Genomic DNA, 72,089 nt, shown 5'->3' on the forward strand with positions numbered 1-72,089 from the left:
AAGTCGGAGCGCGCCCGCCGGCTGCTCGCTATGCCCAGCCTCAGGGACTCCAAGCCATCCGAGCTCATGAGCCAGATGCTCACGCTCCTCGGGTCCGAGCCGGAATGCTTCCTCTTCAGGGAGCTATTCCTCAGCCTACTTCCGGAGCAAGTTCAGGCTGCCCTAGCCAGGTCCGAAGTCACAGACTGCGCGGAGCTTGCTGCCGAAGCGGACAAGATTTTCGCAGTGCCACAACAGCACTGCGCGGCCACGAGGCACCTATCTCCCACAGACGCTGCTCCAGCTCCTCAATCAGCGAGGTTGTGCTTCTACCATGCCCATTTTGGCGCGAGAGCAAGATGCTGCCACCCTCCCTGCAGTTTTTCGCTCAAAAATAAACATCTACGGCCACCCCGGCGAAAGAGGACCAGTTCTAACGAGTGCCCCGCGGCTGCGATGGCCATCGGAGATTCACGGGAAGCTTCTCTTCATCACCGACTCCCTATCTGGTCGATGTGTCCTTTGCGACACCGGGGTGCAGTGTCGCATCCTACCTGCGTCAAATCTCGATATACTAGCTGGGAGCCATGGCCCCGCCCTTGCGGGGGTTAATGGCGCGGCTGTTCGGACATTCGGAAGGCGGCGGGTCCAGGTGTGTTTCGGTGGCCAGCGTTTCCACTGGAAATTCAGCCAAAGTCACGCAGGCCATTCTTGGGGCAGATTTTTTGTGCACCAACGGCCTTCTGCTCGATGTCAGGCACCGCCGGTTGATCAATGCGGCCACGTTCCACTCCATCCTGTGCCACCATGGTAACGCCGTGCCGCGCACTGTCTTCTGTGCGTTCCCACCTCCAGATGACTTCACTCGGCTCCTCGGAGAGTTCCCAGATCTGACCAGGCCCACTTTCTCCTCCTCGGCCACTAAAAATGGTGTAGAACATCACATCACCACCACCGGCGCCCCCCGGTTTACACACGGGCCCGATGACTCGAACCCAGCAAGCTCGTGGCTGCAAAAGCGGAGTTCAACACGATGGAGCGGCTGAGGATTATTCACCGGTCGAATAGTCCCTGGTCTTCGCCTCTCCACATTGTTCTGAAACCCGGTGGCGGATGGCGGCCATGCGGCGACTACCGACGCCTGAATGACGCCACTACTCCTGATCGGTACCTGATCCCGCATATCCAAGATTTCTCAGCACATTTGGCGGGAAATACCTTTTTTTCAAAAGTCGACCTCGTCCGCGGTTACCACCAGGTCCCCGTGCACCTGCAAGACGTCCTGAAAACCGCAGTCATCACCCCATTCGGCCTGTTCGAATTTCTGCAGATGCCGTTTGGCTTGAAGAACGCTGCACAGGCTTTCCAGCGCTTGATGGACTACGTGCTTCGGGACCTAAAATTCCTCTTAGTCTACCTCGACGACATCCTCATCGCCAGCCCTAGCAAAGAGGAGCACTTCTGCCATTTGCGCACCCTCTTCACACGCCTCAGTCAACACGGTTTGATTATCAACCCGGCCAAGTGCCAGTTCGGCCTGCAGCGGATTGATTTCTTGGGCCACCGCATCACATCAGACGGCGCAATTCCCTTACAGACGAAGGTCGAGGCGGTTACATCTTTCCCGCGCCCGCAGAGCATCAAGGCCCTACAGGAGTTCCTCGGGATGGTCAATTTTTATCACCGGTTCGTCCCTAAGGCGGCTCTGCTTATGCAGCCCTTGTACGAGGCCCTCAAGGCCAAGTCTGGTAAGGATCCCATCAGCTGGATGGCCGAGATGGGCCGGGTGTTCGTTGACACCAAAGGTGCCTTGGCCAACGCAACCATGCTGGCGCACCCGCTTCTAGGTGCCACCATTGCCCTTATCACCGACACGTCGGACTACGCAATCGGCGCAGTGCAGGAACAGTGGGTGAATGGGACATGGCAACCGCTGGCATTTTTCAGCCGTCAACTACGGTGAAACGAAAGAAAATACAGCACTTTGGACCGGGAGTTGCTGGCCCTTTTTCTAGCCATCCGCCATTTCCGGTTCTTACTAGAGGGACGTCCGTTCATGGCTTATGTGGACCACAAGCCACTAACGTAGACTATGGCCAAGACCGCCGAATTGTGGTCAGCTCGGCAACAACGTCACCTGACGTTCATTTCAGAATTCACCACGGACATTCAGCAGTTGTCCGGCAAAGACAACCTGGTGGCGGATTGCCTCTCCCGCGCGACTGTGCACGCAGTCCAACTCGGAATCGACTATGCCCTCGTGGCTGCGGATCAAGCCTCGGACCCAGAGGTCCAAGCATACAGGACCAGCCCCTCTAGCTTCCAAGCGGCCGACATCAAATTCCATGCCGCAGGCACCATGCTACTTTGCGACGTCTCCATGGGAGCTCCCCGCCCTATTGTTCCAGCCGCCTGGCGCCGAAAAGTGTTCGACGCCATACACGGGTTGTCACACCCTGGCATGAAGGCCTCGCAAAGGCTGATGTCGTCAAAATTCGTCTGGAGGGGTATGCACCTGGATGTCCGCGACTGGGCCAACACTTGCCAAAAGGCCAAGGTACAGCATCATGTAAAAGCTCCATTGGCCACTTTCGCTGTGCCGGAGCATCGATTCGACCACGTGAATGTGGACCTCATGGGGTCGCTTCCACCTTCTCAAGGTTTTACACACATCCTCACAATGGTAGACCGCACCACTAGGTGGCCAGAGGCAGTTCCTTTGGTTTCCACCACTTCGGCAGGCATGGCCAGAGCTTTCATCTCTTCTTGGGTTGCTCGTTTCGGGGTACCAGCGGACATCTCTTCCGATCGTGGACCACAGTTTTCCTCTGAGCTCTGGAACGCTGTACTCAGGGGCTCGGCACCAAACTACATCGTACCACCGCCTATCATCCACAGGCGAACGGCCTGTGCGAGCAATTCCACAGGTTGCTCAAAGCCGCTCTGCGGGCCAGTCTTCAAGGCGCAGGATAGGTGTTCAGACCTCCCTGGGTCCTTTTGGGTCTTCGTACGGCGCCCAACGAAGATTTACAATTGTCCTCGGTGGAACTCGTATATGGCCAGCCACTACGAGTACAAGGGGATTCCCTCCCATCTCCAACAGAGCCATGGTCCGCATCCCAGCAACTCGTCAGCCACCAGGAAGCGGCCAGATGTTTCGCTCCAGTGCCTACGTCGCATCACGGCTTACAGAGCTCCCACGTCCCAACTGAGCTGAAAAGCACCGAGTATGTGTTTATCCGCCACGACGCTCACCGGGACCTGCTCAAGCCTTCTTACACTGGTCCCTTCCGCGTCATAGAGCCGGGAGACAAAACCTTTTCGGTCGATATCGGAGGTAAACCGGACCACATATCGGTTGACCGGCTGAAGCCGGCACACTTAGACCTGGACCGCCAAGTCGAACTCGCTCAACCACCAAAACGGGGCCAACCGCCCACAGTCGCCATGCCAGATCCACCACAACCGCCCGCCAGCTCGACCACCGTCCATCAGCTTCCACTTCAGAGTTACAGAAGTCGCTCGGACAGGCTTGTCAGGCCTCCTCGCCGTTTCACTTTTTCTGTTAAAGACAATTCTGGGGGGGCGCATGTGGCGGAGCCACTAAAGGACTAAAGGAGCAGCGCTCCGAAAGCTTGTGATTTCAAATAAAACTGTTGGACTATAACCTGGTGTTGTGTGACTTCTTAACTAACTTCTTTAGTTAGCCACGGTTGGATCACTTTTCCCGTGGAGTTTTTGTTTCTCAATGGAATGTATTTTTGTTGAAAATTATGAAATATTTATTTAAATGCTAGCCACTGCTTATCTACCGCCATACCTTTTAATCTATTTTTCCAATCTACCTTAGCCAACTCACCCCTCATACCTATGTAATTGGCTTTATTTAAGTTGAAGACTCTAGTTTCGGACTTAGGAGAGTCATTCTCAAACGTGAAATTCTATCATATTATGATTACTCTGCCCCAGAGGGTCCTTTACTATGAGATTGCTAATTAACGCTGTCTCATTACACATTACCAGACCTAAAATAACCTGTTCCCTGGTTGGTTCTATGACATATTGTTCTAATTTAAATTTTTTACCATTATTCCCTGCTTTGACATTATTCTCTGCTGCACTGCTACCATTAAACACATAAAACAGGAAGGCACAAGCCATCCATGCAAAGTGCTAAAAAGTGATATTTATAGTTCCTGATCTTCTTGTGCTCATAGCTACACATTTTAAGGAGGAAAATACATCATGAATTTTGCATCTGTCTTCTCTAAAGAAGAGGGTGCTGCTAATGGTAAAGAAGGAGGCAGTAGAAAAATTCGGTAGGAAAAAATAGATAAAGAGTAGGCACTTAAAAGGCTGGCAGCGCCTACTGGGAATGGTAGTATAGTGGTTATGTTACTGACCTAATAATCCAGAGGCCTGGACTAATGATCTGGAAACGTGAGTTCATAATCCCACCACAGCAGCTGGGGAATTTAAATTCATTTAACTAAATAATTCTGGAATAAAAAATGCCAGTATCAGTAATGGTGATCATGAAATGACTGGATTGTTGTAAAAACCCATCTGGTTCTCTAATGTCCTTTAAGAAGGAAATCTGCTGTCTTTACCTATATGTGACTCCAGACCTACAGCAATGTGGTTGACTCTTAACTGCCCTCTGCAATGGTCTAGCAAGCCACGAGACCAGACGGACGGACTGAGGCACTGGCTTCAGACATGAACATGGCACACCCAGCCCAGTCGACCCTGCAAAGTCCTCCTCACTAACATCTGGGGATGTGTGACAAAATTGGGAGAGCTGTCCCATAGACTAGTCAAGCAACAGCCTGACAGAATCATTGGGATAGATTCAGAACAGATCTAGCAGCTTAAATCATACTCACAGAATCATAACCTTCAGCCAATGTTCCAGGTGTATCCATCACCATCCCTGGGTATGTCCTGTCCCACCAGCAGTACAGACACACCAGAGGTCCATATTGAAGTGGCACAGTGGTATACAGTCGGGAGGGAGTGACCCTGGAAATCCTGAACATTGTCTCCATGGCAAAGGCTTCAGATCAAGCATGGGCAAGAAACCTCCTGCTGATTACCATCCTACCACCCTCCCTCAGCTGATGAATCAGAACTCCACTTGAAAGAAGCACTGAGGGTAGCAAAGTGCACAGAATGTATTCTGGGTGGGGGACATCAATGTCCATCACCAAGATTGGCAGCTGGCCGAGTCCTGAAGGACATAGCTGCCAGACTGGGCCGGCGGCAGGTGGTGAGGGAAAACCTACTTGACCTCGCCCTCACCAATCTACCTGTCGCAGATGCATCTGTCCATGACAGTATTGGTAGGAGTGACCACCGCAGAGTCCTTGAGGAGACGAGGTCCGTCTTCACTCTGAGGACATCCTCCATTGTGTTGTGTGGCACTACCACTGTGCTAAATGGGATAGATTAAGAACATATCTAGCAGCTCAAAACTGGGCATCCATGAGGCGCTGTGGGCCATCCGCACCGGCAGAATTGTATTCCACCACTTCTGTAATCTCATGGCATAGCATATCCCTCACTCTACCATTACCATCAAGCCAGTCAACCAACCCTGGTTCAATAAGGAGTGCAGAAGAACAAGCCAAGAGCAGCACCAGCCATACCTAAAAATGAGGTGCCAACCTGGGGAAGCTGCAACATAGGACTACATGCATGCTAAAAAGCGCAAGCAGCATGCTATAGACAGAGCTAAGCAATCCCACAATCAACGGATCATATCAAGCACTGCAGTCTTGCCATATCCAGTCATGAAATGTCGATGTGTTGCAAAGCCACCAGCGGACTCCTGTATAAATGTATAACTGCCTTTAACAGAGTGCTACAGCACCTATGTTTGTTTACTGTATGTAAATAGCCGTTCTGGGTAAGCGCGATGATGTCATCACGTTGGTCACGTGACGCCCTGAACGGCGGGAAACGTGATGATGTTATGACGTCAGAGAGTGGGAGGTTCCCAACTCAGACCTCGTGAAACCAGCACCTGAAAAGACCTGTTGATTATTTCTCCTGCATGCAATTGTTTGTTCTCTAGTTTCTATTAAACTTCGTTTTATTATCGGACTGACTCGACCTCAGTGCTTCAGTTAGGGATCTGACGATTCCTACATTGATGACCCCGAGACTTCGCGGACGATTTTCGCGGAGGACGCGCAGAACAAAACGATGGATGTTAATGCAGTGACTTTGAAGCTCCCTCAATTTTGGGAACAACAGGCGGCCTCCTGGTTCGTCCAAGCGGAGGCTCAGTTCCAGCTTCGGAACATCGTGCTGGATCAGACCCGTTATCTTTACGTGGTCTCCGCACTGGACAGCTCGACGGCTTCACGGATCATCAGTCTGCTGGAGACCCCGCCTGTGGATAACAAGTGTGATATGCTTAAGGCGCGACTTATGCAGGTTTTCGGCCTCACAAAAGCGGAGCGCGCGCAACGTTTACTCACACTGCCTGGGTTAGGTGACGCTAAGCCGTCTGAGTTGATGAGCCAGATGCTCACGTTCCTTGGGTCTGAGCCGCAGTGTTTTCTGTTTCGGGAACTGTTCCTGAGCCAGCTCCCCGAGCAGGTGCAAGCAGCCCTCGCCAGGTCGGAGGCTACGGACGGTGTAGCGCTCGCGGCCGAAGCCAACACCATTTATGCGGTGATGCAGCAGTACTGTGCCACCTCGAAGCGTCCGGCCCCGAAGAATCCCACCTCGACGCCTCCACCGACCGGCCTCTGCTACTACCACGCCCGTTTCGGTCCAAAAGCCAGATGCTGCCGACACCCATGCAGTTTCGCGCCAACTGCACCGAGGAAGCAGCAGCACCGATTGCGTGAACGGAAGAACGACCCCGAGGTCGGTTTCGCATCTACGATGGCAGTTGGCGATTCCGGGAAATTATTTTATATCACCGACTCCATTTCGGGCCGGCAGTTTTTGTGCGACACAGGCACTCAGCGCAGCATCCTTCCCGCTTCGCTCCTCGACGTCAGGTCAGGGAGGCGCGGTTCTCCACTCCAGGCCGCCAACGGCAATGCTACTCGTACGTTCAGGAAGCGGCGGATCCAGGTGTGTTTCGGCGGGCAACTTTTCCACTGGGAATTTATAACCGCCAAAATCGCACAGGCAATCCTCAGCGCTGATTTCTTCTGTACCAATGGCCTATTGGTTGATTTACGTAATCGCCGTCTGATTCACGCCGCGATGTTTGCCTCCATCCCCTGTTTTCTGGCTCAGGCATGCCCCACGCGGGTTCCTGCACCGTGCCGGCGCCCGACGACTTCTCCCGCCTGCTTGGGGAATTTCCGGATCTCACTCGACCCACCTTCTCGGCGACGATCCCTAAACATGGTGTAGAACACCACATCGCGACAACCGGCCCCCCCGGTTTATGCCCGGGCTCGACGGCTGGAGCCCAGTAAACTCGAGGCCGCGAAGGTGGAGTTCGCCACCATGGAGCGACTGGGAATCGTTCGCCGCTCAGATAGTCCCTGGTCGTCGCCGCTTTATATCGACTCTAAGCCCGGTGGTGGTTGGCGGCCCTGCGGTGATTATCGGCGCCTCAATGAGGTCACGACTCCCGACCGGTACCCAATACCGTACATCCAAGATTTCTCCACTCATTTGGCAGGCAATTCATTTTTTTCCAAAATCGACCTTGTCCGGGGGTACCATCAAGTGCCCGTCCACCCCCAGGACGTCCAGAAGACGGCGGTCATTACCCCTTTTGGACTGTTTGAATTCCTCCGAATGCCGTTCGGACTCAAAAATGCAGCGCAGGCGTTCCAGCGCCTTATGGATTCAGTGCTGCGGGATCTTAAGTTTCTCTTTGTGTATCTCAATGACATCCTGGTCGCCAGTGCTTCGAAAGAGGAACATCGACAACACCTGCGTCTCCTTTTTCGACGCCTCCATCAGCATGGCCTTATAATCAACCCGAACAAATGTCAATTCGGACTGCGGCAGATAGACTTTTTGGGCCACCGCATCACTGCGGCAGGGGCACTGCCGCTTCGGTCGAAGGTGGCGGCCATCGCTGCTTTCCCGCGCCCGCAATCCGTTAAAGCACTCCAGGAGTTCCTTACCATAGGTTTGTCCCCCGGGCCGCGCAGCTGATGTGGCCGCTCTACGAGGCACTCAGAGGGAAGCCGGGGAAGGAACCTGTGGTTTGGGCGCCGGAGATGGATTGCGCTTTCGTGGACACGAAGGATGCTCTCGCAAACGCAATGATGTTGGCGCACCCGCTGCCTGGCGCCAGCATCGCGCTCACGACGGACGCTTCAGACTACGCTGTAGGCACCGTGCAGGAGCAATGGGTCGATGGGACGTGGCAACCGCTGGCGTTTTTTAGTCGGCAATTGCGTCGTAACGAGCGTAGCTACAGCACGTTCGACAGGGAGCTGTTGGCGTTGCTTCTGGCCATCCACCATTTTCGTTTTCTGTTGGAGGGACGCCAATTCACTGCGTTTGTGGATCACAAGCCCCTGACGTTTGCTATGGCCAAGACGGCTGAGCCGTGGTCAGCTCGACAGCAACGACAGCTCACCTTTATTTCCGAGTTCACCACCGACATCCGGCACGTGGCCGGCAAGGACAACGTGGTCGCCGATTGCCTCTCGCGTGCGACTGTCCAGGCCGTCCAGCTGGGACTCGATTATTCACTCATGGCTGCTGACCAAGCGGCTGATCCGGAAACGCAGGCTTTCCGCTCTGACTCGTCCTGCCTGCAGCCAGCGGATGTGCTTTTCCACTCAGCTGGCACCTCCTTGCTCTGCGACGTCTCCTTGGGAGACCCCCGCCCGATCGTTCCGCTGTCCTAGCATAGGAATGTTTTTGATGCTATTCATGGGCTTGCGCACCCGGGCGTGTGGGCTTCACAAAAATTGCTGCCGTCCAAGTTCGTCTGGAGGGGAATGCGAAAAGATGTCCGTGACTGGGCCAACACCTGCGTCGTGTGCCAGTGGGCTAAGGTGCAGCGCCACGTCAAAGCTCCCGTCGCCGTATTCGAGGTACCGGAGAGGCGTTTTGATCACGTCCATGTCGACCTCGTGGGCCCACAAGGTTTCACACATCTTCTAACCATAGTCGACCGTACCACCAGGTGGCCGGAGGCCATTCCTTTGATGTTCACCACCTCCGCGGATGTCGCCCGGGCTTTTCTTTCATCCTGGGTTGCACGTTTCGGCGTTCCGTCTGATATTTCGTCGGATCGTGGGCCGCAATTCTCGTCTGCTTTGTGGAACGTCGTAGCCTTGGGTTTGGGCACCAAGCTCCATCGGACCACGGCTTAACATCCGCAGGCCAATGGATTATGCGAACATTTTCATCGGTGCTTGAAGGTGTCGCTGAGGGCCACCCTCCAGGGGACCGCATGGATGGACATGCTGCCGTGGGTGATGCTCGGGTTACGCACAGCGCCTAAAGAGGACCTGCAGGTATCGGCCGCCGAATTGGTTTATGGCCAGCCGCTCCGGGTGCCCGGCGAGTTTCTTCCATCACCAACGCGTCCTTGGTCGGCGGCCGAACAACTGGAGGCTCACCGGGCCGCAGCGCAATCTTTCCGGCCCATTCCGACGTCGCATCACGGATTGCCAGCGTCCCACGTTCCGCCGGAGCTTATGCGGGCTAAATTCGTTTTCGTCCAGCATGACGCCCACCGTAGTCCTCTCACACCTCCATATACAGGCCCTTTCCAGGTACTGCAGGCGGGCACCAAGAGTTTTTTCGTGGACGTCGGGGGCAAGCCTGACCACATTTCCATGGACCGCCTCAAGGCCGCACACCTGGACCTTGAGCAACCGGTCGAGGCAGCGCAGCCACCGCGTTGTGGGCGGCCACCCGTGACCACCTCGCCTGACCCGACTGTTCCGCAGACCAGCTCATCGTCTGACCAGTCCATTCCTTTCCGGGAATATCGGAGTCGTTCAGACAGGCTTGTCCGACCTCCTCTGCGATTGACTTTTGAGGTTAAAGACACTTATGGGGGGGGCGCATGTGGCAAAGCCACCAGCGGACTCCTGTATAAATGTATAACTGCCTTTAACAGAGTGCTACAGCACCTATGTTTGTTTACTGTATGTAAATAGCCGTTCTGGATAAGCCCCAGAATCAGCGCGATGACGTCATCACATTGGTCACGTGACGCCCCAAATGGCAGGAAACGTGATGACGTCATGACATCAGAGAGTGGGAGGTTCCCAACTCAGACCTTGTGAAACCAGCACCTGAAAAGACCTGTTGATTATTTCTCCTGCATGCAATTGTTTGTTCTCTAGTTTCAATTAAACTTCGTTTTATTATCGGACTGACTCGACCTCAGTGCTTCAGTTAGGGATCTGACGATTCCTTCAGGTGGACCATTAAACAACTAACGGGAGGAGGAGGCGCCATGAATATCCCCATCCTCAATTATGTTGGAACCCAACAAGTGAGTGCAAAAGGCAAGGCTGAAGCGTTTGCAACCATCTTCAGACAGAAGTGCTGAGTGGATGATCTATCTTGGCCTCCTCCTGAGGTCCTCAACATCACAGAAGCCAGTCTTCAGCCATCAAGTCTTTGAAGGTGGCAGGACAAGTTGAGAAGGCTGTTAAAAAGGCATATAGAATCCTTGACTTTCTAAATAGAGGCATAGAGTACAAAAGCAAGGAATTATTGCTAAACCTTTATGAAACAGTGGTTAGGCCTCAGCTGGAGTATTGTGGCTCATTCTGGTCATCACACTTTAGGAAGGATATCAAGGCCTTGGACAGGGTGCAGAGGAGATTTACTAGAATGGTACCAGTGATGCAGGACTTCATTTATGTGCAGAGACTGGGATTGATCTCCTTAGAGCAGAGAAGGCTAAGGGAAGATTTTATAGAGGTGTTCAAAATCATGAGTGGTTTTGATAGAGTAGATAAGGAGAAACTGTTTCCAGTGGCAGAAGGGTCAGTAACCAGAGGATACAAATTTATAGTAATTGGCAAAGAACCAGAGGTGAGATGAGGAAATATTTTTTTACGCAGCGAGTTGTTGTGATCTGGAATGCACTGCCTGAAAGGGTGGAAGCAGATTCAATAGTAACTTTCAAAAGGGAATTGGATATATACTTGAAGGGGAGAAATTTGCCGGGCAATGGGGAAAGGGCAGGGGGGTGGCTAGCTCTTTCAAAGAGCCGGCACAGACACAATGGCCTCTTTCTGTGCTGTATCGTTCGATGATTCTATGGTACTGGTGCTATTTCTTCAAGGTTACAACCGAAGTTAAAGCAGATGATCAGGAGAAATGAAGAAAGAACTCACATTTATACAGCGCCTTTCACGACCTCAGGATTTCCAAAAGCGCTTCACAGCCAATGAAGTGCTTTTGAAATGTAGTCATTGTTATAATGTAGGAAACACGGCAGTTAATTTATGCACAGCAACATGCCACAAGCAGCAATGAGCGAATGACCAGATAATCTGTTTTAGTGATGTTGGTTCAGGGATAAATATTGGCCAGAAAAGCAGGGAGAACTCCTGCTCTTCTTCAAAATAATGCCACGGGATCTTTTACATCCACCTAAGAGGGCAGATGGGGCCTCAGTTTAACATCTCTTCCGAAAGCACCCTCTCAGTACCACATTGGGAAAGTCAACCTATATTATAGGCTCAAGTCTCTGGAGTGGGGCTTGAACCCCCAACCTACTGACTCAGAGGTGAGAGTGCTACACTGACTCACAGCTGATACGACAGAAAGTAGCGACTGGGCGATACCAAGCTTGGGTATTAAAGGCCCAATTGTTGAACTGCTCCTGCAAGGGGAATTCGAACTAATGAACATTTTAAAAAAGCATCTTATTTGCAGAAAATAATTGGGGCAAATTGAGACTGAAAGGAGTGAATGGAAAGACTGAGGAAATAATATCTGCCATCACATGGGGGAACTTGACAAGTAATGCATCTTTTGGCTCCGTTTGAAATTCATTGACTCTGCCATGGGGAATTTGAATGCAACCAGACACCGTGACCTGAATCATAAATTGCGATGGAGTCTGAGTTAGAAGTGTGAGGTCATGCATTTGACAATTATGAAGAACTTTATGTCATTCTCTTTTAACTCCATTAAACCAGTTTTGCACATTTCCTTTAATGGCTTTTAGGGTTTTCCAAGGATTCTGGCTTACTGCTAAACATTTTGAGCGGCACTAATGAAATACTAATAGCAAATCCTGCAGTGACACATCATTTGAGATTGGACCTTTAACATGTTTCCTAAATCGTTTTTGTAAAGTCTGTGGGTTATATGGTGAATTAATACACAGACTACAAGAGTAACTTTAACAGGACTTTACTATTCGAAGGTCAGGGCGAATCTGCCCAATAAATCCTTACACAGCACTTATATACCGGTGTGGTCACTCCCGGTATTACAGTATACAGCAGCCAAGATAAAGTAGTGCAACACCTAAAATAGTTCTCTTAAAGGTAGAACGGTTACATACACTACAATCCTCCCTTTTTAGCTTACAACATACTTATTCCCCATTAAACATAACATATATCCAACTTCATGTAAAAACAGTTCACAGATGTAGTCTCTGCGGAAACAGTTCACAGATTCAGTCTCTGCGGGAAACAGTTCACAGATTCAGTCTCTGCGGAAAACAGTTCACAGATTCAGCCTCGGTGTAGTCGGTTCACGTTGCTGGAGTGACTCATCCAATAGTCCTTCACTGGACTTAACAGCTTGAACTTCCGTCACTTCTGAACCAGCATTGTTGACTTCTAAAAGCTTGAGTACCTTGGGAAGTTTTTCTATTTCCAAACTGATTTGGCTCCGTACGGAGAGACCACGTGCGTGACCTGGTAGAGGTGATAATGGTTCAGATGGTCATCATCTTCTGCTTCGTCTTTTCCTTTTCTGCTTCTTGGAGACTCTCTGGGCTCCACTGTCAGCTGCCAGCTGCATGCACCGTTCCTCCTTCTCGTCCTCCTTTTTCCGTAGTAGCGCCACCATCTCCCGATGTTCCTTAGACTTTAGGTGATTCTTCATGGTTTCTGCACTTTGGGAGTTTTCATCACAAGCTGGGCAGAGCAGGTCATCGTAATATTCGGTGTCGTCCAACAGGTCATGGTAATATTCGGTGTCGTCCTGAGCTAGGCCAGCGAGAGGGTCTTCTATTTCCTCCATACCCAGCTGGACGTTAGCCAGCCTTTGTTCCAAATCCAGACATCTTTCCTGAAGAGACTTCTTCATGTGTTCAGTTTCATCCAGCTTTTTCTGGGCTTCCTGCAAGTCTTTTACTAATGACCTCATTCGTGATTTCAATACTTCAACTTCATTGGGAGATTGATTGATTGTATTATTCAATCCCTCTACTGGAGCAGCTGTTTCAGCATTCTGTTGTTCAACATTGGCGTGAATCAGCGTACTTTTGGCATCCAAGGTTTGCTCTGCTGCCATCTTCTCAGTCTGTGTTGCAACCTCAGCTATTCCAATAACTTTTGGGAGCTCCAAACCCCTCTCCTTTGAAGATTTAGACTCATGTCCAAATTGTTCCCATTTCAGAGTCTTGTCCCTCAGCATATAAAGGAGTTGGCTGACCGTTGACTCTTCTGACCTCATCCGTTTCCCAGTAGCTGCAGGGCTGTTTATAACCCTGCCCTGGGGCTCCTTTGCTGTTTCTACTTTGCCATCATCCACAGCCTCCACCATTCGAATTTCCACAAATGAATCGTCCAGTGATGCTGCACCCAACTTCAGTAGGAGCTCGGAATTCATGGCGACCAACTCAGCCTTTTCTGCCTGCAATCTGCTAACAAGTGCCTTCAGTTGCTGAACATCTTGCTCCACCAGATTAGAGCACGCACCTTCAGAAACCGAATCAGCTTTGATTCGTTTGGCCTCCTTGCGCAGACGGTTTGTGTGCTCCTGCTCCCTTTTCTCCCTCAGCTGTTTCTGTTGTCTTTCCAGATTCTCCCACTCTGTGTCAAAGAGCGTTTTCATTGCTTTTATCTCTTGCTCGAGACGGCAACTCAATTGTTCTAATTGCTGTTGTAATTTGAAATGGAGTTGAGTTCGAGCCCGGTGTTCCTCAGACTTGTGCATGTCTGTAAACTGGACAGACTCAGAATTCTCTGCCAAACTATGTTGTTGTTGTTCAGTGGAATTCTGTTCTGAAACTTTGTTCTCCTTTGAAGCATTAGTATTTATGCACTCCTTCGTTTTTCCAACCTTAGTCAGCAAGTCCATTTTAGACTTGTCTTTCGCACCTGGGCTGGTCTTGTCGTCATCCGTTTCAGAGTCTGAGCTGATTGTCTTCACCGAGTTCTCACTCGTTATTGTTTTTAGGTAGTGCCATTCCATGTTTATTTCCCTGATCCACTCCCATCCCAGAAGTGGTGGACCTCCCTCAGGTAGTACATATAAGTCCATTCCTTGGTGTTCTTTGCCCCTGTCTCTCACCTTGACTTGTATCTTTCCCATGGGGTATACTTTATGCCCCGTGTATGTCTGCAATACGATCTTGGTATCTCTCAAGGGTATATGTGAGAATAGCCGGTTGTAATCCCTTCGATTTATGACTGATAGGGCTGATCCTGTGTCCAATTCCATTTTCACTTGGACTCCGGCTACTTTTAGTGTGACCCAGATAGTTTGTAGGTCAGCTTCCTTACTCACATTGTAAATTCTCAGACTACCCAGTTCCTGGCCGTTCGGGTCTGAATCCGAATTCTGTTCATCTGAACTCTTCTCAGCCACCTTGTGTACCTTGCTGTACTTTTCCTGCGGTGACTTTTTTCTGTTGTTGGTCTTCTTCCCTGACCGGCATACTTTAGCTATGTGACCAAGCTTGCCACATTTTCTACATTCCTGGTTTTTAAACCAGCATTGGTTCTGGTCGTGTGTTGTCTTCCCACAATGATAACATTTTGTTGTACCCGAAGCCATTTGATCCACGCTGAGTACCGCTGCCTTCAGCTGCATTTCCGCAGTGCCTCTCGCGGCTGCTTCGTGTGATGCTGCAATAAGGGCAGCCTTGTCAAGTGTAAGATCGTTCTCTTCGAGCAGTCGCTTTTGTGTTCCTTCCTTCGACAACCCGCACACGAACTTGTCTCTCAATGCCTCTGTCAGATTTTCCCCAAACTGGCAGTATTTCGCTAGTCTACGCAGTTCGACCAAGTATTCCGCGTTGCTTTCCTCTTTCCGTTGCGTTCTCACATAAAATTTGAATCATTCCGCCAACATTAGCGGTGTGGGGTTCAAATGATCCTTCAGGACAGCAACAATATCAGCGAAAGTCTGATCCGCCGGTTTAGCTGGTGATAGAAGATGCTTCAATAGCCCGTATGTCTTCGCCCCCATTGCTTTATCATCATCTGCTATTTTATTGGCCTCACAATATATCTCGATGCGTTCTACGTACGTGGCCCAATCTTCCACCTCGGAATCGAAGTTGTTGATGTTACCATGCTTAGGCATCTTCACTATCTTTTTGAGAAACCACAACGAATTTGTTCGTTACTTTTTTTTTTCCAAAAATGGCGGTTTCCCGCACTTGTCTTCTTCCCCGCCCACTTTCAAAATGGCGGTTTCCCGCTTCTGTCTTCTCCCCCGCCTACTGGTGGCTTCCCGCGTTTCTTCCCCTGGCGGGAGGGGTAAGCTTTCCTTCGGGCGACGACCGCTGGCTTTCAGAGTTCGCAGCCTGCGCGCCGGCTTCAGTGCGTTCCTTGTTCCCTTTTCTCGGCCGGCAACCGGCGCTGGGGACAACCCGTTGGCGGCGAACAGTTCCAGCCGCTGGGCGGAATCTCGCTCGGTCTCCCTCGCTCGGTCCCGTTCCCCCTTCACTCGGGCTCTGTCTCTCCCTCAGCGGCTTCCAATCGCGCCTCCCAGCCCTCTCGCAGTCCGGTCCTTTCCTTCCCCGGCTGCGGCTGAGTTCTCTGCGGTTTTATTTATTTTTATATCTTCCCGCGCCTTACGATCCCGGTCGCAGCGCCTCGTGGCCTTGGTAGCTGCCCGGACTTTTTCGCCGGTCGCGGTCTAGCTGTCTCACGATGCTGTTGCGTCTCCCAGCCCGCTTGTAGCCCGGTCTCTCACACCGGCTGCGTTCCTGCTTGTAGCCCGGTCTCTCACACCGGCTGCGTTCCCGCTTGTACCGCGGCTTCCATGCCCTACGCTGCCCCAGTCTCAGCGCCTCTGGGCCCGACTTCTGTCCGGCTCCTTTCCCCCGACCGTGGTCGAGTTCACCGCCCTTATCCTCCGTTTCTTTTTATTTTCCCCCTACTCACAGTCAACGTGGCCGACTTGCTTCTCTTGGCTGATCGGCTCACTCACCGCCATGGCAGAAGGAACAATAACAGCCTGTTGCTGATGGAAGGCTTCATGTCTGAATCCTTCCTTCTTCCTTGCTCTGCAGACTCGAGTCTTCTCTCAGCAGAACGACGAGGGCGGGTGCCTCCTCTCGACGCTCGTTAACTGCTTCGGGTGTGTCGCTGCCGCAGGGTAAGATCGAACCCGTCGCCACTGTAAAGTCTGTGGGTTATATGGTGAATTAATACACAGACTACAAGAGTAACTTTAACAGGACTTTACTATTCGAAGGTCAGGGCGAATCTGCCCAATAAATCCTTACACAGCACTTATATACCGGTGTGGTCACTCCCAGTATTACAGTATACAGCAGCCAAGATAAAGTAGTGCAACACCTAAAATAGTTCTCTTAAAGGTGGACGGTTACATACAATAGTTCTCTTAAAGGTAGAACGGTTACATACACTACAGTTTTGAAAAATTCATTCTTGGGATATGGGCACCACTGGCAAGGCCGGCATTTATTGCCCATCCCTACTTGCCCTGAGAAGGTGGTGGTGGGCCTTCTCTTTGAATCGCTGCGTCCGTGTGCTGATGTTTCTCCTACGATGGTATTAGGGAGAGAATTCTAGGACTTGGATCCTGCGATGAGGAAGGAATGGCAATATGTCTCCAAGTCAGGATGGTTTGGGACATGAAAAATAAGAAGTTGTAGGAATTAACGAATTCCAACAAATAACGGAGATCGACACAAGAGAACAATCAAACAGGTCTTTACTCAACGGAGATTCCACAAGGCCTGACTGGGCAGCCCTGTGGTTTGCGACGTGACGTCATCGCGTTTGCCTGCGTTTTCCCGCGCTCTTAAATGGGCCACGCCCCGTACATGCAAACTCTATATACAAAACACAGTAATGCCTAACACAATGGTACAGGTTTAGGCTGGTGTTAGAACATCGTTAAAGAGAATTATATACAGTTAGCCAGAGTCATTCAGTGGTTTTGCCACATGCGCCCCCCCAGAATTCGCTTTAATGGACAAAGTCAAACGATGAGGGGGTCTGACGAGCCTGTCAGAACGACTCCTGTACTCTCGAGGCGGAGGCTGCTGGTCGGCTGGCGGTCTGGCGGGCGGTCGCACTCGGTCTGCCGTAACGACGATGGGTGGCCGACCCCGTCTCAGCGGTTGTGCTGTCTCGACGGGGCGGTCGAGGTCTAAATGTGCTGGCTTTAAGTGGTCGACCAAAATGTGGTCCGGTTTACCACCGACATCTACCGTGAAGGTTTTGTCCCCTGCTTCCAACACACGGAAGGGACTGGCATATGGGGCCTTGAGCAGATCCCTATGTGCGTCATGGCGAATAAAAACGTATTCAGCCTTGTGGAGCTCCGTGCCAACGTGTGACCTCTGAAGCCCGCGGTGCGAAGTGGGCACCAGTGCGAAACATCTGGCCACCTCTTGGTGACTAGCAAGCTGGGCAGACGTGGGCCATGGCTCCGTCGATGTTGGTAGGAATTCCCCTGGGACTCGCAGCGGCTGACCATACACAAGCTCCGCCGATGAAGAGTGAAGGGCTTCTTTGGGGGCCATGCGAAGGCCCAACAGGACCCACGGTAGCTTGTCTGCCCATCCAGCGTCCTGGAGGCTGGCTCTCAGGGTGGCTTTCATTGACCAGTGGAAGCGTTCGCAGAGGCCATTCGCCTGTGGGTGGTAGGCTGTGGTGCGGTGTAATTTGACACCGAGTCCTTGGGCCACTGCATTCCAGAGTTCGGAGGAAAACTGCGGTCCCCTGTCTGACGAAATATCTGCGGGCACTCCAAAACGGGCGATCCAGGAGGAAATGAACGCCCTGGCCACGTCCGCCGAAGTAGTGGATGACAGGGGGACCGCCTCCGGCCATCTGGTGGTGCGGTCAACCATGGTCAGGATGTGTGAAAAACCATGGGAGGGTGGGAGTGGTCCTACCAGGTCCACGTTGACATGGTCAAAACCTCGCTCCGGAACTGTGAAGGTGGCCAACGGAGCTTTGATGTGTCGCTGTACCTTGGCCTTTTGGCAGACCATGCAGGTGTTGGCCCAGTCGCGGACATCTTTGTGCATGCCATGCCATACAAATTTCGCTGACATCAGTTTCTGAGAGGCCTTCATCCCTGGGCGTGACAACCCATGTATGGCGTCGAACACTTTGCGGCACCAGACGACCGGCATGACAGGGCGAGGATCCTGTACGGAGACGTCACACAACAGCGTGGTACCTGCCGAATGGAACTTGACGTCGGCCAACTGGAGGCCAGTGATGGCCGTTCTGTAAGCTTGGACTTCCGGGTCTGAGGCTTGGTCCGCTGCCATGAGGGCGTAGTCGATGCCCAAATGAACCGTATTGACGATCGCGCGGGAGAGGCAGTCTGCCACCAGGTTGTCCTTACCGGCCACATGCTGTATATCCGTGGTGAATTCGGATATGTAGGTCAGTTGACGCTGCTGTCGGGCTGACCACGGTTTGGCGGTCTTGGCCATTGCAAAGGTTAGTGGCTTATGGTCCACAAAGGCGGTGAAAGGACGTCCTTCCAGTAGGAACTGAAAATGGCGGATGGACAGAAAAAGGGCGAGCAACTCCCGGTCAAACGTGTTGTAGGCTCTCTCGTTCTGCCGTAGTTGACGACTGACGAATGCCAACGGCTGCCACGTCCCGTTCACCCACTGCTGTTGCACGGCACTGACTGTGTAGTCCATAGCGTCGGTGGTGAGGGCGATGGTGGCTCCTGGCAGCGGGTGCGCCAGCATAATCGCGTTGGCTAAGGCGCTTTTGGTGTCGGCGAACGCTCGGGCCATGTCATCCGTCCAGTCTACCAGGTTCTTGCCAGTCTTGCCCTTGAGGGCCTCGTACAGGGGCTGCATGAGTAGTGCCGCCTTAGGCACGAAACGGTGGTAAAAGTTTACCATGCCTAGGAATTCCTGCAGGGCCTTTATGCTCTGCGAGCGTGGAAAGGATGTCGCCGCCTCTACTTTCGAAGGTAAAGGAACCGCTCCCTCTGAGGTGATGCAATGCCCCAGGAAGTCAATTTGGTGCAGGCCAAACTGACACTTGCCCGGGTTGATAATCAGGCCGTGTTGTCTGAGGCGTCGAAAAAGGGTGCATAGGTGCCAGGTATGTTCTTCCTTAGTAGGACTGGCAATTAGAATATCATCCAGGTAGATGAAGAGGAAATTGAGGTCCCGCAGCATGGAGTCCATCAGGCATTGGAAAGCCTGGGCGGCGTTCTTTAAACCAAACGGCATTCATAAAAACTCGAAGAGGTCGAATGGGGTGATGACTGTGGTCTTCTGGACGTCTTGTGGATGAACTGGGACCTGGTGGTAGCCCCGGACGAGTTCGACTTTTGAGAACACGGTGTTCCCTGCCAAATGGGCAGAGAAATCCTGTATGTGGGGGATCGGGTGCTGATCAGGAGTGGTGGCGTCGTTGAGGCGTCGATAGTCACCGCATGGCCGCCATCTGCCGCCAGGCTTCGGGACGATCTGGATGGGTGAAGACCAGGGACTATTCAACCAGCGAATAATCCCTAACCGTTCCATGGTGGCGAACTCCGCCTTTGCGACCGCCAGCTTGCTAGGTTCCAGGCGCCGGGCCCGCGCGTAGACCGGGGGGGCGTTGGTGTTGATGTGGTGTTCCACACCATGTTTCATGGCTGTGGAGGAGAATGTGGGCTTTGTCAGGTCGGGGAATTCGCCGAGCAGGCGAGCGAACTCATCAGGAGTCGGGAACGCACAGGAGACGGTGCGTGACGTAGTGTGACTGTGTTAACACGGAAGAGAATTTAAAGTTGCTGCGTTGATCAGCCGCCGGTTCCTAACGTCGACCAGGAGGCTGTTGGCGCACAGGAAATCCGCGCCGAGGAGGGGCTGGGAAACACTGGCCGTAACAAACTCCCAGTGAAAACGTTGCCCCCCGAGGCACACCTCCACTCGCCGTCTGCCGAAGGTCCGAATTGTTCCGCCATTGGCCGCTTCAAGGGTGGGGCCGTGATTCCCCGTTTGCACATCGAGGGCGGACGCGGGTAAAATGCTGCACTGCGCCCCGGTGTCGCACAGAAAACGACGACCGGAGAGAGTATCAGTGATGAATAGCAATTTTCCCGCGTTGCCGATCGCCATCACGGCCGTGGGGTGCCCATTAGACCTGTTCCTCGGTGGTCGCAGTGTCAGTTGTTGTGTGTTTTTTTGGGGAAAACTGCAGGGAGGGCGGCAACGCTTCGCCTTCACACCGAACTGCGCGTGGTAGAAACACAGTTCAGCAGGCTGACGAGCTGGGGCGGTGTCTGCGGGGGATGGGTGCCTCATGGCGGCGCAGTGCTGCCGAGTTACAGCGAAAATTTTGTCAGCCTCCGCAGCGAGTGTTGCGCAGTCTTCAATTTCAGATCCAGCCAGGGCAGCTTGTACCTGTTCAGGCAGTTGGCTGAGGAAAATCTCGCGGAATAGGAAACATTCCCGTTCTGAGCCCAGGAGTGTGAGCATTTGTCTCATCAACTGTGAAGGCTTGGAGTCCCCGAGCCCGGGCATAGCGAGTAATCGACGGGAGCGCTCTGATTTTGTGAGTCCGTTAACCTGCAGTAACCGCGCTTTGAGGGTTTCATACTTGCGCTCCGTTGGGGGGTTTTCGAGGAGGCTGACGATCCGAGAGGCGGTAGAGCTGTCGAGTGCGGAGACCACATAAAGGTACTTGGTCTGATCCGCATCGATGTTCCTCAGGGTGAACTGGGCCTCGGCCTGAATAAACCACGAGGGCGCTTGCTGCTCCCAGAACTGCGGTAGCTTCAACGAAACGGCGTTTGCTTCCATGCTGTGCTCTTCTTATGTGAAAACGTCCACAAAACGGGGTCACCAATGTAGGAATTAACTAATTCCAACAAATAACGGAGATCGACACAAGAGAACAACTAAACAGGTCTTTACTCAACGGAGATTCCACGAGGACATCCTGGGCAGCCCCGTGGTTTGCGACGTGACATCATCGCGTTTGCCCGCGTTTTCCCGCGCTCTTAAAGGGGCCACGCCCTGTACATGCAAACTCTATATACAAAACACAGTAATGCCTAACACAATGGTACAGGTTTAGGCTGGTGTTAGAACATTGTTAAAGAGAATTATATACAGTTAGCCAGAGTCATTCAGTGGTTCTGCCACAAAGTAAAGAAAGACTTGCTTTAACCACCTCAGGATGTCCCAACACACTTTACTGCCAGTGGAGTACTTTTGAAATTTAGCCACTGTTGTATTGTGAGAAACACAGCAGCCAATTTGTTACGGCTGCACCCATCCAGGTGAATGGTGAATATTCCATTGCCCTCTTGACTTGAGTCTTGTAAATTCATTGACTGCGAAATGCTTTGGATGTGCTGAGGTTGTGAAAGGTGCTACATAAATGTAAGTTCTTTCCTTTATTCTAATTACTCAAATGAGACCCAGTGCTGAATAACTGTCTTGATCGATGAGCCAGCCTGGGATATGGACATGGAGGAACAGTGGTAATTGTTCCATTACTGCTCGTGGTAATGCGTCCAGTTTAGGGGATGATGTACAGCAATGTAGACTGATCCAGCTACGGAGCTTTAAAGCTGAATTAAGCCCCAGTTCTCTTACATATTCCAATCATTCATATCAAAAAAATGCTGACCTTGAATTTTCTTTGGCCCTCCCTTAACATGCGCAATACAGTAAATGCCTGTCACTCAGCTCTTGAAACAAATTGCAGGCAAGCTGCGATTAATGCCCATGCGATCCCGGTGTAATTTGTAGCCAAGCACAGAGTCGCAGTGAAGCAGCGCCCTTGAGTTGCATGGGCCAGTAGTGCCAATCCAAGCATAAAATGCTTAACACAATAGTCATCCGATTATCGAGATTCAGCGCCATCATCGAAACAACTCATTCATCAATCCTGCACACATATGTGAGCAGGAGACAGCAGTAAATAATTTTAGTGGAATATATGAATTATTAGAGAGAGGAGCCTGAAAGCTTTGAAGTAGGCAGCGTGATTAAAGAAGGAGGAAAGCACTTGCATTCCTTTGGCTTCTTTACAGCCTCCGGGCGCCCCAAAGCACTTTACAGCCAATTAAGTATTTTTGAAATGTACTCGGCTAATTTACGCACAGCAAGCTCCCAAAAACAGCAATATGACAAATGACCATTCTGTTTTTGCGATGTTACTTGGGGGATAAATATTGGCCAGGACACCAGGAAGAACTCCCCTGCTCTTCACCAGAATAGTGCCGTGGGATCCCATATGTCCACCTGAGAGAGCAGACGGGGCCTCGGTTTAATGTCTCATCCAACAGTGCAGCACTCCCTCAGCACTGCACTGGGAGTGTCAGCCTGGATTGTGTGCTCAAGTCTCTGGAGTGGGACTTGAACCTTCTGACATCAGAGGGGAGAGCACTAGCACTGACCCACGGCCAACGCCCACTGAACACTCACTGATGGGAGGTAGCACATTGCAGCCAGTTCACTCCAGAGTGTCCTCTTTCAGTGAAGGCTATAACCAGAGAGAGAATGTTCCAGAGAGTCTGGACTAAAAGCAGCCAGTACATTACCACATCAACAAATGCTTATCAGACATAATGTAGATTTTGACAATCGGAGGGGGGGGTGGGGTAAACCGGCCTCTTGCTACACACCCAGCCTGATTTTCACTTCCCATGGATAGGAAAATGGGGCGGGGTGCATAACAGGCAGCCATTCCGTTGCGCCCCGCCCCCATTTCTCACCTTCACCAACTGTTAAGATCTACCCCGCTATCTTTTCATGCAAATATGTTCCAAAATTGAACCAAATCAAATTGTTGAGTCGATTAATCACAGTGATCCCCTCAGATTAATCATTCAGCCACACATATGTTATGCGCTGGTCCTCTTTATCAGAGCGTTCAGACTGTTCATTATTTATATTAATGTAGATTTAGCTAGCTATTGTAGCCGAATTTAATAATGCAGGAACCTTTGCATAATGTTCAAGGGAATTGGTGAATCATCCACAGGACAAAGATGAATGTAATTAGATTGTGTGTTCCTTTTGAGCATTTAAAATCTTTGTTTAAGTCAGACTTCTGTAGCTCAAAGGAGCTCATTTGAACACAAATTTCATCACAAATAAAGGGAGTCAAATTCACCTCAGTCAAGGGCACAAAACGGGCGATTGGGAATATGAACAGGAGGAGGCCACTCAGCCCCTCGCGCCTGTTCCACCACTCAATTAGATCAGGATTGATACGTACCTCAACTCCAATATGTGCAATAAAAACAGAAAACGCTGGATACACTCAGCAGGTCAGGCAGCATCTGTGGAGAGAGAAACAGATTTAACGTTTCAGGTCGATGACCGTTTGTCAGAACTGGAAAAGGTTAGAGATGTAACAGGTTTTAAGTAAGTGCAGAGGCAGGGAAAGGGGGAGGGGAGGAAAGGACAAAAGGGAAGATCTGTGATAGAGTGAAAGGCAGGAGAGATTAAATGACAAAAGGGATGATGGTGCAAGACAAAAGGAGATGGTAATGAGACAAGTAAAGAAACAAAAGATGGGTCTAACAAAGCTGTAAATGGGATTAACAGAATCATTACCAACATCTGCCATCCGAAAAAGTGGGGGCACTGTTATGATCTGAAATTGTTGAACTCAATGTTGAGTCCAAAGGCTGGAAAGTGCCAAATCGAAAGATGAGGTGCTGTTCCTCGAACTTCCGGTCAGCTTCATTGAAACAGTGTAGGAGGCCGAGGAAAGAGAGGTCAGAGTGGGATTGGGATGGAGAATTAAAATGGCAAGCAACTGGAAGCACAGAGTCACGCTTGCGGACTGAACGGAGGTGTTCCGCAAAGCGGTCACCCAATCTGTGTTTGGCCTCCCCAGTGTAGAGGAGACCACCTCATGAGCATCGAATACAGTATACTAATTTGCAAGAAGTACAAGTAAATCACTGTTTCACCTGGAAGGAGTATTTGGGGCCCTGGATGGTGGGAAGCAACGAGGTAAAAGGGCTGGTGTTGCATCTCCTGCGCTTGCACATGAAGGTGCCTTGGGAAGGGAGAAGGTGTTGGGGGTGATAGAAGAGTGGACCAGGGTGTCGCGGAGGGAACGGTCCCTTTGGAATGCTGAAAGGGGTGGGGAAGGGAAGATGTGTTTGGTGGTAGCATCACGCTGGAGGTGGCGGAAATGGTGGAGGATGATCCATTGAATGTGAAGGCTGGTGGAGTGAAAGGTGAGGACAAGGGGAACCATATCATGGTTCTGGGAGGGAGGGGGAGGGTTGAGAGCAGAAGTGCGGGAAATGGGACGGACTCGCTCGAGGGCCATGTCAACCACGGTAGAGGGGAATCCTCGGTTAAGGAAAAAGGAAGACATATCGGAAACACTAGTATGGAGGGTGGCTTGGTCAGAACAGATGCAGCGGAGATGTAGAAACTGGGAGAATGGAATAGAGTCCTTACAGGAAGTGGGGTGGGAGGAAGTGTAGCCCAGGTAGCTGTGGGAGTCAATGGATACTGGTCCATATCCTATTCCCAGAAATGGAGACTGAGAAGTCAAGGAAGGGAAGCGAAGTCAGAGATGGACCGTGTGAAGGTGAGGGAAGGGTGGAAATTGGAAGCAAAGTTGATGAGATTTTCCAGTTCGGGGCGAGAGCAGGAAATGGCACCGATACAGTCATCCAATTACCTGCCTTTGTTTCATAACCCTTGATGCCCTTATCCAACAATAATCTATCAATATCAATCTTGAAAATTTCAATTGACTCCCAGCATTCACAGCCTTTTGGAGGTGAGTGTTTCAGATTTCCTCTACTCTCTGAGTGGTAAATGTGCTTCCTGATCTCACTGCTAAATGGCCTGGCTCTAATTTTAAGATGATGTCCTCTTGTTCTGGATTCCCCCACCAGAGGAAAGAGTTTCTTTGTATCTACCCTATCGAATTCCTTTTATCATTTTAAACACAACGATTAGATCACCCCTCAACTTTGGGTCGTGAACTAATACAATCATAAAGATGTCAATTTGGTTTAGTGCAAACTGGCGGCAGCAGAATGGGGCCCATGGACCCGGTGACGTGGTACAAGAATTACCCTGGAAGTGTTCTGCGGAGTCGAGGGAATTCCCTTAATGCTAGCTCAGGGGCGCTATGGACATGAGTTGAAAACAGCTGACAGCTAAATGGGTCGAGGTGTGGTCCATTCTGTGGGCTTGAGCCTGTAACATGTGTAAGAGATTCACTTCCAGCAGAACGTCAGCGGTTCAGGTCCCAGTGGTGTATTGTGTATGATTGGGTGGGTGTGATTGCAAGAATATAATCCCATGAGCAGTTGAAATATCATTAAGTTCAAGAGTGAGGCTTAGGCTGCTCATTGACTCCTGAACTACAAGTTAAGGTTCTTTCCATTGCACTCATTCCGACTTTTCATTATATTTTTATAATACTTCTAGCAATGTTACTTTTAACATGTATAAAAGAACTTGGGCTAGAACTTTTTTCCCTAAAAATGGGTGCGGGGTTCGCGATGCGTTAATTAGTGCTGCCTGCTGATTAGCATGATGGCAGCATACAGCCCAGCGCTAAACGCACTGTTGCATGGTTGAACATTCAGCAGGGGCCCAAGTTCATGTAAGGCTAGCACCAATTAAAGCTAGCCTGCTCTTCTTAAAGGCAGTCTGCATTTCTTAAAGGGGAGGTGCATTCTGCCTGCAGCAGCTCATTTAATTGGCTTGGAAAATAGTCAGAGGAGGAAAAAGCAACAATAATGTTGCAACAGGTTGAGAGCATGTGCCAAGGTTCTCCGATGCAGCACTGTAAGCCTTGGTGCAGGAGATTAACTCGAGGAGTGAGGTCTTGTTTCCACAGGGGGCCAGAAAGCCCTCCAGGAAAATGTCTCAAATCTAATGGGAGCAGATTGCTGCTGTGGTAAATGCCAACAGTATAGCCCTGAGGACCTGCCCATAGTGCAGGAAGAACTTTAATGACTTTACACGAGTTATCAAGGTCAGTGAAGACATCTTCAAATGGCATATCCCACCATCTGCACCGCTAGCCTCAAACACTGCTTAATGCACCACACCCCCATCACTCACCAACCAACAATCTCTAACAAACACGACTCATACCTCACATTCATAGCTTCACTCAACCCTCACACACTTACCACTGCTGCAAGCCTCACACCCACATCTCACAGCTTGCACACAATGTCAGCTATTCAAACATGACAGGCATATCACACAAACACATTGCTCCACACTCACTGACACACTTCACCCAAACGCATTGCATCACATTCACTGACACCCATCACCCAAACACATCGCACAACACTCACTGACACACTTCACCCAAACACATTGCTCCACACTCACTGGCACGCTTCACCCAAACACATTGCATCACATTCACTGACACCCATCGCCCAAACACATTGCACCACACTCACTGACACACTTCACCCAAACACATTGCACCACACTCACTGACACACTTCACCCAAACACATTGCACCACACTCACTGACACACTTCACCCAAACACATTGCACCACACTCACTGACACACTTCACCCAAACACATTGCTCCACACTCACTGACACACATCACTCAAACACATTGCTCCACACTCACTGACACACTTCACCCAAACACATTGCTCCACACTCACTGACACACTTCACCCAAACACATTGCTCCACACTCACTGACACACTTCACCCAAACACATTGCTCCACACTCACTGACACACTTCACCCAAACACATTGCTCCACACTCACTGACACACTTCACCCAAACACATTGCACCACACTCACTGACACACTTCACCCAAACACATTGCACCACACTCACTGACAAACAATTCACCCAAACACATTGCACCACACTCACTGACACACTTCACCCAAACACATTGCACCACACTCACTGACACACTTCACCCAAACACATTGCACCACACTCACTGACACACTTCACCCAAACACATTGCACCACACTCACTGACACACATCACCCAAACACATTACACCACACTCACTGACACACTTCACCCAAACACATTGCTCCACACTCACTGACACACTTCACCCAAACATATTGCACCACACTCACTGACACACTTCACCCAAACACATTGCACCACATTCACTGACACACTTCACCCAAACACATTGCTCCACACTCACTGACACACTTCACCCAAACACATTGCACCACATTCACTGACACACATCACCCAAACACATTGCTCCACACTCACTGACACACATCACCCAAACACATTGCTCCAAACTCACTGACACGCTTTACCCAAACACATTGCATCACATTCACTGACACACTTCACCCAAACACATTGCATCACATTCACTGACACACTTCACCCAAACGCATTGCATCACATTCACTGACACACTTCACCCAAACACATTGCATCACATTCACTGACACACATCACCCAAACACATTGCATCACACTCACTGACACACTTCACCCAAACACATTGCATCACACTCACTGACACACTTCACCCAAACACATTGCACCACACTCACTGACACACTTCACCCAAACACATTGCATCACACTCACTGACACACTTCACCCAAACACATTGCACCACACTCACTGACACACTTCACCCAAACACATTGCATCACATTCACTGACACACATCACCCAAACACATTGCATCACACTCACTGACACACTTCACCCAAACACATTGCATCACATTCACTGACACACTTCACCCAAACACATTGCATCACATTCACTGACACACATCACCCAAACACATTGCATCACACTCACTGACACACTTCACCAAAGCACATTGCATCACATTCACTGACACACTTCACCCAAACACATTGCATCACATTCACTGACACACATCACCCAAACACATTGCATCACACTCACTGACACACTTCACCCAAACACATTGCATCACACTCACTGACACACTTCACCCAAACACATTGCACCACACTCACTGACACACTTCACCCAAACACATTGCATCACATTCACTGACACACATCACCCAAACACATTGCATCACACTCACTGACACACTTCACCCAAACACATTGCATCACACTCACTGGCACACTTCCCTTTCTCTGGCAGGATAGTTGTTCCATAGCTGGCGACAGCAGGGCCTAACCGCGGGGGCAGGAATGCCAGCATAACCTGACCCCCATGGAGGAGACGGTGCTGGCCATTATTGGGAGGGGGAAGCTGAGCCCATGGCCAGCAGTGGGGTTGAAAGAATACAAGGTGTCGGCATCCTCATAAATTATCCTCCTTCTCACATCCCACTTCCTCCTCATCCCACAATCTCTTCTGATTTACAAGCTGCAGATGGTGTAAGCATACACCTCTCGCTTTCCCCCCTCCCCTCACCACAATTTTACCCTTGTGCCTTTCTCCTTTCAGATAGCCAGGAACTGCCACCTGGCCAGGCACAGATAGAGGAGCACGAAGTAGAAGTAGACCAACGAAATCAGATGAGGACATGGAGTTGAGGTCAAAGATCAGCCATGTTCTTATTGAATGATGGAGCAGGCTCAAGGGGCCATATAGCCTACTCCTGCTCCTAATTCTTATGTTCTAAAGGCACTAATGATGAAGACATAGCACAGTCACTCGATTTCACACTCCTAGCCACGAGTTCAGATATTGACACTCCTCATAGCTTAGAGGATAGGTTAGAGGTGGGATCTGCACATGGTGAGACACAGGGCACAAGTGAGCTGCAGCCAGGGCAGGGGAAAAGGGTAGTGCAGGCACCAGCTCCCCAGAGGGTGAGGTCGACACAAGTTCTACTGCAGAGGACTTTGATGGGGAGGCCTACAGAATAATGCTTATGGGTTTGCACAATGAAATGCTTGGTGCATTGGCAGGCCTACCAGAAAACTTGAGCGCAATGTCAAGGAGCATGGAGGAGTCCGGAACCAATCTTGCACAGGGCTTTGTGCAGAGCTTGGAGCCCACCATTTCCAGCATGGGAGTGATGGACAACTCCATTAGACCACTTGTGGACCCAACCATGATGCAGCGTCCGATGGCCAATGTCTCAGCTTCCATTGTAGCAGAAGTAGAAACCACCCAATGTCTGAGTGCTGCAGTGAAAGCTGACTTTTGTCATGCAAGCTCAGACTGCTCTCATGCAGGCTCAACTTGCTGCACACAAGCTCAGACTGCTGCCATCATGACTGTGTTTGCCAGTGTTGAAAGGGGCTTGCAGGGTGTCACAGCAGTCCAGCAATCTGTCCTCCAACAGATTACAAGGATTGCTGAGGTACCGTCCCGGGGGAGTGGCAGTGGCTCCATGGAGCACGAACCCGCTGACCTCTCTCAGGCTGACAGCATTCCTACTCCCACCCCTACCACTCCATCAGTACCCTTGCCGTTGCCCGTCAGCCAGCCAGCCCAGACTGCTGCCGCCCATGCCGAGGTGGTGCAGTCCGCAACCTGGCCTCCTAGGCCCAAAGCTTTTTGAGGTCATCTTGCAAGGCCATCTTCAGTCTCCCCCACTGAAAGTCAGCAACCTTCCATCAGCCATGCTGCAGCCATTGGGGTAGCACATTGTAGGAGCACTAGGACAGGCAAAGGTACATTGAAGACAGGCACTAAGGAAATGCACAAGTGCGATTAGTTGACTTTGTGATGTAATATTGGAAAGATTGATGTACAAAGTTTGATTGGAATGTTTCTTTTGTGGTGGCTTTTATTGTAGCATTGTAGCTAAGAGGACACTGTGATGATCATTAACAGAGGGAAGGTAAGGTGTGGGACTATTGTTGAATGGGGAATTGGGGTGGCGTTCAGTGGTACCACAGTCAGATGATTTGATCATGGACAGCCCGGGCAGAAAGGGGCTGTCGGGGTTGCCTCCTCCTCTTCCACCTCCTCCTCTGCTTCCTCTTCCTCCTCCCCCTCCTTGTAATGTATGTACCTTTAAGGGGGGAACTACTTTCTACAGCTCATGTATACTGTAGTACCGGCAGTGACCACACCTGTATATAACGCTGAGTAGTAATCTGTTGTTTCAGTTGCAGTTTGAACCACGTTGAGTAAACTCCTGTTGTACCGTTCTCTGCAGTCCTTTTCTTATTATTACACGGACGTAACAGTGGCGACGAGCAAGTTCGAACCTACTTGCACCTCTGCATCACCTCCCAGGGATTCGCTCCTGGAGAACAGTGGAAGAAGGTCGAGTCCAGGAGCACGGGCGTCGACCACGGGAAACCGCCCAGTCGTCCAGCGGAGATTTGAGCATCGCAGGGGAGGCTGTCGAGAGCCAGGCTTGGCTTTCCAGTCACGGTGGTCCAGCGAAACGGGCTGGCAACAGGTACTGCGTAGACCCTTCCTGGACAGCGACGGGCTAGAGCCCGACCGAGCGGCACAAAAAAAGGCCAAGCAGCGTCGACGGGGGAGAGAGAGAGAGCAGAGCGCACAGGGCACAGCCGGTGTTCAGGACCGAGCGGCATCAACGGGGGAGAGAGGCGAGAGAGAGCAGAGCGCAGCCGGTGTTCAAGGGCCGAGCAGCGTCAATGGGGGAGAGAGCCGCGCAGGAAAACACAAGGTGCTGCCATTGCCACGAGGACCGCAGAGAGCGGCGTTGGCAGCAGTGCAGGAGCAGCGCACGAAACCCACAGGGCGTCGCCATTTGCCACGAGGACCGCCGAGAGCGGCGTTGGCAGCAGCGCGGGAGACGCCATTTTAAGCCGCAGCGGGGAAGAAAGGAAAGCGCGGGAGACGCCATTTTAAGCCAGTCTAACCACACCCAAAAATGCCGAAGAGTGGCAGTATCACAGCGTTCGACAATGAAGTCGAAGATTGACGACATATGTCGAACGCATAGAAGTATACTGCAAGGCAAATGAAGTGCCAGATGACAAGAAAGCGCTGGTATTGTTGAATTCAATGGGTGCAAAAACGTATGGCTTACTACGAAACCTAGTAACCCCAGAGAAGCCAGTAGAAAAGGATTTTGAAAACATAGTGTCAATCCTACAGGACCACTTAAACCCCACACCGCTGCTGATAGCAGAAAGATTCAAGTTTCACAAACGGAACCAGCATAAGGATGAAAGCAATGCTGATTAGTTAACAGAACTGCGCAAACTATCGAAACACTGCCAGTTTGGAGCGGGGCTGGCAGATACCTTAAGGGACAAGTTTGTGTGTGGGCTTCAAAGTGAAGGAACCCAGAAACGGCTTTTATCTGAAATGGACCTTACGCTGGACAAGGCTTTCAGCATTGCGGTATCATATGAAGCAGCAGCATGGGGCGCTGCAGAGATACAACAGAGACCCAGTCGGGACCAGCGGGAGCAGCGAGGAGGAGCTCGGGAGAAAACCCGGCGACCAGCGAGGCCCGAGACCAGTCGGGAGCAGCGTGGTGAGACCGGTATAAAAACCGGAGAGAGGCGAGGCCCGAGACCAGTCGGGACCAGCGGGAGCAGCGAGGAGGAGCTCGGGAGAAAACCCGGCGACCAGCGAGGCCTGAGACCAGTCGGGAGCAGCGTGGTGAGACCGGTATAAAAACCGGAGAGAGGCGAGGCCCGAGACCAGTCGGGACCAGCGGGAGCAGCGAGGAGGAGCTCGGGAGAAAACCCGGCGACCAGCGAGGCCCGAGACCAGTCGGGAGCAGCGTGGTGAGACCGGTATAAAAACCGGAGAGAGGCGAGGCCCGAGACCAGTCGGGACCAGCGGGAGCAGCGAGGAGGAGCTCGGGAGAAAGCCCGGCGACCAGCGAGGCCCGAGACCAGTCGGGAGCAGCGTGGTGAGACCGGTATAAAAACCGGAGAGAGGCGAGGCCCGAGACCAGTCGGGACCAGCGGGAGCAGCGAGGAGGAGCTCGGGAGAAAACCCGGCGACCAGCGAGGCCCGAGACCAGTCGGGAGCAGCGTGGTGAGACCGGTATAAAAACCGGAGAGAGGCGAGGCATACCAACTCAGCAGCGGGGAGAGAGGTAAAAAGAAATCAGTGTGTGACGTCACCAGGGAGCAGGTAGGTGATTGGTTGGTGAGTATTTCTCTTTTTTCAATACAAGCTTGAATTCTGTGGTGTTAAATTTCTGTGGTGTAGTGGGGATAGTTGGTAAATAAAGCGCCCTAGAGCATACCTGTAACTGGGGTATTGAATAAAAAATTTTAAGTAATTAAAGGAGTAAGTCATGGCAGGAGAGTTCAGACCCGTGTTCTGCTCCTCCTGCTCCATGTGGGAAGTCAGGGATGCTGCCAGTGTCCCTGGCGACCATGTGTGCGGGAAATGCATCCAGCTGCAGCTACTTGTAGACCGCATTGTGGCGCTCGAGCTGCGGGTGGATGAATTTTGGAGCGTGCGCGATACTGAAAGGCTCGTGGATAACACGTTTAGCGAGTTGTGCACGCCTCAGGGTAGGGCAGCACAGGGGGTGACCATCAGGCGGAGCAACAAAGGCAGGCAGGTAGTGCAGGGAACCCCTGCGGACATCCCCCTTTCAAACAAGTATACCGCTTTGGATACTGTTGAGGGGGATGACTCACCAGGGGAAGGCAGCAGCAGCCAACTTCCTGGCACTGGGGGTGCTCCTGCTGCCCAGGAAGGGGGGAAAAAGAGTGGGAGAGCAATAGTGGTAGGGGATTCTATAGTAAGGGGAACAGATAGGCGTTTCTGTGGCCGTAGACGTGAATCCAGGATGGTTTGTTGCCTCCCTGGTGCCAGGGTCAAGGATGTCACTGAGCGGCTGCAGGGCATTCTGGAGGGGGAGGGTGAACAGCCAGTGGTCGTGGTCCACATTGGTACCAACGACATAGGTAAAAAGAGGGATGAGGTCCTGCAGCAAGAATTTAGGGAGCTAGGTGAAGGATTAAGGAGCAGGACCTCAAAGGTTGTAATCTCTGGATTACTCCCGGTGCCACGTGCTAGTAAGTATAGGAATAGGAAGATAGAACAGATGAATGCGTGGCTAAAGGGATGGTGCAGGGGGGAGGGCTTTAGTTTCCTGGATCACTGGGTCTGCTTCTGGGAAAGGTGGGACTTGTACAAGTCGGACGGTTTACACCTGAACCAGAGGGGAACCAATATCCTTGCGGGGAGGTTTGCTAGCACTGCTGGGGAGGGTTTAAACTAACTTGGCAGGAGTTTTACAAATAAGGTGGATGAACTGAAGTTGTTGTTGAACACATGGGAGTACGATATTGTTGCTATCACGGAGACATGGTTGAGGGAGGGTCAGGACTGGCAGCTCAATATTCCGGGGTATAGAATCTTCAGGCGAGACAGAGGGGGGTGTAAAAGGGGAGGGGGTGTTGCAATATTAATTAAGGAGTCAATTACTGCTGTAAGGAGGGACGATATATTAGCGGGTTCCTCTAATGAGGCCATATGGGTAGAACTTAAAAACAAAAAGGGGGCAAGCACTTTGCTGGGAGTGTACTATAGGCCCCCAAACAGTCAGGGGGAGATAGAGGAACAGATATGTAGGCAAATCTCAGAGAAGTGCGAAAATAATAGGGTAATAATAGTGGGGGATTTCAACTTCCCCAATATAAATTGGGATAGTCAGAGTGTGACAGGCTTAGAGGGTGCAGAATTCTTAAAGTGCATCCAGGAGAGCTTTTTGAGCCAACATGTAGAAAGTCCTACAAGAGAGGGGGCGGTACTGGACCTAATTCTGGGGAATGTAGCCGGGCAAGTGGTGGAAGTGTCAGTAGGGGAGCATTTTGGCGACAGTGACCATAATTCGGTGAGATTTAAGGTGGTCATGGAAAAAGACAAAGACGGCCCGGAAATAAGGGTTCTAAATTGGGGGAAGGCCGATTTTAATATGATAAGGCAGGATCTGGCCAAAGTGGACTGGGAGCAGCTGCTTATAGGAAAATCCACATCAAAACAATGGGAGACTTTCAGAAGGGAAATTGAGAGAGTACAACGCCAACATGTTCCTGTAAAGGTCAAGGGTGGGACCAACAAGCAAAGGGAACCTTGGATGACAAGGGATATACAAAAATGCATTAGAAATAAAAGGGGGGCTTTTGGCAGTTACAAAAGACTAAAGACGGAGGAAGCCCTAGAGGAGTATAAAAAGTGCAGGGGCATACTTAAAAAAGAAATTAGGAGGGCGAGGAGGGGCCATGAAATAACACTGGCGAGCAAAATAAAGGAAAATCCTAAGATGTTTTATAAGTATATTAAGGGCAAGAGGATAACCAGGGAAAGGGTAGGGCCCATTAGGGACCAAAGTGGCAATCTGTGTGTAGAGCCAGAGGATGTAGGCGTGGTTTTAAATGAATTTTTTGCATCTGTGTTCACTATGGAGAAAGACGATGCAGACATAGAAATCGGGCAAAGGGACTGTAACATACTTGAACATATTAGCATCGAGAGAGAGGAGGTGCTAGCGGTTTTAGCAAGCCAAAAAGTGGATAAATCCCCAGGCCCGGACGAGATGTATCCCAGGCTGCTGTGGGAGGCAAAGGAGGAGATTGCAGGGGCTCTGACACTAATTTTCAGAACCTCTCTGGCCACAGGGGATGTACCAGAGGACTGGAGAACAGCTAACGTAGTACCATTATTCAAGAAGGGTAGCAGGGATAAACCAGGGAATTACAGGCCAGTGAGTCTAACATCTGTGGTGGGGAAATTATTGGAAAAAATTCTGAGGGACAAAATTAATCTCCACTTGGAGAGGCAAGGATTAATCGGGGATAGTCAGCATGGCTTTGTCAAGGGTAAATCATGTCTGACAAATCTGATCGAATTTTTCGAGGGGGTGACTAGTGGGGTGGATGAGGGAAATGCTGTGGATGTGGTTTACATGGACTTCAGTAAAGCTTTTGACAAAGTCCCGCATAGGAGACTGGTTAAGAAGGTAAGAGCCCATGGGATCCAGGGTGCCTTGGCGCGTTGGATCCTAAACTGGCTGAGTGGCAGGAGGCAGAGGGTGATGGTTGAAGGTTGCTTTTGTGACTGGAAGCCTGTGTCCAGTGGGGTACCTCAGGGATCGGTGCTGGATCCCTTGTTGTTCGTGATCTACATAAATGATTTGGATGAGAATGTAAAAGGTATGATCAGTAAGTTCGCAGATGACACGAAAATTGGTGGGGTGGTAAATTGCGAGGAGGAAAGCCTCCGGCTACAGGACGATATAAACGGGTTGGTCAGATGGGCGGAAAAGTGGCAAATGGAATTTAACCCTGAAAAGTGCGAGGTGATGCATTTTGGACAGACAAATAAGGCAAGGGAATACACAATGAGTGGTAGGACCCTAGGAAGTACAGAGGGTCAGAGGGACCTTGGTGTACATGTACATAGATCCCTGAAGGCAGCGGAGCAGGTAGATAAGGTGGTTAAAAAGGCATATGGAATACTTGCCTTCATTAGCCGAGGCATAGAATATAAGAGCAGGGAGGTTATGATGGAGCTATACAAAACGCTGGTGAGGCCACAGCTGGAGTACTGTGTGCAGTTCTGGTCACCTCACTATAGGAAGGATGTGATTGCTTTGGAGAGGGTGCAGAGAAGATACACCAGGATGTTACCTGGGATGGAGCGCCTCAGCTATGAAGAGAGGCTGGACAGGCTGGGGTTGTTTTCCTTGGAGCAGAGAAGGCTGAGGGGGGACCTGATTGAGGTGTACAAAATGATGAGGGGCATAGATAGGGTAGATAAAGAGGAACTTTTCCCCTTAGTGGGGGGGTCAATAACAAGGGGGCATAGATTCAGGGTAAGGGGCAGGAGATTTAGAGGGAATTTGAGGAGGAACTTTTTCACCCAGAGGGTGGTTGGAATGTGGAACTCAATGCCTGAAAGGGTGGTAGAGGCAGGAACCCTCACAACATTCAAGAAGCATTTGGATGAGCACTTGAAATGCCATTGCATACAAGGCTATGGACCAAATGCTGGAAAATGGGATTAGACTGGACAGGGATGGATGGGCGGCGCAGACACGATGGGCCGAAGGGCCTCTTTCTGTGCTGTAAAACTCTATGACTCTATGACTCTAATATGGCACAAACGAAATGTCATATGGAACAGAGAAGTGCTATCGCTGCGGCAGAACAGCACATGACCAGAATGATTGCTGGTTCAAAGACAAAGTGTGCAGACAGTGTGGAAAAGTAGGACACATAGCACGAGCCTGCAGGTCGGGAAAGAAAACCAGCAATAAGAAACCGACCAAAGGGAAGTACAAGAAGGTACATAAGATAACGGAGAATAGTTCAGACGAACAAAAGAGTGATAACGACTCCGAAAGCAGGGAACTGAGTTGTCTGAAACTACATAATGTGATCACAATGGAGGACCACCGAACCATTTGGGTCACTCTCAAGATAGCAGGAGTCCAGGTAAAGATGGAATTGGACACAGGATCAGCTCTAACAGTCATGAACCGACGGGACTACGAGTGGCTAATCTCACACATACCCTTGAGAGACACAAAAATTAATTTGAAGATGTACACGGGGCAAAAGTCTACCCCAAAGGAAAAATAAGGGTGACCGTTATATATAACGGTAAGGAAACACTAAAACTAGACCTGTATGTATTGCAAGATGGAGGACCACCATTACTGGGACGTGAATGGATCCGGAAAATACAACTGGATTGGCATTCCATACAGGCACTGACTGTGGCTGACAAAAAGGATGACGACATCACACCTGGGCGACTGTCAAAGATCCTAACTGACGCGAAATAAGTGTTTCAGCAAGAACTCGTAACACTAAAAGGCATGACAGCGATGATTAAAATTGAAGAAAACGCAAGCCCAAAATTTTTTAAGGCCAGACCTTATGCGATCCGCCCAGCCGTCGAAGCAGAGCTGGAGAGTCTGGAACGTTCAGGTGTACTGTCCAAGGTAGACTGGAGCGAGTGGGCTACACCCATCGTCCCTGTGATGAAAAAGTCGTTGAGCAGCACGCCTGGGGAACCAAGGAAGGTTCGCATCTGTGGGGACTTTAAGGTAACAGTGAACCCGATCCTTCACACCGTACAATATCCACTTCCGCGGATTGAAGATATTTTCACCTCGCTATCTGGAGGGAAACGCTTCACTAAGATTGATCTGGCCCAGGCGTATCTGCAAATGGAGGTAGAAGAAGCATCAAAAAAATACCTCACAATCAACACCCATAAAGGTCTCTACCAATACAACCAGCTGGTATTTGGGGTAGCATCAGCTCCTGCTATTTGGCAGAGGGCAATGGAACAAGTCCTGCAAGGGATCCCAGGGACCCAGTGTTATTTGGACGACATCCTGGTCACGGGTGAAAATGACAGTGATCACCTTGCCAACCTGGAGCAGGTGCTCACTAGATTGCAGGAATATGGGCTCCAAGCTAGCCGCCCCAAATGCGAGTTTTTTAGAATACAGATCTTGTATTGTGGCCACGTTATCGATAAAGAGGGGTTATATAAGTCCCCAGAGAAGATTGAGGCAGTAGTCAAGGCTCCAGCACCGAAAAATGTATCACAACTGAGGTCGTTCCTCGGGCTGGTAAGCTACTACCATAAGTTCTTGCCAAATTTGTCTACAATACTACACCCACTGAACACCCTACTGCAAACTGGGGCGCCATGGAAGTGGAATGACAAATGTAGACGAGCTTTCCAGAAGAGCAAAACACTAATCACATTGAAAGAGGTATTGGCCCATTACAACCCAGCATTACCAATTCGGTTGGCTTGTGATGCGTCACCCTACGGCATTGGAGCGGTGCTGTCGCACAAATTCTCGGATGGCTCAGAGAGGCCAATAGCCTTTGCGTCACGATCACTAACCTCAGCCGAGCGTAAATACGCCCAGATTGACAGGGAGGCACTCAGCCTAGTGTGGGGAGTGAAAAAGTTCAATCACTATCTGCACGGGCAGAAATTCACCTTGCTGACTGATCACCAGCCTCTTGCCTCCATTTTTAATCTGAAGAAGGGCGTTCCGGTGATGACTGCGCAATGACTACAAAGATGGTCACTTTTTCTAGGGGCGCACCACTATGAGATTGAATATAAGGGCACGAAACAGCATGGAAATGCTGATGGGCTATCACGCCTGCCACTGCCTACTGCGGAGGAAGCACCAGCAGTGGATCCTGTCGAAATATTCCATTCGACTATAATTGAATACCTACCGGTAACTAACGCTTGTATCGAAAAGGAAACCCAAAATGACCCGACACTGTCTCGGGTATATGATTTGACAGAGAAGGGATGGCCAGCATATGGCGACTCACTGTTGCCAGCATTCTCGACAAGGAGAGAACAGCTGTCAGTGTGCCGGGGGACCTTGATGTGTGGATCCCGAGTGGTAATTCCACCCACGTTAAGGGAGAGAGTGCTCAATGAGCTTCATGAGGGTCATCTGGGAGGGGTAAAAATGAAAAGCCTTGCCAGGGCTTATGTGTGGTGGCCGGGAATCGATAAACAAATTGAGGACCTGACCAAGAGCTGCTCAGGATGCCAGAAAGTCCAAAATGCACCACCACAGGCCCCTCTACACCCATGGGAGTGGCCCTCATCTCCATGGCAACGGGTGCATATTGATTTTGCTAGTCCATTCATGGACTCAATGTTTTTAATAGCCGTGGATGCGCACTCGAAATGGCCTGAGGTCATCAAAATGTCCTCCACCACCACGGAGAAAACAATTGCAGTCCTACGGACGATTTTTGCCAGGAATGGCTTGCCAGAACAGATTTGCTCCGACAACGGACCACAGTTTATGTCCAAAGAGTTCCAGAGGTTCTTGAAAAAGAGTGGGGTAAGGCATTACACATCCGCCCCGTATCATCCAGCCACAAATGGATTGGCTGAGATGTTCATACAAACCTTTAAGAAGGCAATAAAGGCTATGTACAATGACAACATTCTGCTGCAGCACAAGGTGGACAATTTCCTGTTCGCCTACCGGAATGCGACACATGCAATCACCAACCAGGCCCCAGCCATGATGTTCTTTAACCGAAGGTTAAGATCTCGCCTGGATTTGCTCAGACCAAATGTACGAAGAGATGTTGAGAGTAAGCAATTCCAGCACATCCATGAGAAGCCAACAAGGAGCTTCAATGTAGGGCAACCAGTCTTGGCCCGCGACTACCGAACAGAAAAATGGCAGCCAGGAACGATATGCACACGGCAGGGCCCACTAATGTACACAGTGGACGTTGGGGACAGCATCGTGAGACGCCATTCTGACCAGATCCTAGAGTCAAATGAACAAATGAACAAGTCAACCCCATGCCTCGCCCATACGTAGCATCGGAAGCTGATGAACCAACCGACGACAGGGGGCCAGAATCGCCTCCGCACCAAGAGCAAGACACTCGGGAAAGGCGCTATCCAGAAAGGTTAAGGAAACCTCCCCAAAGACTGAATTTATAAATAGACTATTTTCAGCTAATGTTGCATGTTAAAAGTGTTAATTGTAATTAGTTTGATATTTAATTGTTAAATGAGTGTTATGGTACTGTTAATCTAAAAGGGGAGGAATTGTAATGTATGTACCTTTAACGGGGGAACTACTTTCTACAGCTCATGTATACTGTAGTACCGGCAGTGACCACACCTGTATATAACGCTGAGTAGTAATCTGTTGTTTCAGTTGCAGTTTGAACCACGTTCAGTAAAAACCTGTTGTACCGTTCTCTGCAGTCCTTTTCTTATTATTACACGGACGTAACACTCCTCCTCAGCTGGTCATCGTATGCCTGGTGACAAGGGCTGTGCCCTCATGATGGCGAGGTTGTGGAGCATGCAGCAGGTCACAACGAATCTAGAGGTGCGTCTGGTGAATACTGCAGGGCTCGTCCAGAGCGGTCCAGGCAGCAGAGGCATTGTTTAAGGATGCCAATGGTCTGCGCTATCAGATTCCGTGTGGGAGCATGGCTTTTGTTATACGCATCCTGCCCATGTGTGGTTGGGTGGTGCAACGGAGTCATGAGCCAGGTGGCCAGCGGATAGCCCTTGTCCCCCTCTGGCTTGTTGTGGTGGCTCAAATACAGATGGTACAGTGGACTGCCGCAGAATGAAGGCATCATGGCTGCTGCCAGGATACCGAGCATTGACTTGATGAGCAAGGAGTATGGTCGCACACCAGCTGGACATTGAGGGAGTGGGATCCCTTTCGGTTGCGATACATCTCCGAATGCACATGCGGCGCCCGCAAAGTGACATGTGTACAGTCAATGGCACCCTGGGAAAGCCAGCTATCCTGGTGAAGCTGCGTGCTTGCTCCACCTGCTTCTCTCTGGCAAGAGAGAATTAAATGTATTCAGCTCTCTTTGCATAAAGTGCCTCACTCACCGCCATTCAGCCCCCTCAAGCTTATTCCGCCATTCAATTAGCTCATGATTAATCAGTATCTTAACTCCATCTGCCCGCCCTGGCTCTGTAACCCTTCATACCTTGCCTTGTTCTGGACTCCCCCACCAGAGGCAATAGTTTCTCTCTATCTACCCTATCAATTGCTTTAATCACCTTAAACACCTCATGGTGATCTTACACTGCTGATGGGTTTTTAGACTGAAGGAGTGGCGGGGGAGGGGGGAGTGCTGCTGGAAGGCATTGGTCAGTTATGTGTGACTCGACTGAGAGGGTTAGCTCGAGGAGTGTGTGTGGTAAACCACTGTATTGTATATTGCCACCTCTGGGTGGCGCTGTGTATGGAGGCATGCCTCAGCTGACTCCACCCACCACTGTGTGGGTTTCGTTCAGACTTGTTCAGTCACTCACGAAGAAGCATGGTCTCTTCTTAGCTAATAAAAGCCTTATTCATCTCTTCTTTCGACTCATCATCTCTTCTTCGACTCATCACCTTTTATGAAGTAATTGATAAGCGTATCAATTTTATTAGCTAAAAGTTAAATGGCGACACCTGAGGAGCAACAACAGCAACGGATACAGCAGACATTGCTGAGAGCCCTCAGACCACCACGCCTGGACCTCGACCCTCAAGATGTGGGTGCATCAGCCAAGTTTGAACACTGGCTGAGCTGCTTTGAATCCTTCCTCGCAATCTCACAGGTTACAGAGGAGGATCACAAACTGAAAATTTTGACCGCCCAGGTGAGCCATCAAGTATATATGCTAATCCGGGACTCTAATACGTACGTGGCGGCCCTCGAGCTACTAAAAGGGCAATATACGCGCCCAGTGAACACAATTTACGCCCGACACCTCTTGGGATCCCGCAGGCAGCAACCGGGAGAATCGGTAGGGGCATTTGCACGGGCGCTACTGGCACTCTGCAGAGACTGCGATTGTAAAGCGGTAACGGCTGTGGAGCACGCGCAGGGACTCGCCTGTGATGCCTTCGTCAGGGGCCTCCAGTCAGACCACACCCGGCAGAGACTGCTAGAAAGCAAGGAACCCGACCTGAAGACGGCCATTGCCCTTGCGCTCTCGTTAGAGGAGGCCCACCGAAACCTCGAGGCATACCCCCGTAACGGCGCCGAGACATGGCAATCGAAACCGTGGGACACGGGACCGCCGCCCCCGGCACCAACCGCTGCAGCGACCCAACCGAGACAGCAGCCTCCGGTAAGAACTGCTTCGATGCCCAGTAACCAGGCCCAAAAATGCTATTTCTGTGGCCAGTTAAAACATCCCAGAGCGCACTGCCCAGCTAAGACAGCTACCTGCTCGGGCTGCGGGAAGAAAGGCCATTACGCTAACGCCTGCAAGGGGAAGCCAGCCAGCAGCGCAGCGTGCGGGCCGTGGGAGCAGCCATCTTATCCGCCATTTTGTGTACCCCCGGCCGCATGGCATCCGCCGCCATCGTATCCAACGCACTCAACCGCCATTTCGTCACCGGAACCGACCACCGTCTCGGCGGATGACTATAGTGACTCACTAAGCCACATACTGGCCTCCGTGACGCTGGATCAAGGCCACCCTCACCATCTATCCAGCTCCATGATGGATATCGCGGTAAACGGCCGCGCCACCAGTTGCCTGATCGACAGCGGGAGCACAGAGAGTTTCGTCCACCCCGACACGGTACGTAGCCACTCCCTCACGATTCTGCCAACGCACCATCGCATTTCTATGGCGTCCAAGTCCCAGTCAATGGACATCAGCGGCTACTGTGTGGTGACCCTGTCAGTAGGGGGCACTGAATATCAAAAATTTAAACTGCTAGTCCTGCCCCGTCTTTGCGCTGCCGTCCTGCTAGGGTTGGATTTTCAGTGCCACCTTAAGAGTGTCACACTAGCATACGGTGGACCCCTCCCCCCACTCACAGTCTGCAACCAACAACTTTTAAATCGCCCGCTGCAAACCACCTGCAGCCTTTCCACATTAAAAGTCCCCCCCCCTCCCCTGTTCGCTAACCTCACCCGCGACTGTAAACCCATCGCTACCAAAAGCAGGCGGTACAGTGCCGGGGACAGAGCTTTTATCAGCTCTGAGGTGGAGCGGCTCTTGAAGGAGGGCATTATCGAAGGTAGCACTAGCCCCTGGCGAGCCCAGGTTGTAGTCGTTAAAACCACTGCAAAACGCCGCATGGTAATCGACTACAGCCAAACCATAAACCGGTACACCCAGCTGGACGCGTACCCCCTCCCTCGCATATCTGATATGGTCAATCAGATTGCGCAATACAAAGTATTCTCCACCATCGACCTTAAGTCAGCGTACCACCAGCTGCCCATCCGCCATGAGGACCGCCAGTATACTGCCTTCGAGGCAAACGGCCGCCTCTACCACTTCCTTAGGGTCCCCTTCAGCGTCACCAACGGGGTTTCGGTCTTCCAAAGGGAGATGGACCGAATGGTTGACCAGAACGCGCTGCGGGCAACCTTCCCCTATTTGGATAACGTCACCATCTGCGGCCACGACCAGCAGGACCACGACGTTAATCTAGCAAATTTCCTCCGTACGGCCCAACGGCTGAACCTAACGTACAATAAGGAAAAATGTATGTTTCACACCAAGCGCCTGGCCATCCTCGGCTGCGTGGTGGAGAACAGAGTCATCGGGCCCGACCCCGACAGAATGCGCCCCCTAATGGAGCTACCCCTTCCCCACTGCCAAAAAGCACTGAAGAGATGCCTGGGGTTTTTCTCCTACTACGCCCAGTGGGTGCCCCTCTATGCAGACAAAGCCAGGCCCCTCATCAAAGCCACCTCCTTCCCCCTGACACCAGAGGCGTGTGCAGCCTTCACTCTTATCAAGAACGATATCGCGAAGGCCGCAATGCACGCGGTGGATGAGTCCATCCCCTTCCAAGTGGAGAGCGATGCCTCCGACTTCGCCCTAGCCGCGACCCTTAACCAGGCGGGCAGACCCGTGGCCTTTTTCTCAAGGACCCTCCAGGGCCCCGAGACGAGACACTCCTCCGTCGAAAAGGAGGCCCAGGCTATTGTAGAAGCGGTGCGTCACTGGAGGCATTACCTGGCCGGGAAACGATTTACCCTGCTCACTGACCAGCGTTCAGTAGCTTTTATGTTTAATAATAAGCAGAGGGGTAAAATCAAGAACGACAAGATCTTGAGGTGGAGAATCGAACTCTCCACCTACAATTATGATATCTTGTATCGGCCAGGGAAACTCAATGAGCCCCCAGATGCCCTATCACGTGGTACATGCGCCAACGCGCAGAGTGATAGGCTGCAGTCCCTCCACAATGACCTCTGCCACCCGGGGGTCACCAGGTTTTTCCATTTTATCAAATCCCGTAACCTGCCCTACTCCATCGAGGAGGTCAGGACCATGACCAAGAGCTGCCAAATCTGCGCCGAGTGCAAACCGCACTTCTATAGGCCGGACAGAGCAAGCCTGATCAAGGCCACCCGCCCCTTCGAACGCCTGAGCGTCGATTTTAAAGGGCCCCTCCCCTCCGCTGACCGCAATGTGTACTTCCTCAACATAGTTGATGAGTACTCCCGTTTCCCCTTTGCCATCCCTTGCCCAGACATGACCAGTACCACGGTCATCAAGTGTCTGAATGACATCTTCGCTCTGTTCGGGTTCCCCAGCTATATACATAGCGACAGGGGCTCATCGTTCATGAGCGACGAACTTCGGCAGTACCTGCTAACAAGAGGTATCGCCACGAGCAGGACCACCAGTTACAACCCCCGGGGGAACGGCCAGGTGGAAAGGGAGAACGCGACGGTTTGGAAGGCAGTCCTCTTAGCACTAAAATCTAAGGGCCTTCCGACCTCCCGCTGGCAGGAGGTCCTCCCTGCAGCGCTTCACTCCATTCGGTCACTGCTTTGTACTGCCACTAATGCGACCCCTCATGAGAAAATGTTCGTTTTCCCCCGGAAGTCTACATCGGGAACCTCGCTACCGGCATGGTTGACTTCTCCTGGGCCCGTCCTACTGCGGAGGCACGTGAGGACGCATAAAACGGACCCCCTGGTCGAGCGGGTGCACCTCCTACACGCCAACCCCCAGTATGCCTGGGTGACATACCCAGACGGGCGGGAGGACACGGTCTCCATACGAGATCTCGCACCCTCGGGTACCCCTGAATTACCACCGTTATCCCCCTTACCACCGTTATCCCCCTTACCACTGTTATCCCCCACCACCCCTCCCAACCCAACCCCTGCAGACGGCATGCCAAAGCCCCAGGAATCTTCGCCAACCACCCAGACACCAGACCCGACGTCGGATGCTGCAACACCACCGCCGCCACCACGACGATCAGGACGTCAGACAAGGCCTCCTGATAGACTTAACTTGTAGTACCCTTCACCCCGCCGGACTTCACATTAAACAAGGGGTGAATGTGGTAAACCACTGTATTGTATATTGCCACCTCTGGGTGGCGCTGTGTATGGAGGCATGCCTCAGCTGACTCCACCCACCACTGTGTGGGTTTCGTTCAGACTTGTTCAGTCACTCACGAAGAAGCATGGTCTCTTCTTAGCTAATAAAAGCCTTATTCATCTCTTCTTTCGACTCATCATCTCTTCTTCGACTCATCACCTTTTATGAAGTAATTGATAAGCGTATCAGTGTGCAGGATAGACAATCGGCCAGCGAGAAGAATGTTGAAACCACGACCCGAGAAAGAGCCACGGCCAAGGCAGTGGAAAATTACACCAGCAGGCCTGTAGAAGCCACAGGTAGCGGGCAGTGGATTCGCAGCTGAGGCCTCAGACTGCATTATTGCAAGGTAACAATTCGCCCTTAAACTGAAATTATATAAGGTCACTTTGATGAATTATCCTGTTCTCTTAAGTCTCACCCTTGACTGTGGTGTTCCTGCTGTAAAATTGACGAAAGAGCTTTATTACAAAACATTTAAGAACATAAGAGCATAAGAAATAGGAGCAGGAGTAGGCCAATCGTCCCCTCGAGCCTGCTCCGCCATTCAATAAGATCATGGCTGATCTGATCCTAACCGCCAATCCACTATCACAGGACCATCTCCTGAATCTAACAGAATTAGACACACGAAATAGGAGCAGGATCAGGCTACACGGCCCCTGGGCCCGCTCCGCTACCCACAGGGCCATGACCGATCCGAACCTAGACTCATGTCCAAATTCCTGCCCGCTCCCCGTAACCTTTAATTCCCTTTACTTCTAGGAAACTGTCTATTTCTGTTTTAAATTTATGTAATGATGTAGCTTCTACAGCTTTTTGGGGCAGCATATTCCATGGACCTACCACCCTCTGAGTGAAGTAGTTCCTCCTCATCTCAGTTTTGAAAGAGCAGCCGCTTATTCTAAGACTATGCCCCCTAGTTCTAGTTTCACCCATCATCGGGAACATCTTCCCCGCAACCACCCGATCCGACCCCTTCACAATCTTATATGTTTCAATAAGATCGCCTCTCATTCTTCTGAACTCCAATGAGTACAGTCCCAATCTACTCAACCTCTCCTCATATGTCCATCCCCTCATCCCCGGGATTAACCGAGTGAACCTTCTTTGTACTGACTCGAGAGCAAGTATGTCCTTTTTTAAGTATGGACACCAAAACTGTACGCAGTATTCCAGGTGCGGTCTCACCAATGCCTTGTACAACTGAAGCAATACCTCCCTATTTTTATATTCCATCCCCCTAGCAATGAAAGCCAACATTCCATTGGCCTTCTTAATCACTTGCTGCACCTGCATACTAACCTGTTGAGTTTCATGCACCAGGACCCCCAGGTCCCTTTGTACTTCAGTACTTTCCAGTTTCTTGCCATTAAGATAATAACTTGCTCTACGATTTTTCCTGCCAAAGTGCATAACCTCACACTTTCCAGTATTGTATTCCCTCTGCCAAATCTCAGCCCACTCACTTAGCCTGTCTATGTCCCCTTGCAGGTTTTTTATGTCCTCCTCACTCACTACTTTCCCTCCCATCTTAGTATCATCTGCAAACTTTGATATGTTACACTTGGTCCCCTCCTCCAAATCGTTAATATAGATTGTAAAGAGTTGGGGACCCAGCACTGACCCCTGCGGAACACCACTAGTTACTGATTGCCAGTCTGAGAATGAACCATCTATCCCAACTCTCTGCCTTCTGTTAGATAACCAATCCTCTATCCATGCCAGAATATTACCCCCAATCCCGTGATTTTTTATCTTAAGCAATAATCTTTTGTGTGGCACCTTGTCAAATGCCTTTTGGAAGTCTAAATACACTACGTCCACTGGTTCCCCTTTATCCACCCTATACGTTACTTCCTCAAAGAACTCCAGCAAATTTGTCAAACATGACTTCCCCTTCATAAAACCATGCTGACTTTGTCCTATTAAATTATGATTATCCAAATGTCCTGTTACTGTCTCCTTAATAATGGACTCCAAAATTTTACCTACCACAGATGTTAGGCTAACCGGTCTATAGTTTCCAGCCTTCTGTCTACTGCCCTTTTTAAATAAGGGTGTTACATTTGCAGTTTTCCAGTCTGCCGGGACCTTTGCCGAGTCCAGGGAGTTTCGGAAAATTATTACCAATGCATCCACAATCCCTACCACCACTTCCCTCAAGACCCTAGGATGTAAGCCATCAGGTCCAGGTGATTTATCCGCCTTGAGTCCCATTATTTTACCGAGTACCACTTCCTTAGTGATTTTGATCATGTTTAGCTCCTCCCCCCCTTTAGCCCCCTGTTTGTCCAGTGTTGGGATATTCTTAGTGTCTTCTACTGTAAAGACTGATGTAAAATATTCATTCAGTGTTTTTGCCAACTCCATATTTCCCACCATTAATTTCCCGGTCTCATCCTCTAAGGGACCAACATTTACTTTAGCCATCCTTTTTCTTTTTATATAAATATAAAAACTCTTACTTTCTGTTTTTATATTTTTTGCTAATTTACTTTCATAATCTATCTTCCCTTTCTTAATCAATCTTTTTGTTATTTTTTGCTGTCTTTTAAAGTTTTCCCAATCCTCTATCCTCCCACTAGATTTGGCTACCTTATATGCCCTTGTTTTTAGTCGAATACTATCCTTAATTTCTTTACTTAGCCACGGATGGCTGTCTTTTCTTTTACACCCTTTTCTTCTCAGTGGAATATATTTTTTTTGGAAGTTGTAAAATAACTCCTTAAATGTACACCACTGATCATGTATCGTCTTACCCTTTAATCTATTTTCCCAATCCACTCTACTCAATTCCGCTCTCATACCTTCATAGTCTCCTTTATTCAAGCTTAGCATGCTTGTTTGAGATCCAACCTTCTCACCCTCTAATTGAATATGGAATTCAACCATGTTATGGTCACTCATTCCAAGGGGATCCTTTACTAGGACATTTTTAATTAATCCCGTCTCGTTACACAGGACCAGATCTAAGGTTGCTTGCCCCCTGGTCGGTTCAGTTACATACTGCTCAAGAAACCCATCCCTAATACACTCAATGAACTCATCCTCAAGGCAGCCCTGCCCAATTTGATTTGTCCAATTAATATGATAGTTAAAATCCCCCATAATTATAGATGTTCCCTTATTACAAGCCTCAACTATTTCCTGATTGATACTCAGTCCAACAGAGTTGCCACTGTTTGGAGGCCTATAGACTACGCCCACTAGTGTTTTTTTCCCCTTATTATTCCTTACCTCCACCCAAACTGTTTCATTATCCAGATCTTTTGACCCAATATCATTTCTCTGTATTACAGTGTTTCCTTCCTTTACTAACATAGCCACCCCACCTCCCCTTCCTTCCTGCCTGTCCTTCCTGATCGTTAAATAACCTGGTATATTTAATTCCCAGGCATTGTCACCCTGCAGCCATGTTTCTGTAATGGCCACAAGATCATACCCATATGTAGTTATTTGTGCCATTAACTCGTCTATTTTGTTACGAATGCTACGTGCATTCAGATAGAGAACTTTCAAAGATGTTTTGTGACACTTAGTTCCTGCTTTTGCCCTTTTTATTACTTTACCTTTTACTCCATACCTTCTGCCCCTTCCTGACATGCTCTGGTTTTTAATTTCCCCACTGCTACCTAAGTCTATGACCTTCTCTGTTGTCATTTTTATTATTTGCTCTCTAGGAACCTCCCCCCCACTAGTTAGTTTAAAGCCCTCTCTACAGCCCTAGTTACATGATCCGCCAGGACTGTAGTCCCAGCACTGGCCAATTGAAGCCCGTCCCGACGGAACAGCTCCCTCCTGCCCCAGTACTGGTGCCAGTGTCCCAGGAAGCAAAACCCATTTCTCCCACACCAGTCTTTGAGCCATGCATTTAACTCTCTAATTTTATTTGTCCTAGCCAAATTCACTCGTGGCTCAGGTAATAATCCAGAGATTATTACCCTTGTGGTTCTGCTTTTTAATTTGGCCCTTAGCTGCTCAAACTCCCTCAGCAGAACCTCCTTCCTTGTCCTATCTATGTCGTTGGTACCAACATGGACCACGACAACTGGATCCTCCCCCTCCCACTCCAAGTTTCTCTCCAGCCCAGAGGAGATGTTCTTAACCCTGGCACCAGGCAGGCAACACAGCCTTCGGGACTCTCGCTCTCGGCTGCAAAGAACTCTATCTATCCCCCTAACGATACTATCCCCTACCACTACAACATTTCTTTTAACTCCCCCCACTTGAATGGCCCCCTGCTCCACGGTGCTGTGGCCAGGTTGCTCATCCTCCCTGCAGTCCCTGCTCCTGTCCCCACAAGGAGTAAGAGCCTCAAACCTGTTGGACAAGTGCAAGGGCTGCGGCTCCTCCAACACTACCTCCTGGATCCCCGTACCTGCCTCACTTCTAGTCACACCATCCTGACCCTGGCCACGGACTACATCTGCATTAATTAATCTAATTGGTGTGACTACCTCGTGATACACAGAGTCCAGGTAACTCTCCCCCTCCCTGATGTGTCTCAGTATTTGAAGCTCGGACTCCAGCTCTTCAACACGGAGCCGGAATTCCTCGAGCAGCCAACACTTACTGCAATGGATCACCGTGAGCATCAATGGTGTTCACCAGCTCCCACATATTGCAGCAGCAACACATCGCCTGATCTCCCATTCTATGTAATTAATTAAATTTATTAATATTATTCTTAAATATCCTCTGCCCCGATTCTAGATGGTGAATATCACACCTTAGAACTATAAACCAAAGAGATTTAAGCTTAAAAGGGAGAAATACTTACCAACCAATCACTTACCCGCTTTCTGGTGACGTCACACTTGGATTATTTTTTACCTCTCTCCTTCCCTCCGAGTTCAGAGACTGGTAAACCTTACCTGGTCTCTGGGACTTTTATACCCCGCTCTGCCGCTGTTTCCCGCCGACGCTGTGAGACCTTACCTGGGTCTCTGGGACTTTTATACCCCGCTCTGCCGCTCAGGATTCCCGCCGACACTGTGAGACCTTACCTGGTCTCTGGGACTTTTATACCCCGCTCTGCCGCTGTTTCCCGCCGACGCTGTGAGACCTTACCTGGGTCTCTGGGACTTTTATACCCCGCTCTGCCGCTCAGGATTCCCGCCGACACTGTGAGACCTTACCTGGTCTCTGGGACGTTTATACCCCGCTCTGCCGCTCAGGATTCCCGCCGACACTGTGAGACCTTACCTGGTCTCTGGGACTTTTATACCCCGCTCTGCCGCTCAGGCTTCCCGCCGACACTGTGAGACCTTACCTGGTCTCTGGGACTTTTATACCCCGCTCTGCCGCTCAGGATTCCCGCCGACACTGTGAGACCTTACCTGGTCTCTGGGACTTTTATACCCCGCTCTGCCGCTCAGGCTTCCCGCCGACGCTGTGAGACCTTACCTGGTCTCTGGGGACTTTTATACCCCGCTCTGCCGCTCAGGATTCCCGCCGACACTGTGAGACCTTACCTGGTCTCTGGGACTTTTATACCCCGCTCTGCCGCTCAGGCTTCCCGCCGACGCTGTGAGACCTTACCTGGTCTCTGGGGACTTTTATACCCCGCTCTGCCGCTCAGGATTCCCGCCGACACTGTGAGGCCTTACCTGGTCTCTGGGACTTTTATACCCCGCTCTGCCGCTCAGGATTCCCGCCGACACTGTGAGACCTTACCTGGTCTCTGGGACTTTTATACCCCGCTCTGCCGCTCAGGATTCCCGCCGACACTGTGAGACCTTACCTGGTCTCTGGGACTTTTATACCCCGCTCTGCCGCTCAGGTTTCCCGCCGACGCTGTGAGGCCTTACCTGGTCTCGGGGGACTTTTATACCCCGCTCTGCCGCTCAGGTTTCCCGCCGACGCTGTGAGACCTTACCTGGTCTCGGGGGACTTTTATACCCCGCTCTGCCGCTCAGGTTTCCCGCCGACGCTGTGAGACCTTACCTGGTCTCTGGGGACTTTTATACCCCGCTCTGCCGCTCAGGTTTCCCGCCGACGCTGTGAGACCTTACCTGGTCTCTGGGACTTTTATACCCCGCTCTGCCGCTCAGGTTTCCCGCCGACGCTGTGAGGCCTTACCTGGTCTCTGGGACTTTTATACCCCGCTCTGCCGCTCAGGATTCCCGCCGACGCTGTGAGACCTTACCTGGTCTCTGGGACTTTTATACCCCGCTCTGCCGCTCAGGTTTCCCGCCGACGCTGTGAGACCTTACCTGGTCTCTGGGGACTTTTATACCCCGCTCTGCCGCTCAGGTTTCCCGCCGACGCACTGAGGCCTTACCTGGTCTCTGGGACTTTTATACCCCGCTCTGCCGCTCAGGTTTCCCGCCGACGCACTGAGGCCTTACCTGGTCTCTGGGACTTTTATACCCCGCTCTGCCGCTCAGGATTCCCGCCGACGCTGTGAGACCTTACCTGGTCTCTGGGACTTTTATACCCCGCTCTGCCGCTCAGGTTTCCCGCCGACACTGTGAGACCTTACCTGGTCTCTGGGACTTTTATATCCCGCTCTGCCGCTCAGGTTTCCCGCTAACGCTGTGAGACCTTACCTGGTCTCTGGGGACTTTTATACCCCGCTCTGCCGCTCAGGTTTCCCGCCGACACTGAGACCTTACCTGGTCTCTGGGGACTTTTATACCCCGCTCTGCCGCTCAGGTTTCCCGCCGACGCTGTGAGACCTTACCTGGTCTCTGGGACTTTTATACCCCGCTCTGCCGCTCAGGATTCCCGCCAACGTTGTGAGACCTTACCTGGTCTCTGGGGACTTTTATACCCCGCTCTGCCGCTCAGGTTTCCCGCCGACGCTGTGAGACCTTACCTGGTCTCTGGGGACTTTTATACCCCGCTCTGCCGCTCAGGTTTCCCGCCGACACTGAGACCTTACCTGGTCTCTGGGGACTTTTATACCCCGCTCTGCCGCTCAGGATTCCCGCCGACGCTGTGAGACCTTACCTGGTCTCTGGGACTTTTATACCCCGCTCTGCCGCTCAGGTTTCCCGCCGACACTGTGAGACCTTACCTGGTCTCTGGGACTTTTATATCCCGCTCTGCCGCTCAGGTTTCCCGCCAACGCTGTGAGACCTTACCTGGTCTCTGGGGACTTTTATACCCCGCTCTGCCGCTCAGGTTTCCCGCCGACACTGAGACCTTACCTGGTCTCTGGGGACTTTTATACCCCGCTCTGCCGCTCAGGTTTCCCGCCGACGCTGTGAGACCTTACCTGGTCTCTGGGACTTTTATACCCCGCTCTGCCGCTCAGGATTCCCGCCAACGTTGTGAGACCTTACCTGGTCTCTGGGGACTTTTATACCCCGCTCTGCCGCTCAGGTTTCCCGCCGACGCTGTGAGACCTTACCTGGTCTCTGGGGACTTTTATACCCCGCTCTACCGCTCAGGTTTCCCGCCGACGCACTGAGGCCTTACCTGGTCTCTGGGACTTTTATACCCCGCTCTGCCGCTCAGGTTTCCCGCCGACGCACTGAGGCCTTACCTGGTCTCTGGGACTTTTATACCCCGCTCTGCCGCTCAGGATTCCCGCCGACGCTGTGAGACCTTACCTGGTCTCTGGGACTTTTATACCCCGCTCTGCCGCTCAGGTTTCCCGCCGACACTGTGAGACCTTACCTGGTCTCTGGGACTTTTATATCCCGCTCTGCCGCTCAGGTTTCCCGCCAACGCTGTGAGACCTTACCTGGTCTCTGGGGACTTTTATACCCCGCTCTGCCGCTCAGGTTTCCCGCCGACACTGAGACCTTACCTGGTCTCTGGGGACTTTTATACCCCGCTCTGCCGCTCAGGTTTCCCGCCGACGCTGTGAGACCTTACCTGGTCTCTGGGACTTTTATACCCCGCTCTGCCGCTCAGGATTCCCGCCAACGTTGTGAGACCTTACCTGGTCTCTGGGGACTTTTATACCCCGCTCTGCCGCTCAGGTTTCCCGCCGACGCTGTGAGACCTTACCTGGTCTCTGGGGACTTTGATACCCCGCTCTGCCGCTCAGGTTTCCCGCCGACGCTGTGAGACCTTACCTGGTCTCTGGGACTTTTATACCCCGCTCTGCCGCTCAGGATTCCCGCCGACGCTGTGAGGCCTTACCTGGTCTCTGGGACTTTTATACCCCGCTCTGCCACTCAGGTTTCCCGCCGACGCTGTGAGACCTTACCTGGTCTCTGGGACTTTTATACCCCGCTCTGCCACTCAGGATTCCTGCCGACACTGTGAGGCCTTACCTGGTCTCTGGGACATTTATACCCCGCTCTGCCGCTCAGGTTTCCCGCCGACGCTGTGAGACCTTACCTGGTCTCTGGGGACTTTTATACCCTGCTCTGCCGCTCAGGTTTCCCGCCGACACTGTGAGACCTTACCTGGTCTCTGGTAATATTTATGTTGCTTGATTGATTCAGACATAATTGATCAATATTTTAATTGTTTTCATTAATTGGATTTTCATACTTCCTTCATAAATATGATCTGGTCTTCAAAGATAATATCACACATTATGAACACACTCACCTCCTATAACTTGCTACACCATCACCTCCCCCTTCTTATTCTGCCTCCCAGCACTCTCAATTCCACCAATCAGTGTTTTTTGCCAAGCCTCAAACACATCAGTATGTACGAGAAACTTCAGTGCATAATAAGCTATTGTCCACCTTTCTTTTTTTTAAATTAATTCTCAGGATGTGGGCATCACTGGCAAAGCCAGCATTTATTGCCCATTCCTAATTGCCCTTGAGAAGGTGGTGGTGAGCCACCTTCTTGATCCGCTGCAGTCCGTGTGGTGAAGGTGCTCCCACAGTGCTGTTAGGGAGGGAGTTCCAGGATTTTGACTCAGCGACGATGAAGGAACGGCGATATACTTCTAAGTGCCCTTGTACTTCTAGGTGGTGGAGGTCATGGGTTTGGGAGGTGCTGCTGAAGGAGCCTTGGCTTCAGTAATTATTTGGCAGGTATCAATCTTGTCTACACATCTTATAGTTTACATTCAGAGATTCCAACGATTTTTGTGTGAAGAGGGAGCTTGCCTAATCTAAGGAGTTGTGATTCTGTTTTTTGCCTTAGCCACAGTCCAATTTTGCTTTGAAGCAAAACTGCAGGGCTGCACTCCCTCGAGAATCACACATCAGCAAATAATAAAAGTGCACAACATAAAAGTCAAGACAACGGATGATTCATCTGAAACAAGACAAAAATAGATACGCAATATCAAGGAAGAAAACCGTACAAATTACAAGGCTATAAGGTTTGATGTCGATCCATAAACTGGAAAGCAAAGCCGGTGTGGTTATTAAAAATCATCACTGCTGCAAGTTTCGATGGATTCTTTGAAGGTGTTCTCTGATGCTATTATCTTATTTCAAGTTCGGTACAGTTGGGGGGACTTTGTACTTCCACCTGTGCCAAGCATTAGGCCTGTGAGTCCCAAGGGGGCGCCCCTGCCCCAGCTCGTCGGTTCCGAGGGGGTGGTTGAAATCGGTCCCTTCCCATGCTGAGCTGGTCAGGCACTCCTGGACCCACCAGACTTGCCTCCCCCCTTCCCCTCCGAAAAAAATATGTCCGGGCCTCTTCCTGAGCGGCCACAGGCGGTACATTTAAGGACGGCTGCTCAAGGCCTGGTACGAACATGCAGAGCCTGTGTGGCGTGAGTTCCACCCATTCATACCTCAGAATTGTGAACAGGGTCCTACAACTGGTGTAGAACCCCGATTTGAATATTTGAGAGATTACCCCCCCAAACAGATCGGCAGGCTTACAATGCAAAATACTGCGGATGCTGGAAATCTGAAATAAAAACAGAAAATGCTGGAAATACTCAGCAGGTCAGGCAGCATCTGTGGAGATAGAAACAGAGTTAACGTTTCAGGTCGATGACTCTTCGTCAGGACTGGAAAAAGTTGGAGATGTAACAGATTTTTAAGCAAGTGTAGGGGCTGGGAAAGGGGGGAGGGGAGGAAAGAACAAAAGGGAAGGTCTGTGATAGGATCGAAGGCAGGAGAGATTAAGAGACAAAAGGGATGATGGTGCAAGGCAAAAGGAGATGTTAATGGAACAAGATAAGAAACAAAAGATGGCTCTAGATGAAGTGTAAATGGCAATGGCAGAATGATCAACAGCTGCCATGTGAGAGAGAGAAAAAAAATGGGAAAAAACGATAGGGGCAGAGGTTATGGTCTAAATTGTTGAACTCGATGTTGAGTCCAGAAAGCTGTAAAGTACCTGATCGGCAGGCTTCTTGCCATTTACAGGCCCGCCTGGAAATTGGATCAAGCAGACCTTGGATGCCCGAGGGGAGAAATGGACACCCGGTAGTTGGAAATCACCCCCGGTATCTCCCTCTTACCATTGTTGGGAGAGGTGTGGTGCCTTAGGCTTGTGACAGTACAGAGAATTACATAGAATTTACAGCATAGAAACAGGCCATTCAACCCAACTGGTCTATGTTGGTGTTGATGCTCCACACGAGCCTCCTCCCACCCCTCTTCATCTCATCCTACCAACATATCCTTCTATCCTTTCCACCCTGATGTACTATCTAGCTTATCATTAAATGCATCTATGATTTTTGCCTCAACCACTCCCTGTGGTAGCGAGTTCCACATTCTCACCACTGTCTGGGTAAAGAAGTTTCTCCTGAATTCCTTATTGGATTTATTAGTGACTATCTTATATTTATGGCACCTAGATTTGGATTCCCCCACAAATGGAAACATCTTCTCTATGTTTACCTTCATAATTTTAAAGGCCGCTATCAGCTCACCCCTCAGTCTTCCCTTTCCTAGAGAAAAGGGCCCCAGCCTGCTCAGTCTTTGCTGATAGTCAGTTTGCTTGTAATGGCCCTGCATACAGTGTTACAAAAGCAGCTTCCCAGTCTGGCTAGAATTACTGTCCATGGTAGATGGGAGCAGGACTCCGGGGCCATTTTGAGGCCAACTTGGATCAATCCTGATTTGACACTGCACCCAAACTGGCCAAATTAGCCTGAGGAGCAGCCATGGTGTGGGAGAAAGTCCTGGACAAAGAGGGGGAAAAATTCAGTTGGTTGCACCTTAAGAGGGCGCTAATGGGGTGCAAAGCAACTAGCGCTCAGGCGCGGCTATTATTGCGCCGCTCGTGAAATTAACCAGACATTTTGCGACGGCGCTAAACAATACCGCCCGATCTCCTGCGCACGCAGATCTTGACGTCATTCAAGAGTGCAACGCCCTTGTGACGCCATGGAACGGAAATTGAGTGGCGCCCCCCTCCTTTCCGCCTGGCGCAACCAAGGACAGGTAGACTGGAACGCTTCCCAGTCGCTGTGGGGCTGGGGCGGCGCTATTTAAAGGGGGCCTCTTCCTGGATTTTGTGTGGTAGACATTTTTGCACCACTTGTTCTGAGAGAGAGAGAGAGAGATTTTGAGAGAGACAAAGAGAGAAAGAGAGACTTCTGCATTGAGTCAACGCTGTCTGAGGTAGTTTTGGCTTCTGACCATAACTTTGCAGGTACTTTGGTTTTTGACCTTCATAACTTTGATTGCCCAGATACTATGGGGGCTGCAATGGATGGGGGCGTCGTCCTGCTCCATCACATTCGGAGGGCACAGAGACGCAGAGAGAGAGTGGCAATCATGGCCAGATGGAGGAGGGCCAACAGGCCTCTGTACAGGAGACCTTACCCTCCCAGGGTATTTCGCCAACAGCTCTCCTACATTAATATGTCTGAGAAGCAGTGTTTGCGAAGGCTGCGCTTCAGCAAGGAGGTGGTCACTGAGCTCTGCCACCTGTTTCAGCCAGATCTGCAGCCTTAACTGAGGAGCAGGACGTCTCTGTCAGTGGCAGTGAAGATAACAGTGGCTCTCAACTTTATGTCACCGGCTCATTTCAATCAGCTACTGGAGACATCGCCAATATCTCCCAGTTTGCAGTGCATTGCTGCATCTGTCAGGTCACAAATGCCCTCTTTAAAAGGAGACGAGAGTACATCTCTTTCCCCATGACCCCGGACAAGCAGCAAGAACATGCAATGGGCTTTGCGATGATAGCTGGCTTCCCCATGGTGCAGGGCGCCATTGACTGCATGCATGTGACTTTGCGTGCGCCGCATGAGAATACCGAGGATTTCCGCAACCAAAAGGGCTTCCATTCCTTAAACGTTCAGTTGGTCTGTGACCACAGACAGCTGATACTCGCTGTCAATGCTCACTTTCCTGGCAGCAGCCACGATGCCTTCATCCTGCGCCAGACTTATGTGGCAGACCTTTTCCAGGCACCGCATCACCCAGGTGGTTGGCTTCTCGGGGACAAGGGATATCCACTGTGCACCTGGCTGATGACACCGCTCTGTACGCCCAACACCCCTGCTGAGCTGCGATACAACGAGAGCCATCAAGCTACCAGGAACATCGTTGAGCACACAATCGGTGTGCTCAAGCAACGGTTCCGCTGTCTGGACCATTCTGGAGGAGCCCTTCAGTACTCGCCTGAGCGAGTCTCCCACTTCGTTGTTGTGTGCTGCATGCTGCATAACCTTGCAATCCTCAGGACCCAGCCAATGCCACCAGGCATTGGAGCACCACCAGAGGAGGAGGAGGAAGAGGAGGAGGAAGATGAGGAGGATGATCATCAGCAGCACCAAGGTGGGAGGGAGGAACAATGTACAAAGTGGAAGGGCCGTCCGTCAAAGGCTCATAGCAAGTCGCTTCTAGGCCCCTTCTGAGGAAATGACTTCTGCCATTCAAACAACCTGAATGAAACCAACCCGCAACCCCTAAGCCAGTCAAGGCAACAATGATTGCAAAGACCAACCATGTTCATTATGAATACAAAAACTTATTTATTTTACAAACACTGTGTGTCTCATTTCCGCATGACAAACTAATAGAAAGAAACACAAAAAAAAACAGACATTAACATAACTGGTTCTCACAACCTGGAGATAATGTCCAAAACAATTTTAAAAATTTGACCACGAACCTCGGCCTTTAACAAAACAATGAACAACATTTTGTCACACCTCCTACTTTTTGCCCTTCGAGGGTGATCTCCTTCCCTTGCGCACTTCCCCCCTCCCCACCTTACTGCTCCTCCATAATGGGACCCCAGTGTCTGCAGCAAGGCTGATGGAAGGCTGATGCTTGTCACAACATGAGGCTGCAGATGCCCTTGAAGGATGGCCTTGACCAGCTCTGGGCCTGGAGGGCCCGGCTGCAGACTGCACCAACTGCACGGGCAGCAGCAGTCTGTCCTACAGGCGGTGGCAAGTGCAGTGGAGAAGTGACACTGGTGGCAGCAGGAATGCTGTCATCTTGAGAGAGGACAGCAACTCCCTGTTCAACCGACACACTGGCACTCCCATGGGGCAGCAGTTCAGCATCCGGAGCAATCTGATGGAGCACAGATTGCTGGCCTGCTGCGGCGTGGTGAGATCCCCGGGGAAATGTGTCCGAACCAGCGGCGTTGGCAGCAGTCAGTGCTCGCATGGACTCAATCTGAGTCTGCATGAGAGCAGTCTGAGATGGGCTCATAGCAGCCAGTGACTGCATTGCAGCACTAAGCATTTGCGTGGCAGCCGCCTGTGCTACAGTGAAGTGCTCCACACTCTTTGCCAGTGATTCAATGCATTCGGGCACCCATGAGCTCAGTGTGCCTGTGCTCCGCCTGGGCGCTCATTTCAGCAAGGACCCGCTCCTCCTCTGCGTCCAGTGCAGTAGGACTCGCTGGCATACTCTCCCTCCGGGGAGAAGGCCCCTGAGATTCCCTACCCCCTTCGCATTGCTGCAGCCCGCTGGGTCCTGGAGCTTAACCCTCATCAGACCATTCCCCCCTGCTCCCCTCCAGGGAAGGCATGTTCCCAGTGTGGGCATGGGCTTCCTCGGGAGAGGGTCGCGCTGATGCTCCGGCTTCCTCTTCCTCCTCGCCTTCAGTTTCACTCCCACTGGCAGCTTGAGGGCCTGTCTCCTCACCTGGTGAATCACCATCTGAAAGCAGGGAGGTACAAGAGTGGCTTTAGCATGAGGACAGGGGGGCAGTAAGGGAGGAATGAGTGCAGCGATTTAGTGATTTGGATTGGAAGTGTCAAAGGCTGGTGTTGTGAGGAACAAGTGGAAGGAGAGAGGACAAGAAGGTGATGACCTTACCATTGCTGTCCAGAATAGGGTCGGCGTCTGCAGTGGTGATGGGACCAATCACCCGGCTTGCCACAATCCTCTGGACGTGCACCTCAAGATCGCTGAGGGGTTCCAGCTGAGGCCGCCCTCCACCCGTCCGTTGCTGCTGTCTCCTATTATGAGATAGCTTGGCCCACAAGAAAAAGGACAGCGTCTGAGTAAATATGCAGCCATGGTCTTGCCTGATGTGCCTCCCATAGTTGAATAGCCCTTACTGTATACAAAGTGTGGAATGTGCATGTGTGTTTGATGAAAGGGCCATAGGTGTTGGATGAGTGTTGGGCATTGGGGCTTTTAAGACCCTCTGGCCATACAGTGAGGTTGAGATGGAGGGATGGAGAGGTTTTGAAAAAAAGCCACTCACCCTGACAACCCGAGTGAGATACATAGAAACATAGAAGATAGGAGCAGGAGTAGGCCATTCGGCTCTTCGAGCCTGCTCCGTCATTCAATGAGATCATGGCTGATCATTCAAATTCAGTACCCGGTCCCTGCCTTCTCCCTATATCCCTTGATCCCTTTAGCCTTAAGAAATATATCCAACTCTTTCTTGAATATATTTAATGAACTGGCCTCCACCGCCCTCTGTGACAGAGAATTCCACAGGTTCACCACTCTCTGGGTGAAGAAATTCCTCCTCATTTCAGTCCTAAATGTCCTACCCCTTATCCTTAGACTATGACCCCTGGTTCTGGATTCCCCGACCATCAGGAACATCCTTCCAGCATCTAGTCTGTCCAGGCCTGACAGAATTTTATAGGTTTCGATGAGATCCCCTCTCAATCTTCTAAACTCCAGTGAGTATAAGCCCAATCGACACAATCTCTCCTCATACGTCATTCCTGCCATCCCAGGTATCAGCCTGGTGAATCTTCGCTGCACTCCTTCCATGGCAAGAACGTCCTTCCTCAAATAAGGCGACCAAAACTGCACACAATACTCAAGGTGCGGTCTCACCAAGGCCCTGTACAACTGTAGCAAGACATCCTCGTTCCTGTACTCGAACCCTCTTGCTACGAAGGCCAACATACCATTTGCCTCCTGCAGTGTATGTGCTTTAAGTCAGAACTACTTTTTAAAGCTGCTGTATACTGTAGTACCGGCAGTAACCACACCGGTATATAAGCTGTGCGCATGCCTCTGTACTCCAGTCTAGAGATTGCCCTCCTCCAGTAAAGACCTGTTATTTGTTTATGTACAGCATCCGTGTAATTATTTATCCACTGAACCACGGATCTAACAGTGGCGACGAGTGTTGATGTGAATCTACCTGCAACATTAAACAAAAAAAAAAATCACAAAAAAAAATAGTCGAGCCCAGGAACACGGGCGTCGACCGCGAGCAACCGCCCAGCAGTCAGGCAGAGATCCAACTTCACTGGGGAGGCTGTGGAGAGCCAGGCTTGGTTCCCCAGCCACAACGAGCAGTAAGAGACCGGCGACAGGTCCAGAGCAGACCCTTCCCGAGCAGCGGCGGCTGGAGCCGACCGACGGCAGAGAGAGAGAGCCAGGCAGTGTCGACAGGGTAAGAAAAAGGGTGAAGAGAGCAGGGCGCAGCCGGGGGTTGATCACCGAGCGGCGTCGAGGAAAAATACTGCAAAACCGGAGAGAGAGAGGGTAAGAAACAGCCGGGTTCGAGACTGAGCGGCGTCGACAAATATCAAGAGAAGAACGCGCAGAGCACAGCCAGGGATCACGGGCTGATCAGGGTCGGCGGGGCGAAGCAAGGGGAGACGCCATTGAGCCGCAGAGAAGCAGGGAGAGCGCGGGAGACGCCATTGAGCCGCGGAGAAGCAGGGAGAGCGCAGGAGGTGCCATTGAGCCGCAGAGAAGAAGGAAGAGCGCGGGAGATGCCATTTTGCGAAGCTGCAGTGGAGAAGACGGGCAAGCGCGGGAAGGAAGGAAAGCGCGGGAGACGCCATTTTGTGCCAGCGAAGAAGAAGGGGAAGCGTGGGCGGCACCATTGGTGATGGTTAACACACAACCAAGGATGCCGAAGAGTGGCAGTATCTCTACGTTCGACAATGAAGTCGAAGATTGGGCAACATATGTGGAACGTATTGAGGTGTACTGCAGGGTGAATGAAGTGCCAGATGCTAATAAAGCACTGGTTCTGTTAAATTCCATGGGTGCAAAAACTTATGGGTTACTGCGAAATCTAATAACCCCAGAGAAGCCGGTAAACAAGAATTTTGAAAGCATAGTAGCAATCCTACAGGACCACTTAAACCCCACACCGCTGCTGATAGCAGAACGATTTAAGTTCCATAAAAGGAACCAACACAAAGATGAAAGCAATGCTGAGTACCTAACGGAACTGCACAAGCTATCGAAATACTGCCAGTTTGGAGCGGGACTAGCAGACACGTTAAGGGACAAGTTTGTGTGTGGGCTACAAAGTGAAGGAACCCAGAAACGGCTTCTATCAGAAAAGGACCTTACGCTGGACAAAGCTTTCAGTATGGCAGTATCACATGAAGCAGCCGCAAGGGGCGCTGCAGAGATACAACGGAGACTGCAAGAATATGGCACCAACAAAATGACCTATGGAACAGGGAAGTGCTATCGCTGCGGCAGAACAACACATGACCAGAAAGATTGTTGGTTCAAGGACCAAGTGTGCAGACAGTCTGGGAAAGCAGAACACATAGCAAGAGTCTGCAGGTCTGGGAAGAAAACCAACAGTAAGAAATCTCCACAGGAGAAGTACAAAAAGGTACACCAGGTGATGGACAGTGGTTCAGACGAACAGAAAAGTGACACAGACTCCGGAAGCAAGGAGCTGGGTTGTCTGAAACTACATAATGTAACCGAAATGGAGGATCACCAGACTATCTGGGTTACACTCAAGATAGACGGAGTCCAAGTGGAAATGGAATTGGACACAGGGTCAGCTCTAACAGTCATAAATCAAAGAGACTACAAGCGCCTATTTTCACACATACCCTTGAAAGCTACAGAGATTGTCTTGAAGACGTATACGGGGCAAAAAGTCTACCCCAAAGGAAAAATAAGGGTGAAAGTGACATATAAAGGTCAGGAAATACCTAAAATGGATATATATGTATTGCCAAATGGAGGACCACCACTGCTAGGACGTGAATGGATCCGGAAGATACATTTAGATTGGCATTCCATACAGGCACTGAAGGTGGAGGCCAAAAAGGATGACGACGTCACACCTGTTCGACTGTCAAAAATGCTAACTGACGCAAAAGAAGTGTTCCAGGAGGGACTAGGAACACTAAAAGGAATAACAGCAACAATTAAAATAGAGGATAATGCAAGCCCAAAGTTTCTGAAGGCCAGACCAGTGCCTTATGCGATCAGACCAGCGGTTGAAGCAGAGCTGGAAGGGTTGGAACGTTCAGGAGTACTGTCCAAAGTGGACTGGAGCGAGTGGGCTACACCCATCGTTCCTGTAATGAAGAGGTCGTTGAGTAATATGCCTGGGGAACCAAAGAAGGTCCGCATCTGTGGGGATTTTAAGGTGACAGTGAACCCAGTCCTTCACACGGTGCAATATCCGCTTCCACGAATTGAGGATATTTTCGCCTCGCTATCTGGTCGTAAATGCTTCACAAAAATTGATCTGGCCCAGGCGTACCTGCAAATGGAGGTAGAAGAAGCCTCGAAACAATACCTCACGATCAGCACTCATAAAGGTCTCTATCAATACAACCGGCTGGTGTTTGGAGTAGCCTCGGCTCCGGCTATCTGGCAAAGGGCGATGGATCAGGTCCTGCAAGGGATTCCAGGGACCCAGTGTTATTTGGATGACATCTTGGTCACGGGCGAAAATGACGGTGATCACCTCGCTAACTTGGAGAAGGTGCTCGCCAGATTAAAGGAATATGGGCTACGAGCTAATCGCCACAAGTGCGAGTTTTTCCAGAAACAGATCTCGTATTGTGGCCACGTCATCGATGAAGAGGGGTTACATAAGTCCCCTGACAAGGTAGAGGCAGCAGTCAAGGCTCCAGCACCGGAAAATGTGTCACAACTGAGGTCGTTCCTCGGGCTGGTAAACTATTACCACAAGTTCTTACCAAATTTGTCTACGGTATTACACCCGCTGAACACCCTACTGCAAGCAGGGGTACCATGGAAGTGGGATGACGAACGTAGACAAGCTTTCCAGAAGTGTAAAGAATTGATCACATCAAACGAGGTGTTGGCCCATTTCAACCCAGCACTACCAATTCGTTTGGCATGTGATGCATCACCCTACGGCATTGGAGCGGTGCTGTTGCACAAATTCCCGGACGGTTTGGAGAGGCCAGTAGCCTTTGCGTATCAGTCACTAACCTCAGCCGAGCGCAACTACGCCCAGATTGACAGGGAGGCCCTCAGCCTAGTATGGGGAGTAAAAAAATTCAACCACTATCTGCATGGACAGAAGTTCACCTTTCTGACTGACCACCAACCATTTGTCTCCATCTTTAATCCTAAGAAGGGCGTGCCAGTAATGACTGCACAGCGGTTACAAAAATGGTCCCTGTTTCTAGGGGCGAATCAATATGAAATAGAATATAAAGGCACGAGACAGCATGGGAACGCTGATGGGCTATCACGCCTGCCACTGCCTACTGTGGAGGAAGCACCAGCAGTGGACCCTATCGAGATATTTTATTCGTCGATAATTGAACGATTGCCAGTAACAAACGCGGATATAGAGAAGGAGACCCGCAATGATCCGACGCTGTCACGGGTATATGAATTGACGGTGAGGGGATGGCCAACACATGGCGACTCACTGTTGCCAGCATTCTCATCCAGAAGAGAACAGCTGTCAGTATGCCAGGGGACAGTGATGTGTGGATCCAGAGTGGTGATTCCACCCAAGTTAAGGGAGAGATTGCTAAATGAGCTACATGAAGGTCATCTGGGGGGAGTGAAAATGAAAAGCCTAGCTAGGGCTTATGTGTGGTGGCCGGGGATCGATCAACAAATCGAAGACCTAACTAAGAGCTGCTTAGGATGCCAGAAGGTCCAAAATGCACCACCACATGCCCCTCTACACCCATGGGAGTGGCCCTCCTCTCCATGGCAACGGGTGCACATTGATTTTGCTGGTCCATTCATGGACTCAATGTTCTTAATAGCAGTGGATGCTCATTCAAAGTGGCCTGAGGTGATAATGATGTCTTCAACCACTACAGAGAAAACGATTGCAGTCCTACGGACCATATTTGCCAGAAAGGGATTGCCAGAGCAGATCTGCTCTGATAATGGACCACAGTTTGTGTCCGATGAGTTCCAAAAATTCATGAAAAGGAATGGGGTAAGGCATTACACATCCGCCCCGTATCATCCAGCCACCAATGGATTGGCTGAGAGGTTCGTACAAACCTTTAAGAAGGCGATAAAGGCCATGTGCGACGAGGAAATTCCACTACAGCATAAGATGGACAATTTCTTATTAGCCTACCGAAACGTGACACATGCAGTTACCAACCAGACCCCGGCCATGATGTTCTTTAACTGAAGGTTGAGATCTCGTCTGGACTTGCTCAGACTAAATGTGCGAAGAAATGTTGAGGACAAACAATTCCAGCACATCAACGAGAAGCCGACAAGGAGCTTCAATGTAGGGCAACCAGTCTTGGCCCGGGACTATCGAACAGAGAAGTGGCAACCCGGAACAATATGTACAAGGCAGGGGCCATTAATGTACACAGTGGATGTCGGGGAGAACATTGTGAGATGCCACGTCGATCAGATCTTAGCATCACAGGAATGCGTCAACCCCATGTCTCGAGTACCTGGGGATGAATCCGACATACCGGTAGTATCTACTTCAGACCCAGTAGCAGTGGAACCCGATGAACTACCCGATGAAAGGGGGTCAGAATCGCCTCTGCACCAAGAACAAGAACCTCCGGAAAGGCGCTATCCCGAAAGGGTCAGGAAGCCGCCCCAAAGACTGAATCTATAAATGGACTTTTGTTATTGAATGTACATGTAAAAATGTAATTGTTATTTGAATATTAAGGGGGTATTATTAATCTAAAAAGGGAGGAATTGTAGTGTATGTGCTTTAAGTCAGAACTACTTTTTACAGCTCCTGTATACTGTAGTACCGGCAGTAACCACACCGGTATATAAGCTGTGCGCATGCCTCTGTACTCCAGTCTAGAGATTGCCCTCCTCCAGTAAAGACCTATTGGCCCAGTAATTCCTATCGGGGGCTTGCCGCGCGTGCAAGCCCCCGATGTGCACTTACCCGGCGCGCCGACATCTGAAACCTGGCCCGCAGTGGATTTCCTGTAAGTGGCCTGGTTCTGATCTCGGCGCACTGTGCTAACTTGACCCAGCGGCGTAGTTAGTGCAATGTGCCGGCTGGGATCAGGTGAGCACTGTTCAGCCAATCAGGGGAGGGGAAACTTCATTCATAAGTTTGATAGTAAAGACTGTCAAACTCATGAAAAGTACGGCACCCCAAAACACTACTTAAACTTTAAATAAAATTTTAAAAAGCATCCCAATAATTAAATTAACTATGAATAACTTTAAAAAACTATTTTAAACAATTAATCAAATTTTTGAAAAAAATAAATTTTTTAAAAATAGGGTCTAAAACTAAACTTACCTTACTGTAGATTCTTTAAAAATAATAAACCTGTGGAAAAAAAAATTCTAAATTGTACTGAAAGACCACTTACCTGTAAAACTAAGTACTTACGTGTGGTTTTTCAATGTGTAAAAACCGGAGCCCTTTACACATGCGCAAATCTGTAAAAATACAGGAAATCCAAGTCGCACGCGCTGCCCGATACCGCGCATGCGTTCAGCCTCTTAACCCCTTGGGTCAGAGGACAGGAAATGTCGGTTTTCAGCGCATGCGCTGTGCATGCTGAAAACCGGCAATTCCTCCTGGCACACGCGTGAGTACCCTGTCCGTACTCACGCGTTGTGACAGGAATTACTGGGCCATTATTTGTTTATGTACAGCATCCGTGTAATTATTTATCCACTGAACCACGGATCTAACACCTTCTTAACCACCTGCTGCACCTGCATGCTTACCTTCAGCGACTGGTGCACAAGAACACCCAGGTCTCTTTGCACTTCCCCTTCTCCCAATCTATTGCCATTCAAATAATAATGTGCCTTCCTGTTTTTGCCACCAAAGTGGATAACCTCACATTTATCCACATTATAGTGCATTTGCCATGTTTCTGTCCAATCACCTAACCTGTCCAAATCATACTGGAGTTTCATGACATCCTCCTCGCAGCATACCCTCCCACCCAGCTTTGTGTCATCTGCAAATTTGGAGATATTACATCCAATTCCCTCGTCCAGATCATTAATATATATTGTGACCAGCTGGGGTCCTAGGACCGATCCTTGCGGTACCCCACTAGTCACTGCCTGCCACTCGGAAAACGACCCGTTTATTCCAACTCTTTGCTTTCTGTCCGCCAACCAGTTCTCTATCCAAGTCAATACCTTGCCCCCAATCCCATGTGCCTTAATTTTGCACGCTAATCTCTTATGTGGGACCTTATCGAAAGCCTTCTGAAAGTCCAAATACACCACATCCACTAGTTCTCCCTTATCTATTTTACCAGTTACATCCTCAAAAAATTCCAGTAGACTAGTCAAGCATGACTTACCTTTTGTAAATCCATGTTGACTTTGTCCGATCCTGTCACTGCTTTCCAAGTGCTCTGCTATTACATCTTTTATAATGGACTCTAGCATTTTCCCCACTACCGATATCAGGCTTACCGGTCTATAATTCCCCACTTTTTCTCTGCCACCTTTTTTGAATAGTGGGGTAACATTAGCTACCCTCCAATCCATGGGTACTGTTCCAGAGTCTATCGAGTTCTGCAAGATGACCAGCAATGCATCTACTATTTCTAGGCCACTTCCTTAAGTACCCTGGGATGTAGATTATCAGGCCCTAGGGATTTATCGGCCTTTAGTCCCATCAATTTTCCTAACACCATTTCCCTACAAATACTGATTTCTTTCAGTTCCACCCTTTCATCAGACCCTATGTTCCCCGGTATTTCTGGGAGGTTATTTGTGTCCTCCTTTGTGAAGACAGAACCAAAATATGTATTTAGTTGGTCTGCCATTTCTTTGTTCCCCATTATAAATTCCCCCGATTCTGGCTGCAAGGGACCTACGCTTGACTTCACAAATCTTTTTCTCTTCACATATCTATAAAAGCTTTTACAGTCAGTTTTTATGTTCCCTGAAAGCTTACTCTCATATTCTATTTTCCCTTTCTTAATTAATCCCTTTGTCCTCCTTTGTTGAATCCTGAACTGCTCCCAATCCTCAGGATTATTGCTTTTTCTGGCCAATTTCTATGTCCTCTCCTTGGATCTTATGCTATCACTAATTCCCCTTGTTAGCCACGGTTGAGTCACCTTTTTTGTTTTATTTTTATGCCAAACTGGGATGAACAACTTCTGTAGTTCATCCATTCGGTCTTTGAATGTTTGCCATTGCCTATCGACCGTCACCCCTTTGAGTGCCATTCCCCAATCAATCCTACCCAACTCGCTCCTCAGACCATCGTAGTTTCGTTTATTTAAATTGAGGACCCTTGTTTCTGAGTCAACTACTTCATTCTCCATCTTAATGAAGAATTCGATCATATTATGATCGCTCCGACCCAAGGGGCCTCGTACAACAAGATTGCGAATTAATCCTTTCTCGTTACATAATACCCAGTCTAAGATGGCCTGATCTCTGGTTGGTTCCTCAACATATTGGTCCAGGAAACCATCCCGTAAACACTCCAGGAATTCCTCCTCCACAGTATTGTTACCAATTTGGTTAGCCCAATCTATATGTAGATTAAAGTCACCCATGATGACTGCTGTGCCCTTATTGCACGCTTCTTTAATTTCCCTTTCAATGCCATCCCCAACCTCCGCCTTACTGTTTGGAGGTCTATATACCACTCCCACTAATGTTTTTTTCCCCTTAGTATTTCTCAATTCTACCCATACAAATTCCACATCATCAGAGCTAATATCCTTCATTACAATTGTGTTAATCCCTTCTTTAACCAGTAATGCTACCCCACCTCCCTTTCCTTTTTGCCTATCTTTCCTGAATATCAAATACCCCGTTGAACTTTTTCCTACATTGGATATGGGTCCTGCGCACCATGCTGCTTGAGGAGACTCTCTGAGCCACCTCCCTCCACACTCTTCTGTACTCATGTGGCAAAGGCCTCCTGCCACTCTCTTGGTACAGTGTAGATCTTCTGCGCTCCGCCGCACCAACCAGAGCCTTCAAGGCCCGCTCGCTGAAGCGCTGTGAACATAAGAAATAGGAGCAGGAGTAGGCCATACGGCCCCTCGGGCCTGCTCCGCCATTCAATAGGATCATGGCTGATCTGCACCTAGACTCACGTCCACATCCCTGCCCGCTCCCCATAACCCTTAATTCCCTTATCAGCTAGGAAACTGTCTATCTCTGTTTTAAATTTATTTAATGCCGCAGCTTCCACAGCTCTCTGAGGTAGCAAATTCCATAGATTTACTACCCTCTGAGTGAAGAAGTTTCTCCTCATCTCAGTTTTGAAACGGCAGCCCCTTATTCTAAGATTGTGCCCCCTAGTTCTAGTCTCACCCATCAGTGGAAACATCCTCCCTGCATCCACCCGATCAAGCCCCCTCACAATCTTATATGTTTCGATAAGATCGCCTCTCATTCTTCTGAATTCCAATGAGTAGAGGCCCAACCTACTCAACCTTTCTTCATACATCAACCCCCTCATCTCCGGAATCAACCGAGTGAACCTTCTCTGAACTGTCTCGAGAGCAAGTATATCTTTTTTTAAATATGGAAACCGTATATGGCTCCTTGGCCCTCTCCATAGTCCTTGGCTGGAAGATTTAGGCACAGGTCTGTCCAGGCCGAGATTCAAGGCTCCAATGAGCAGGGTGTGGCTGGAGAGCAAGATCGACCCTTCCCTTTAAGAACTGACTGGCGCCAGTGTGTCTGTGTTCAATCGGTAACTGACAGCACCTGCGCTGCGCCCGCGCTCTGAGGTAGCGCCTCGCTCCTCGGCCTTAGCACCTTCAGAGAGGTGTGTAGCACTTGATTTAGCACTCCAATGACCTCCAGGGGCGATAATAGCCAAGTTTGCAGTCGGAGGCGATAATTAGCGCCAGGCGCTAAATTTTGCGCACGGCCGATAATGGCGCCCCAAACAGGGCTATACCGAATTTCTCCCCCAGGGAGTCTTGCCCCCAAGTTGGGCACCGCAAGGGCTCCAGGTTGAGTCGCTCACATCCGTGTGCAAACAGACTGACCTCCTTCCTGGAGACTTACCCACCTTGGGTCTTTAGGAAGCACTTCTGCACTTCTCCTACCTGCACCTAAGCCAGATGCAGTGTATTCAGAAGCTCCGCTTCGCTAAGGAGGTGGTCACAGAACTCTGCCGCCTCTTGGAACCAGACCTGCAGCCGCAGAGCAGAGCGACCATGGCTCTGCCAGTGGCCCTCAAGGTGACCTTGGGCCTGAATTTTTCGCCAGCGGATCCTTCCAGGCTGGAACAGTCGACATAGCTAACATCTTGCAGTTCAGAATCCATCGGTGCATCCGGGATGTCACAGAGGCTCTGTCCTCCAGGAGAAGGGATTTAATTGTCTTCTCTCTAAACAGAGAGAAGTAGGAAGAGCGAGCATGTGGTATTGCCATGATATCGGGCTTCCCCATGGTGCAGGGCGCCATCGACTGCACACATGTGGCTTTGTGGGTGCTGCATATCAATGCTGAGATGTACCGTAACCACAAAGGCTGCCCAGTCTCTTAATGCGCAGTTGGTGTGTGACCACACCCAGCACATCATGATGGTGAATACCCGATATCATGGCAGCAGTCCTCTGTGCCAGCAATCTTCCAGCCACCACGTCGAACCTGAAGGCGGCTTCTTGGAGACAAGGGCTATCCGCTCTACAACTGGCTGATGACTCCCCTCCGCAACCCCACCACTCATGGCCAGCAATCATATAATGAGCACCATGCTGCAACCGGGTACATCATCGAGCAGACCATCGGTATACTGAAGCAACGGTTCTGCTGCCTTGACCGCTCGCGCTGAGCCCTCTAGTACTCGGCGGAGCGGGTATCCCATTTCGTGGTGGTCTGCTGCATGCTTCACAACTTGGCCATCGTGAGGGCGCAGCCCTTGCCACCAGGGATTGCAGGACCACCTCAGGAGGAGGAAGAGGAGGGAAGAGGAAGAGGTAGAGGAAGAGGAGGAGCAGGAGGAAGAGGATGCGAAGAAAGGGAGGAGGCAGCCTTCAAATCCCCGTTCAGGACAAGCTGTCCGTGAGCACATCATCAGACTCCGGTTTCCCTGAATGAAACCCCAGATCCCCGTTGCTCAACACTTCCCCACCTTACCAGCCCTCTGTCACATAACATCACAGTGTCCTCTTGGCCACAATGCTGAAATGAAAGCCACCACAAAACAAACATTCCAAACATAATTTATAAATGATTACTTCCAATATTACATAACAAAGTCAACTAATCACCCTTGTGCATTCCCTTAGTGTCTGTCTTTCGTGTTTCTTTTCCTATTCTAGTGCTCCTATGCAGTGTTACCCCAGTGGCTGCAGCATGGCTGGTGCAAGGCTGCTGACTCTCTGTGAGGAAGACTGCAAATGGCCTTGCAGGATGACCTTGAGTAGCTCTAGGCCCAGCTGTAGACTGCACCACCTTGGCATGGGTTGGCTGGCTGACAGGCAACTGCAATGGCACTGGCAGAGTGGCAGTGGTGGAAGTACGAATGCTGTCATCCTGAGAGGACAGCGGGTTCTTGCTCCATGGAGCCACTGCCGCTCTCCCGGGGTGTGCCTCAGCAATCCTAGCCATCTGTTGGAGGACAGATTGCTGGACTGCTGTGAAACCCTGCAAGCCCCTTTCAACACTTGTAAACCCAACCACAATGGCTGCAGTCTGATCTTGCATGGCCGCAAGCTGAGCCTGCATGACAGAATTCTGAGCTTCCACCGCAACACTCAGATGTTGGGTCACTTCTGCTTGTGCTGCAATGGAAGCTGAGACATCGTCCATCACACCCAGCATCATGGTTGGGTCCACAAGTGCTCTAATGGAGTTGTCCATCACTTCCATCCTGGAAATCAAGGGCTCCAAGCTCTGCACACAGCCCCATGCAATGTTGGAGCCAGACTCCTCCATGCCCTTTGACAGTGACAAGAGGCTCTCTGGCAGGCCTGCTTTTGCACCACATCACTCTTCTTCTGAAGGCTTCCCCATCGAAGTCCTCATCTGAGTCCTGTGCAGTAGAACTTCTGAGTGACCTCGCCCTCCGGGGAGTTGGTACTTGTGCTATCCTTCCCCCCTGGCCTTGCTGCAGCCCACTCATGCCTGGTGCAGATCCCATCTCTATACTACCCTCTAAAGTTCACGCAGTGCCATTTTCTGAGCTGGTGCCAGGGAGTGTCAGATCGAGTGATGGTGCCTCTACTTTTCCATCACTCTCCTCCTCTACTTGTACCTGCACAGGCTGGGCTGCCGGTAGTTCTTGGATATCTGAAAGGAGAAAGGCACCACGGTCTTGTAGTGGTGAGGGGATTGGGGGGGAAAGCAAGATGTGCATGCTTACATCATCAGCAGCTTGTGAGAAAAGATTGTAGGATGAGGGGGAAGTGGGATGTGAGAAGAAGGATTAGGTATGAGCATACCATCACTATCAATGTTTTCAGCCTTGCCGATCGCTATGGCCTTAGTGACGGCCCTCCAATGATCTCCAGCACAGTCTCCTCCAGCTGAGTCAGGTTTTGTAGCCGTGCTTGCTCCTGCTCACACCAGTTGTGAGCTACCTTGGCCTGCAAGAGAAAGGGAAGTCTGTCAGTGAGT

This window comes from Somniosus microcephalus, chromosome 3 (genome assembly GCF_052327205.1).
Source record: "Somniosus microcephalus isolate GS21.2 chromosome 3, FLI_Smic_1.0, whole genome shotgun sequence".
NCBI classification, from domain to species: domain Eukaryota; kingdom Metazoa; phylum Chordata; class Chondrichthyes; order Squaliformes; family Somniosidae; genus Somniosus; species Somniosus microcephalus.